This window comes from Myiozetetes cayanensis, unplaced genomic scaffold, assembly GCF_022539395.1.
Source record: "Myiozetetes cayanensis isolate MyiCay16 unplaced genomic scaffold, myiCay2020 scf7, whole genome shotgun sequence".
NCBI classification, from domain to species: Eukaryota; Metazoa; Chordata; class Aves; order Passeriformes; family Tyrannidae; genus Myiozetetes; species Myiozetetes cayanensis.
This window is the reverse complement of record NW_026087964.1, coordinates 823,335-895,423: the sequence shown is the minus strand read 5'-3', so window position 1 is coordinate 895,423 and position 72,089 is coordinate 823,335. Positions and strand designations below refer to the sequence as shown.

Genomic DNA, 72,089 nt, shown 5'->3' with positions numbered 1-72,089 from the left:
CACACAAGATAAAAGTAAAGCTATGAAACAAAACCCAGGGATGGAAATTCAGAGATTGAAAACTACCCTGAAAAAACCCTGCTCTTTTTATTTGGTAGTAAATCCCTACCAAGCAGGAGCTTTAACTTCCTGCTAGACACATCAGAATATCTAAATTCACAGCTATAAGTAGACTGTCATATCAGTATGCACAGAATATTTGGTTTTATGTGTTTCTTATGTAAATGTGTTTCCGACTTTATAAACAAAACTGTAATCTTTCCCATTTTTTTTTCCAGTAAAACCCATTTACTTTGTGCTTTAAGCTTACACAATATTTAAAGTGGAGCCAGGTGCATTTCACACTCACAGCACAGCATTTCTGCGAAAGCAAAGATTTCCAACAAGGCAGCATAGAGAGACAATCACTCCCCAGCTCACCTTCACTTCTTAAGAATAGAGGTTTTTTCTCATTAAAGAGAGACAATCTGTTTGCAAGCATGAAAAGAAAGACAGAGATGCTGCCAGGCAGGATCTGTGTCATTTTGGCAAGGGGCAAACTCAAAATGCTTGGGCGTGCCTGTAATGTCTCAGTGAAGACACTCGGAAAATGCAATAGGAATGCAAAGGACTCATCTTGGGCACAAAAAGTGCCATCAGTGTTTGAGTATTAAGCAAATTGTCACTTTTTGAAACACACAGATGGAGTTTTCACAGACACCTGAGAGCTTAGACTGTTACATTCTGAATGTTGAGTTCCAAGCGTCCTTAACCTCCTGTGAAGCTGTGCACATTTCAGAATCAATTTCCCAAATGATAACACTGGTTTATGACTCTGTTTAATAGGTTTAAATTAGAGTTAACCATGTTTTATATGTCAGTTTTCACTGATATGAATTCGGTGCTGTGAATTCCAGCATTGCCATTCTCTGTCCAAATCTCCCTGCAAGAGGAGTGTCTATTTAACATCTATCATTTCTTCCTCATCAGAAAAGATGAACACACACACACTCTTCCCTTGACACCATTAAAATATCTAAATGTGGGAGAGATCAGTCTCTGTTAGTTTTGTATTTTCTGAATAGAAGGTGAAGTCTTTTCGTGGGTTTGTTTGTCTATTTAAAGATGCACTCTGTGTTCAAAGGAATGGATTGTGAAATCCCAGGAAGATATAAGAGGCTTTGTGTCTCAGCTTTAAAAGCTGACCCCATCATCTCCACTGAATTACAGAAACTTTCCAGACTTAGCATGTGGAGACAGTGAAATTGCAAACTCTGAGTGTATAATAATCTGCTCACCTTCAAGGTTCTCTTCATGACCAACAGCACTCTTGAGCTATTGTTTGGATCCTTTGATAGATGGTTTCCTATGACAGATGACTTGATCTCACCCAGCCTCATATACCAGAATGCATTTCATCTGATTAATATTTCTGTTCCATAAGAGGTGTGGCTAGCAGTTCAGTAGATGACATTCCACAGGAACCAACATGAATTCTCTGTCCTACACAGTGTTATGTGTAGGGACACAGCCCGGTTAGGAGAAATCTGTTAATCACTGATTTCCACAGTAATGTCTTTTCCCACATCTCTCAAGCCCCTGAAGTTCAGGGCAAGGGCTGGAGGAATGAAGTTACAAATGAGAATATTTCAATGGAAGGTGACCGACCCTGACCATCTGGTGCAACTGCCTGACCAATTCAGGGCAGACCAAAAGCTAAAGCCTGGTGTTAAGGGCATTGTCCAGATGCCTCCCAAGCACTGATGGGCTTGGGGCATCGAGCACAAGCTGGTGGTGGGATTGAACTCGGTGCCCTTTGGACCAGGGTCACACAGCCTGGCCTCTCATCTGATGGGAATTTCAGTAGTTTACACTTAATTTACCCCAGGGCAAATGACACATGAATCTGCATTTCCAAAGGGTTATTGAATATTAGAGAGCCTTCAAGGCTAACATAAATCTGCATTTTCAACTCCTGGAACTTTCAATTTTAGGTGCTGCTATCACCTTAAGATTTGATTCCTGAATTCGGTCTGGGAAGGTATAATTTTGGTTAACCTCAGAATGCAAGGTTTTGTTAGGATATGTAGTTATGATTGTTATTGATCACTTAACTAATGGTCAATGTATCTTTCCACAGTTATATTTTTCCTAACATTAAATTATTGAGTGCACATGAAATAAGTTTTATGCATTACCCCTTCGTCGAAGACCTCAGTTTCTGAACATGCAGACCTCAGTTTCTGAACAATGTAGTCAAGTGATTTTAAAATGACTAATGATCTTGGGAGAAAAAAATTGAAAAGCTTCCAAGTGTCTAATTCAAAAAATACTAAACCCTCTGAAAAATTAAATTTCTTGATTAATGTCTTCTGAAGTTCTTCACTAAAAAAATTAAGTGACCAACAAACACTAGTTCCTTTGGAGAACAATGTTATGATCTGGTGCTCATTGTTATATTTTCAGATTCCTGCAGGAATCTCCCTGAAAGCAGGATTAAGGCACTTGGTGGGTCTGTGCCACAGGTTCAATACAAACAGAGTTATTTGAGTCACACAGAACTGCAAAGAGCCAGACTTCATTCCATGCCACTCAGACCTGAGTGCTGCATCAACTCTGGGAAGTACAGGGACAGGAAACACTGCATTTGACTTTAAAAAAATTATTTCTGGAAAGTGAATGCACTTGGGGAGCAATTTTTCAGGGTCCAGAGGAAAAAATTAACATCTTTTTCCCTCCTCACATCGCTGATTGTCTGATGTCCTGCCATTCAGAAAAACACGTGTGATTTTTTTCTTCCTGTAGTAAAGTTGTTAATGTTGTAAACAAATCCTATTTTAGATTTTCTTTTGCTTCCTTTGTTGTTTGCATCCCCAACAGGGAAACCCAGAGTAGTCACGTCTACAAAGACACAAAACCTGTGGGCAAACAACACACATCCCCTTTGTTTGTAACTGGCCTTTTATATATCCTATATGACTGTGGATTTTCACTCTACTCCCCCCTGAAGGAGGTAGTTTCACTTTTAAACATGGTAATTTACTCTAGAGGCAGGAAATCATAATATGAAAATTAATTTTTCTGCAGGACTGGACAATTATTGTTATTATTATACTAATTCTCAGCAGTCCAGTGGTAACTCTGAGAAATGGCATCTGGTATGAAAAGAATTCTGTTTTATTCATTATCCAAGTATCCATTATTCATGCTTGCCCCCCTTTTAAAATTACCTGGCCCATAGCCAGGAAAGTTAAGGTCACTAAAGAGTCGTGCTTTAAGATGATATGTCATCATAGCCCTTTGCTAGCTTTGTAATAAATGTTTTAATTAAAGAGCAACAGCAGGCAGGCCAACATCTGGAATCAGATTCAGCTGTAATTCCCGATTCTCACAATTTGGAATCTTCAGCTCTGAGACAATTGAAACACCCTCATCTAATCACCTCTTGCTAGTCAATATTCTGCAAATACATCATAAATAGAACTTAATTTTTTAAGATACAGTGTTATATAAAAGTCAAGAGGACTGTCCAGTTCTGATTATACAGCTAACAGTGTCCTTTAAAATAGAAAAATGCCAGACTTGTTCAAATAAAGCATGAAAAAGTAAAGGAGAATATGACCTCCTAAAGACCTGTCTTTAGTGACATCTTAGGCTTTTGTCTACTAAAATGCAGACATATATTTAACATAGACAGGACCATACTGGCTCCAGAATTTGAGGGAAATTTGTTCTGATGCTTTAACTCCAAGTATTTTGGATCCATGTTTGCCTCCTTTTATGTGTTTCCAAATTATGTGGAACAATAGAATCCTTGATTTGTCTCAATAAAATAACCATCATAATGTTACTAATAATAATTAGGGTAAGAATATCTTCTGATACCTGCTCATAACTTGATAAAACTTTATTCTTTTGCACCAACTTTTCACAAATAATATCATGAATTCTGGGGAAAACCTGGGGTAGAAAGTTCTGCCTCTGAGTAGATTTTTGGTGAGTTATTAAGTCAGATATACATAAAAAATGTAAAAATCTCAACACAAATGAACTCCACGTTCTTATGTTATTTTACATAAAGCACAGTGAACTGTATGCTTTGATATCTGACATGGAATAGCCACTTTGGGAAGATAACAGTGAGAATTTTTCAGTGAAATTTGACTTTGATATCACTGACTGTGCTTTTGTAAAGCTTTTTTTGGTTTCCATCTGGGAAAGACGTGTATTATATTATGCTGAATCACAGGGCAACTTATTTACATATCGTGCAATGAACCAAAATTCAGCTTGTTCAGGAGACCGAGTGTCTTCTCTGGGCTTTTTTTGGTGGTCTTCAGCAGTCACAATATATCAGTATAAGGGCAGATGTCTGATTACTTGCACATTAATAGTATGGAATGAAATGATTATAGTATTCTAGTATTCTAGTTTGTAATGAAAAGACAGTCCATCCCCCAGGGCAGTCCCACAAATGGCAGATATCCACTGCTCTGGCAGCAGTGTGGGGGGCAAAGTTTTACCAGTGCAGATTCCATTAATCAGAAATTGTTATTTTGCAATTTTTTTTTAGTTTAAGGAGTGGGAAGGGAGAAGAAACTGAGTAAGTAGAAAATTTAAATGTATCTAATGGCTTGCTGTAACAGTTTATTCTTACTGTGAAATGGCATGTCCTTCAGAAATGTGCAGAACCTCATTAAAAATGCTCAACTGGAAAACAGGAACCTGAAGAAAACTGTGGTGTGTATGAGACAAACCACAGAGTCCACAGATTTTAATGCAGGAGCTTTTACACAAGAAAACCATCACACCAGAACTATCTTGAACTCCTTGTTGGCAGAACTAACTGATATGTCACTGATAGTAGCTCCTAATTCTTTGGGAAGACCTTCACGGAATAAATTGTGTTTTCTCATTTTCTACCAGACTAAACCAGGACTTTATTTTTCAGCATTGTCACTCTGATAGGTTTCTCCAGGACTGAAAGAGCACTTGATGTTTTAAGGCCAAAGGCAGGGGTAGGAGGTCTGAGGGAAATTGTTTTATTTGACAGTTTTATTTTTGCATATGTTTTTCCTTCTCTTCTCTCAAAGCACTGTGGCACTCGCTGCTTGCAGAATGTCTAAAAGGAAAAGGCTTTGGCAATTTTAGTAAACCACACTAAAGCTGCTAAAAATCACAGTTACTGCTATTGGAAAAAAAACACCCAAGGCTGTGCTTTCTCTTGGTTTAGGAGCTTTAGAGCCATTAAAACTCTTTGAATATTTTTAAAAAGTGGAAGGGATGGAAGGACAAGAAAATGAAGCCTAATGTTTCAGATAAAAATTAAATCAAAAATTTTCTGATTTAGACCAACATGACATAAAAATATTTTTACTGAAAGCTATGAGAAGAGGTTTAGATCCTTAGAAGACACGTTGTGTTTACCAGCTAAATGTAAGAACGTGATGCAATGTACTACATCTAGTCTGTTCAAATCTACCTGCTTTAAAATAGCAAAAAAGAAGTTTATGTCCTACGTTCAACAGACCACCTTGAAGTCCTTGTCAATTTAACCCTTCGGAAATTTGAGCTCTCTCTGGCATTTCTAAACAAGAAGCAACAAGGCTTGTTAGTAATGTAGCTTAAAAGGATGCTCAAAGGGATGCAAGTGAGAACGAAATGCTTTATCTCTTTTAATGTGTCAGAAAAAAATCTGAAAAATCCTCTTCCCTGTCCTATCACTTCATATTTTTCTACCACGTTACCTCTGAGGGCTCAGGAAAACTGGTCAATTAGGGAGAGAAATCATACCTGAAAGGCAAAGTGTGAGCAGATTAGAAAGGCTTTCCTATTATACTGTACAGCTACAGGCTGTGGGGCTTTTTTGCTCTGTGTTTAAGTTAGAATGAGGAAAAGAATAACATGAGAAAAGACGAGAAAAGACAAACAGAAAACAGTGTGGAGAAAAGGAGGTTCAGGGAGTACCTTCTCCCTCTCTACAACTGCTTGAAGGGAGGTTTTAGCCAGGAGGGGTGGCAAATTCTTCTTACTCAGCTTTTAAATTATGTATTTGTTACTAATTTCTGATAGATGTTTACCCCAGAAGTAGCTGCATTTTCTATTATCATTAAAATCTTATTGAAAAACATCTCAGGAGACTTTGGGACAGAACAGGAGATATAAATGGAATATCCTATTAATATTCCATTAAGTTAATAATATCTGTCTAACTGAATCACAGTTACAGTTCCTGCCAGCCTTTAAATACAGATTATTTTATTTTGGTGTTTAAATTCCTATTGTGTAGAGCTGTGCTAGTCTTTATGAGCTATTTTTCTACTATTTATCTTGTGTTCCTTTAAATGTGTTATAGACAAATGACTGTGCTGGAGGCAGACGTATAAGAAACAGAAGAGTTTAAGGCAAAATAATGATTTTGACATTGTGTCTAAAGCATAACCTCCTGTCTGAGGGAATACCAGACTCTATCTGATTACACATTCATGCACTGCTGGGTGGTTGTTTATTTGCTTTGACAGTGGGGCCAGGGAAGTGTTCAATGAGCCTTAATTGTGTTAATTTATGTAGAATGGAGGGCTTTTCTGGGATTACATTTCTCATCAGGTTCCAGCCAGATCTCTTCACTCTGGCCCCATCACATTTGTATAGAGTTTGTGCTGCTTGATCAGATACTCCACCAGTTTGAAGAGGGGATAAAATTGTTTTCACCTCTAAATAGGAGAGAAATAACCACAGTTGTGGTAGAAACCTGGAGAAGGTTAAGCAATTGATTTTATCTGTTTTTCCTATGAGTTTTTCATTATTGTCAGCGTTAATATTAAATAATGATACTTTCACTCTAGGTTTTCAGTGGGAACCATTCCCTTTTTCACAAATGTACAGAAAAAAAAAAATCTAATCATCCAGAGATTTCTTGAGGATCTCTGGTCTACATGTCTTTGTTTTAGTACCCATGTAAGTCTGTAGGTATTTTTTAATGTTAAAATTGGAAGAATAGTAGCCCTGGTACATTCATTTTGGATCAGCTTTACTAATCTTCTTGCTATGATCTCACTGTTACCCAGGAATTTTCCTGATATCAGTAACTGATTGTACTAAAGTAAGATCAAAATTAAATCTGGATAGATTAATGAATCAAAGCCTAGAAAGGGAAAACAGGAATTATAACAGAAGGTCATTACATGAGGTGACACTAAAAGTAGTGCTGTAACTATTGTACAAAGCAGCACAATAAAAAAAAATAGTAAAGTGAAAAGTTCTAGGGGAAGGGGAATTGTAGGTATCAATTGCTTCAGAAAGAAAGAGATGGAGTTTCAAGAATATGGTAATTAGATGGACAAATTGGGAATGATGGCAGAACAGAACTCTTTGTGGAAACAGTGGTTGCTCCTCTTCCTCAAGTAGCTCATGAGTTCTTTGCCAGGGATGTTTTTATGGCTCAGCAGGGTATGCATAATCCACGTGTGCCAGCAACTTTTTCTTTTTACTTGAGTCAACCACCTCCAGCTGGAAACCTTCAAGTTAAAAACACAGAGTATTGTGTAGTTATGAGTCACATAAAAGCAGTAAAAGCAGTTTGAGCTTCCAAAGGAAACCCAGCACTCCCCTACAGATGGTAAGATCTGTGCAGGCAGCGGGATCTCGGCTCCTGAGCTGCACTTCCCAGAGAAAGCACTTTGCTCTGGTGTCTCTGCTAAGTTTCCAGGGAAACCAATGGCTAAACTGAGTATGTACAGACTGTTCTCTGAGGTGGAGACATTATTTTAATAGATTCACAGCTCCAGCTAAAATTTCCCAGAGGACAAGTGAGCCAGAAGAGAAGAGCTCAGATGCTGACACTGGGATTTCGGTGTTAGTGTTAGTGCAGTTACCAGCTTTGCCAGCTCACCTGTCTCACACTGGAATAATCTAAAGAATTTGGTGTTACACTCTATTGCCTGGGACGTCTAATATAAGAGATCTTTAAATACATATATATATATATTTATAAAGAGAGAGAGAAAAGTTATCCCTGAGTTTAGAAGGCACTTCAGCATTGTTGTGGACAGAGGAAAGTGTTTAAAGAAAGCATTACTTCCACTGGTTCTTCAATTTTGTTGACAGGTAACGTGGGATCCAAAGGCAAATATCTCTGCAAAAAAGGAGCAGATATCACTCTATTCTTCTTGAAATTTAAAGTATTATTTTCATAATCTATATATAAAGGAGATCATGAAGATCTCATGAAGAATAATTTGTTGGTGTTGAAAAATAGGTAGGTAATTTCTCAGTCAATAGATCCTTTCCAGTCAGAATATTAATCCTTAAGTCTCATCTTAATCACACCAACAGACTTTAAAAGTTTATTTTACAGCAATTCTGTCAATAGACATCAGATAAAATAATTTAGAGGGCACTGAAACATATTTCATCCCTTAATGATCCTTTCCAAGCCGGATACATCAACCATTAGGCTACTCTGGCATGGTAACACTGTTTGCTTGATAACTTAAAGAAACTTCAGTTATTCTGCACGAAGTTGAAGTAGTTCATTAAAGGAAATTCAAAGATATTTTCCTCCTGACACACATGAGTAGCAATTTACTGTGATTGGAAGGAACCTGAAGGCAGTAGGAGTTACAGCAATAAAGTCCCTGGGCAGTCAAAAATCATTAAATCCACACCCTGCACCGTGTTCCTGTCACTCCTGGCACTGATGACAGGCCTAACAAATCTCAGCTTGGGATTCAGAGAGGGATTAGGCGTCTGGCAGATGCAAAAGATCAGTTTTATCAAGAATAAGATGGTTTTGGAAATACTCCAAAGGAAATGTGAGACTCCTGGGGAACCTCTGCATCACGAGTCACGTTGCCTGCAGATCTTCAGTTTGGGAAACACAGGGGAGAAATGTCATAGGGAGATGTGGATACCTCAGTTTGGAGTTTATGTCTGGAATGCAAGAATCAGACTTGACACTTTAATTTCCTGTATGGATTCAACCCCAAATAACTCCCTTTCATGATTAAGCCGCTCTGCTCACAGGAATCTTGTTTTAAAGCAGCAAATTTGACATCACATGCAGGTAGTAATCTACAGATGGGACTGTCTCTCCTTGTCAGGGATGCTGAATACATTCATTTAAAAAAAAAAAAAAAGAAAAGAGAGAGAGAAAATGTTCACTTATAATGAAAAAGCTAATTTAGCTTCCTGCCAGAAAGGCCATAACATATGACATGAAATTAATGCTTGCAGTGAAGTAACTTACAGTTAGCTTGTGACTGATTTAGAATTAACACTATCCTAACTAACCAAACAGAAAAATCACTGCCTGAACAAAAATATTCCCCTGTCTGTATTTCTTCCACTCTCCAGTCCTTCATTTGGGATTTCCAGTCCTTCATTTGGGATTTTTCGATACTTTGGAGAAACCTGAATATTTCTGAGACCTGTGTTTTTTGGTTTGGTTTGGTTTGGTTTGGTTTTTTTGTTTTGTTTGGGTTTTTTTAGGTTTTTTTTTGTTTGGTTTGTTTTGGTTTGTTTGTTTTTTATTTATTGCCTGCAATTTACTCTAATGGTATTCCAGTATCACTGACCTTGAGTCTGTAGGCCAGAATGTAGATCAGATCAGCTACTCTGTGTTCAGAATAACAAAAGGATTAAGGTTAAGAACAGACCCACAGAACCCAAGGTAGAATGAGAACAGAAGTTCCCAATGGATGCACCATACCTGGCAACATGCTTAATAAAAAAATAATACATTAATCTGCTCACAGTATTAAATTATCAGCAGCAGCAATTGTCACTGCTAAAATTAATTTCTCTGGAATGGTGAATTCAAACCAAAGTGACTGTGTCTAGCTGAAAAGCATGACAGAAAGAGAGGGAAGAGGTGGATAAAATTTAATCACACTGTAAAGTCAATATCTATCTGCAAGAACATTTGCTGTTTACTGCAATTTCCACAGGCCTCTTACAGACTTTTCATTTTTAAATGGGGACTTGCACAGGTTTTCTTCTGCATAAAGTTTGAGAAATAAATGCTGCAAAGCAGCACAGAAACTCACAGGATAACTAAATATAAGGACATACATATGCACAACAAGTATAAGAATTTATGTTGCCATTCTAAGAATTATACAGGGCAGCTAAGATTGTTGAATAGACATGGGAAAACTTTACCACAAGAGAAAGCAATAAAATAGGAAAATAAGGTTTTGGACTTATTACTTTCTAAATTTATGGTCCATAAAATGCATTCAAGAGTTCAAGCCATATCTTCAGGTGATTTAAACTGGTAAAGTTCTAGGAAAAGGAAGAAATCTGTGCTGAATTCCACTGTCTTTGGATCCACCTCATGCGGGAGATGCCAAGTTTCCTTCTCCACATTGCTGCCACAGGTCACACACAGGGAGAGAAGCTGACTTTCCTGCAAAAATCAGATTATACAAGGAAGCTGATCTGAGTTGACATGATTTGATTTGGGTTAGAAGATTAATCCAGACTTCAGCTGCCAGAGGCTTTTAGATAAATAGCACTTAGCCCACTTCCACTGAATGGATTTTTTTTTTTCAAGGGAAGGAGTATTAATTAGAACAGCATGGAAGTGTAAGGAATCTGCAAAGACTTAGGATTCATGTGACAAAGGCTATGAAATACTGCTGCCTTCAGAGATTATAGCATCAATGTTGGAAATGGGATGTGTGTTTCTGTGATCTGCTTAGAGACTGCACTCCTGCTCATCTGATGAGGGAAAAAAAATGTGGTATCTAAAATCATTGAGCAAAAAATAAAATAGCCCAGCCTACTTCAAAAGAACTGTGAAGGCAAAAGTTTTACCAATGCCAGTCCTGGCCTGAGGCTGAGTAAAACCTTAATCCAAGATAGGACAAGCATTGTGGCAACTTAGCATTTCAGTGCACTGCATGGGTGACATCAGTTCCATGTTGTCAGCAGTCAGATGTGCTCCTTCTACGTGTATTTACTTCCAAAATATTTTTGGTTTGGACATGTCATTACCCAAGTCTCTTGTCAGAGCTGGTTGTTCTCTGGGTAGCAGAATCTTTGGTTAGGTTCCCTCTGAATTAAAACTAGCAGACCAAAAGAAAGGTAGTTTATTGTAATTTGGAGAAGTATGCAGTTTAATGTCCTTTTCAGAGGGGCAGAGCATGGGATTTTACTCCAAGAAAAACGAAAAAGTAAAGCTTTAATTTGGAGAATGATATCTGAGATATTGACCACAGAAATGATGAGAGGGATGGAACACCTCTCCCACGAGGAAAAACTGAGAGAGCTGGAGTTGTTCAGCCTGGAGGAAAGCTCCAGGGAGATCTTATTGTGGCGTTACTTAAAGAGGGCTTATAAGAAAGATGCAGAGAGAATTTTCTACCACGGCTTGTGGCGATTTGAGAAGGAGAAATTGTTTTAAACTAAAGAGGGTAGATTCAAACTAGATATGAGAAAGAAATGCTTTATGAGGAGGGTGGTGAAACACTGGCACAGAGGGGTGAGGGAGGCCCCATCCCTGGGAACAGTCAAGGCCAGAGCAATCTGATCTAATTGAAGATGTCCCTACCCATAGCAGGGAGGTCAGAACTTGAAGACATTGAAAGGTCTCTTCCAACCCAAATGATTTTGTGATTCTAAGAAGAACACAACCACAAAGAGTGGACTGGAATGCCCAGCTAATTGATAATACCATGTGGGAGCTTTAAGGCTGTGATGGCTGTCAAAATCCACTGTGTTAAGCTGAACAAACCCAATTCCATTCATGTTTTCTTAAAAGATGCAGCCAAGAGCAATGTAGGGATATAGATTCTGCTGATATAGAAATTAATTGCATTTTCTAGTGTCACACAAAAAATCTGTGGTATAACCAGGATTTTGGTTGGCTAGAGCTCAGTTAGCAGCCCACTCATAAAGTGTTGAATGACTAATTAATGTTCTTTGGGATTTCCAAATGAGGTTATATTAAAACACTGTTCAAATTATAAAAGGGTTGGTAATTTCAGCAAAACTGAGAACACTGACATCTAGCTTAGTTTTTCCCAAGTGTCAAGAGTTTAATCTAAGGTACTCCCTATGGAATACCACTAGAGGCAGGTGACTCAAGGACATGCACATCCTAAGTGTGTATGATAGATGAGCAGATGTGGGTGTGTGGAAAATGCCCAACAGAACTGTCAAACTTCTTTTTAGATATTTTAAAGTCCTGCCTAATACCTGAAACTGGACAGAGAAACTGAATCACTATATCAATTAGATATATATATATCTAAAGAAGTTTGACATCTATAAAAAAGTAAAATATTCTTTTTGGAATAAAATACCCTGGAATCCATATCTAAACAGGCAGATAAGAATCCTCTCCAATTCAAATTATTCTGTGAGTTGAAGAGTTAAGTCCCATGCTTTACTGTTCAGGCCTTAAATTTACATGAACAGTGTTGTCCAGCTCTTAGGACATCTGGTTCATATTTTGGGAATTTGAATAGGTCCTATCCCATTTGTTTGTGTTGCCTCATTTTCTTTGTATAATGGTCATGAACAAAAAGTTTATTTTGTAAATTTAAGTTTTGTAACTGCATATAGTCCTTTTCATCTGAGACTTGCTCAATATTTAATTACTCCTACCACTTCCTATAGGAAGGAAGGGAAGAATTCAATCCCATTTGAATTACTAAGTGGCATAACTTAGCAAAGTGTTCCTAAAATACTGGCTTATTTCATCTTTTATTTGTAGTATTAAAGTAATGATCATTCTATCAATTCATTGTTCAATTAATCTTTTTTGTATCACTTTCAAGTGAGATACTAATGTTGTAGATACAACTCTATCTATCTAAATACTCACAAAATTTTGATACATAATGTATATATATATACACACATATACATATACATGAGTGTGTGATTGTGTGTATGTATATATATATAAATACAACAATATATTTTTATTATCTATTGAGAAAAAAATCTTGGATAAGAAATATATAACAGCATTTCCTGTCACTAATATTATTTTCAGTAGATAATCCCATTCATGCTCATTCTCCTTACAGAACAAAATTCCAGCCGTGACATTCCATGGTTTCGTGCTCAACTAAACTGCAGTTAGGTACTTTTTCATTGGGATTTGCATGTGAAAGAACTATCAAAAATTTCTTCCTTTTTCCTCTTTTTTTCCTGCAGAAGACTAAGTTTGTTACAGAAAGCATATACTCTGCATTTTTCTCTCCTAAAGAACACAGATGTGAAACTAATGGCTAAATTTTAAAGCAAAAAACACCTTTAAGGCCAACAAAATTAAGTTTTTGGAAATTGCTTTTGGAATGACTGTTGAGTTATGACAAGCTCTTTCTGAAAGCTCTGGCACACAGCCTCACACATTTTCTTTTTAAGATGGTTTATGATTAGAGCTCTGTGTGTAAATCGAGGGGAAAAAGCAACAATTTTCATTGGTTAGAGACAGTAAAAATAATCAAGGTTCTCTGTGGTCTGCCAAGATAAATACATAGGGAAGAAAAGTATTAAACTGCACATTTTCACTTTTAACAGTGATTTGAAATTTTCAGGCAATAGAAGATAAAAGAAAGCAGAAATCTGTGGTGTTCTTCACCATAAGAAAAAGGCAGGTAATAATAAAAGTTTTACAGATCTCCTGTCTGATGTGTTTATAATAATATTCAGCTACTACCTGGTGTGCTTTTCATCAGTAAACTTCAAAGTACTTTTCAAAGCAGGTAATCTTTAGGGAAATTTGGGTAAATTCCAGCTAAAACATGTTTTGATCAGGTTTTGCACAAGAAGGAAAAACAAAACAATTTGATTTCCACCAGTTTTCCCAGGAATCAAGTAGAATTTTCACAAAAAGTGCAAACTAGACCTCAGTTTTATGTGGTGTGACACTTTGTGTTAGCACAGACACCACTCTTACCTGAAACATTGAGAAGGAATTTGCAATTTGTTTACCCCTTCCTTAAAACTGTTATTCATTCAACAAGATTACATGGAAATAACCTGGTTTTGAAGAAACCAAAATGTGGTTGCAATTAGGGGTTTTACAAGTATAAGCGTTCCCTGACTGCAATTTCTGTGATTAATGCAGGGAAAGGTAAGAGGAGCTGTCCCAAAACTGCTTAGAGAGGGCAAAGAATGGCCACTACCAGGTCTAATGGGTAGGAGGGAGCTAAAATTTATTTTTAAGAGGCAAAGTCATCTCAGCACTGAGTTGTGCAGAGAATCTGGGGTTGCCCCATCCCTGGGAGTGTTCAAGTCCAGGTTGGATGGGGCTTGGAGCAACCTGGTCTGGTGGAAGGTGGGGGTCGGCAATTCCCATGTCAGGGGACTTGAAATGAGATGGCTTTTAGGGTCCCTTCCAAATCATTCCATGATTCTATGAATCTCATGCAGCTCCTAACACATGGACAGTTCTTGTGGCAGGTTTATCCTGCAAGATGGGAAATACTGTTTCTTTATTTAAAACCTGAATATTTTATTGTCCCATGTCAGACAACTGAAAGGTGAAAGAAGAACAAACTAAAACCATTCCCTAGGGTGCTGGCAGAAGCTTTCTCACTGACCCATCTGATAACTGATGAGGATTATTGCCAAGCAAGGAGGAGGAACAAAAAAAGCACCTCTCCAAGAGAAAGGTTTTCAATGCACAGAAGAGATTTTTTTGAGCGTGATATGGATGCAGAATGCATGACCCCAGAGATGCCCTCTTCTCCTAAGATATATGACAGTGTCTCTTAAACTTGTCCTAGTGGAGTAAAGGACTATATTTCTGCTGAGCTCTTGCACTGCAGAGAGGAGATGTATTAATGACAGTGGCTTCAGTGCTGACCACGTGCTGAAAATAGGAACTGAACTGAAAATCTCCATATTCATTTCACAAAGGTCAGTGAACAGACATCATTACAATATATCTTTTAAGCCTGAGGGATCTGATTCTACGTTGTATCATTTTAAGTTTATGTCAGTTTAACTTCTGTGAAATCACTGGAGTTAGAAATGGCATAAAGCTGGAAGAAAGTAGCAGTGAGTCATGCTTTTTTATTTTCAAGTATAGGAGCCAAGTGTTTATGGTGGTTTCACCAGGAAGCCAGAATAAATGGGGAGATTTGGAGTGGGTTTTGATGACTTGTCTGAACCTGTAGCTCATGATTCTATGCAAACCAAACCCAAATTGCAGTGCATGCTCACATCCCAGTGGACAAAATCTGCTGACTTTCACATGGCTTTAGCTGCAAAGTCACATTCACTTAACATTTTTTCCTTTGTAAACTGTTCACAAAAAAATCTGCAAATAGTCAGAGAGTGTTTGCAGGGAAGAATGGTTGCACAGAAAGGATGCAATCAGAACAGATTTGCTGGTCTGTACAGCAGGTAAAAAGAAAACAAATCCAAACAAAACACCCTGAAAACAAAATGGTCTATTTGTGATTTCACAAATTGATCAGGCAACTGCCCACCTTCAAGCCTGAATTCCTTCTGTAGATTGCTGTCTTTCTGAATTAGTGGTAAAATCTCCAGACTCTGTGCATTGAATCCATACATTTAGTGATGTGCAGTCGAGAATGGCAATTCTTTGCAATACAGCCCACAGGTATTGTTCCCTTATCAGTCACACAGGTGGTGATTTAGGGATGAACACCAGCAAGTACCGAGCCAATATCCCCCCAATGAGTATTGTAGTGCTACCATATTGCTTGGAGAGCCATGAAATTCCAATCCATTTTTTACTCTTCTGACATACAGCTGGGTCCTGGACTCGAAGCACTGCAGTAAAAGAGTGTAAATGTTGGCATGATATACCCTGCACTCAGCCAATTTGTGGACACTAAGTGTGTTTTAAAGATTGTGCACTATTTCTAACCACAGCAGAAAACCTGGATCGATATAGATAGAACACTTCAAGGTTTTGGGGAAAAAAAAAACATTTCTGGATGGAAACTGTCTTGCATTCCTTCTCCCCTCATACATCCAGAGCACAGAGTGAATTTCAATAAAAATTATTCTTTCCCTTCTAGGTAATCTATAATTAGTGACTTAGACTTGATCTAGTCTTCGCTATCCTAAGGCTGAGAAATATTTCATAGGTGTACTTTTACCATAGGACTCTTCTACATCAATACTATTTTCACTGTTGTGTAAAGGCAGAAGCTGAGGAGCAAATCTTTCCTGAAGCCATAGAAGACTGGGGCAGAGATGGGTAGACAATTGAGAACTGTCAAACCACAGCCCCACTGTTTTTCCCTTTGAGAACATGCAATGCAAACAGTGGAGTTCAGCAATGCTGCCAAGAGAAGGATTTGAAATCTGTGATGGTTGCAGGGGTGGCTGGACATCATCTGGAACAAAGAACTTGGTCATGTGAGGAAGGATTGGGGAAGCACTGGAACAGGCTGACCCTGGAGGTGTTCAAAAAACGTGCAGATGTGGTGCTTAGGGACACGTTTTGTGGTGGACCTGGAAGTGTCAGGTTGATGGTCAGACTCAATGTTCTTAGAGGTCTTTTCCAACATTAAAGATTCTTTGATTTTATGCAAAATTTTTACCCATTCATAAATTCCCCTGGAAGAAAACAACATTAAAGGAGGAGTGTTTTGGGGAGCATGAACATGTTGAACTGGCAAATGTAGAACTGCATGTCCAATAGCTATTTTTTTAAAGTACTTGCTTTCACTGTGGTGGTTTAAATTAAGAACTAAAACCCTTTAAAAACGCACCAAAAGTATGTCAGGTGCCAGCCAATTCTCTGATATAAACACACCCAGACTGTTTATCACACCATATACTATATGTCATTAATTTAAATGTACTGCAAAGTAAAAAAGTTTAGATCCACTTTCCCTATGCCGTTAATCAAGAGAGAGAGGCTACAAAGAGAACACTGCAATGCAGAGCACCTAGGATTTGTTCATGTGGATGAGTAGAGTGACCAAGATTCAAAAAAGTGCCTTGGAAAGAGGAATCTGCTCTCACACAGGCAAAAAAAAAATGAAGATACAGCACTAAGGGAAAATGGTTGGTAAATGAACACATGCTACAGGGACTGCATCTTTCAAACTTTGAACAGGAACCAGAAATAAAAAAATGAAATGGCATCCCTCTACACTAAGAAAAGGAGAATTGACAAAACACCCAGACAGTGTGAGGGTGCCAGAAGCCTCATAGTCGTATGGATTGTGTGTTCTTTCTGCAGGAACTCTCAAGGAAAGAACTTCTCTGTTAATGTTTTCCTCCTCAGGAAGAAATGAGGCAAAGAGAGGCATTTCATGGAGATGGACTGCTAAAGTAGATGCTCCTGAACTGTGAAGGGAAGGAAAGTACTTGAGAATAAATTACATTGCTTTTTCTGGTCTTTTTCTTTTTCTTTTTTTTTTTTTAATTTAAATTCTCAGATGGCATTCCTTTTTATTCCAGATCACCAAGAAATATGGAACTATATGGTTGGAAGGGCCAAAAAAAAAGCAGTTTTTCTATCTCCTTTAAAGCAGGTTCAGTTATTCCCATCATCCCTAAGAGATGTTTGTATAGTCTGTTCCTGACAACCTCCCGTGTTAGCAACTCCAAGGCTTGCCTAGTCAATATATCCCAGCCTATCACAGCCCTGACAGTCTTTTTGTTCCTAATATTTAGCCTGATTTTTCCTTGTTATAAATTAAATAGACTCTTCCTTTACTACCTTTCAAGGAGACAGAGAAGAGATAACTTTTTTCTCTTTGCTGAATTATCCTTACAATGGGTCCTGTGATGGCCGTGATCAATAAGCAACACTGCATTATAAATTAACCCTGTAAATATCTAAAAGGTGACATCAGACCAGAGACCAGGGCAATTATATCTCTTTTTTTCTTTTTTTTTCCCCTCTGTATATTTGAGGAATATTTTTAATGACACCTTTCCATTCAGATGTTAAAACTGACATCATGAGATGTGCCTCTTAGTCAACATGGAAAAACACTGTATGTGATTCTCTTTGTCTGCTCTCTTGATTTTTATCACGTTATGACAACCTTCAATTTATTTCTCACTCTCAGTTTAATATTTTCCCTCTCATCATATGCCAATCTCTTCATCCCTGCTGCTGCTAATTCCCAAAGTGCTGTGAGATCTCAGAGGGTCTACAACACTTTCAATGTGAACACAGATTAAAATGCCAATTTATGCATTCATCTATTCGTGGTTGGATTTTTCTTTTCTTTTCTTTTTTTCTTTTCAAATTAAAATTTTCTGTAAAATTTTAAAAGCCCTGTAGAGTTGAAAATGCTGATGGAATGAATTTTCCAGTTTTGTTCCAATTCTCCTCTTTAGTTTGTTTTTTGTTTTGTTTAGTTTTGCTTTCGTTTTTGCTTTATTTACCTTTCTAACTTCTCATCTTCAGCACTGCACAGAATTTGTTATGGCACAATAAATTCCTCCATGTAACTCAAATCACATGAGTTCTGTAATGCAAGATATTACTTGCAGGGTTGAACTAGAAATAGAATTGTCTGCCTTACCCACACACTTGCTGGTATACACTAAAACCTGTCTTACTTTTTACCCTCATTACCAGGTTAATGAAATTGAATGAGAAAACTTAAAGAAATAGGCCAGAAAATGTTGCTGAGGCTGATGATCACGACCTCACAGAAACATGATGTGACTCATCGTTGGGAAAAATGAAGGTTCAGCAGGAGGAAATTGTCACACATGCAGGGTCCTGATGGAGATGCAACTTTTGTCACTCGATTTGCAGGGTTTAGGATGGCATGGTCGTGACATCTCACACTGTACATGTATCAATCATTCCTCCACAGCACAGAAGCAGCTGCAGGTTCCCCAGGGCCAGAGATGTAAAGTTGGGTATCACAGGAGAGAAATGACACTTCACCTCATCTTCAGGAACGATTTCACCAAGAAGCTTCTCTAAACAACACAAGACCAATTTGGTTGCAAACCATAATGAAATTCCCCTTCCAGATTTTTCAAAGGCTGCTGGATTTTTTCACCTTCCTTTTCCAAGAGGAAAAACCTGTACAAGTTTCTGCACAAGACAGCGAGCAGTTCAGGTGCAGCTGGACCTACTTCCCTGTACCAAAGTACCTGATATACTGCCAACAAATCTGGATGACTCTATTATAAACTAGTTGTTCTCTGTGGTGGTGAGCAGGATGAGAAGACTATACATTAGATGTGAATACTTTTAGTGTAATATTGATCGTTCTTTCTCCTTTACCTGTAGTCACAGTTGAAACAGTCACATCTTTTTAAACCACATCAGACAGCAAGACTGTGTTCACTACAGCCCTGCTAAGACAGGTACTCCTTTTTCAAGGGAGGTGTTACAATACTTGTCACAAAGGAGACAGCACTTGTCAACAAAGATTGCACAACTGAATCAGAAATATTAATTTATACATTCTTGGTTTTAAAAAGGGTGGTACTGCAGTAAATCATCTGTGCTGACAGATGTCTCCCACTCTCTGTAGCAACTGAATTAACGGCTTCACTCATATTGTAACAGGAAGATCTACCTAAAGGCAGAGCTAGGATAAGGGCTAAAAGAGAGTACAAGCTTCTGGTTTCAGTCCCAGTCGTATTATTAACTGCAAAATCAAGCTGTGTTCTCATCTAGGTATTGGTCTGAGCTCCTCTCCGCTTACATCGCCAGGAACATGCCAAACACAGCAGTTTCTTGATGAGAAGATCACAGAGAAGAGTAATGACGATTCCAGGAAAGCGAGGCCCCTCCTGTGCTGGAAGCTGCATAAGGCAAGGACCACATTAGGGACCCCTGACTCCAACAGCACCAGGAATATTGACTGTGCAAATGAATATCGACCGCACAAACAGCAGTCAGGGTGTTTAGAGTCCGTCACGATTCAGCCACCACAGAGCGAGGAAACAGAACTATCAGAGAAGACAAAGAGCACCGCTAATCAGACGATGTTACTGCTGGATAAAACACTCGTGATGATGTGAAGATCAATACATAAGTCTCCAAGAGCTTAATACACAGCTGAGTATTTGTGCAGAACACTGAAGGACGACGTTTAGCGCAGTGTCAGGCACAGGTTGTGCAAACAGCCAGACAGAAAAAAAATCTGGGAGCAGGAAAACAAGGTAACTATGGGTCAGTCCTGCCCAGTGCTCACCACACACCAATCACTCAATCTCCCAGGGCAGGAGGATGTGTTGCAGCAAAGACAGCAGCGATTCAGTGCAACACTGAGCAGCCCAACACTGCTTAGTTCCTCTTCCTCTGTTTCCCTGCCATCCAGAGATGGACCAAAGGACTAAAAGACAATACTTCTGATTTTCACTGCTCTACCAGCCACCACAGTTAGTAAGATATTTGTGAGCCCGTTAACTGTAGACACAAGATACCTCATGCTCTTAGGAGGAAAGAGAGCTTTGCTTTGTCCCAGAGGGGAAATATGTACAGACTTGGATAGGGAGAAGTGGAGCACTAAATGGACAGCCTTTCCCAGAAGTCATTTTTGTTCTTTCAACCAAGAGGACCATCTGTTTTTTCCTCCTCTTGCATTTCTGTGAAGTACTGAATAAATTCCAGTTAGTTTGGTTCATTGGTTAATCGTAAGGCTTCTGTCAAGTGAGGGGGGTGGAGTGAGAACTTTGCTGGGGGACATTTAGCACATTGTATGGTTTGTGGAAGGAACAGTAAACTACTAAGGACGATATGAAAGCCTGGATAAGTTGGGGGAGCCTAATTTGCAGAGCCATATTTCTTCACATATAATTCAGCTGTTGTGAAGAAGGCAAAAACACCAAAGTGCTTCACTCTTGCTTTGATATAATTGCTAATGCACAAACAAGTTAAGCAAAATATGAAATTAAATAAAACTGAAAAAAATATGTAAAACAATGCTTACTACATGATTGCAGAATACATTCTACTTGTTCTTACAGCTCTTTTAAGAAATGTGGGTCCAAAAAACCTCCCTAAATGCCCTGGATTGTATAGGTAAGGGATCTAATTTTTAAATTAACAAGAACAGGTATCCTGACAGTTTTCTAAGCTCTCTCTCTCTCTCTAGCTGAAACTGTAGTTTAAAAACAGATTTTATTGTTTTGTTCAGCAATGTCCTCTTTTGACTTTGAATGGTGCCAAGAAACCATAGGAAAGACAAAACAAGAGAATTAACCAGACTTTCTGAAATCTAAGACTAAAGAAAAGGACAGAAATAAAGACTGTGAAATGAATAAAGAATCTTATCTACCTCATTAATGCTGCATTTCAGTAGAAATAACCAAGAATTATTTAAGTAGATTTGCTCTAAATTGAAACATAGACTCAAAATTTCTAAAATAAACCCCAAACCCAAGGCAAACAAAACCTAAAAGTTTCTTTAGCAAAGTAAAATCAAGTCAGGGGGTTGTTATTTTCAGGAAAAGGAATAGGCACATCCTGCCAGGCACACCATGGCTCTATAACAGGCTTAGATAGAGTCCCCTGGAGTTAAAGACTTCCCTGCACCATGGGAATAACCTAGAAATCATACAACCCTGCTTTGGAATCACTTCCCTGCCTTATACTTCAGAAACAGATGACAACTTGAAATCCTAGGATACCTGGAATGACCTTTGAAAATCCATTCCTTACAAGTTAAACAGATGGGCATAGAACAAGTTGCTATTTTGGAAAACATTAGTTTAAATCATTGCTTCAATAAAACACTGCCTTTATCATGAATCCTCATTTCCCTATGAATGCACAGTAAAACGTTCCAGATCAGCTCTGGCTGTAACAGAAACTGCTCTGTTTTCTCCCATGTTTTCCAATTCCAAAATAAGTCAAAGAAAGGAGAAAAATTACCTAAAGTATGATGAAAGCTATTTAATGGTTTGCTAGGAGAACAGGCATCTGTAGTTAGAAGAGAAAATACCAGCTGAACTGGTTTAAAAATGAGGCTGATGTGCTGCTCGGCACGAGGCTCACACCATCGCTTACAAAAAGCCTGCCATGAAATTGGCACTTCTGGAGTATTTCTGTGGTACCTGCAGGCATATTCATGCATGACACTTCCTTAAGGAGAAAGCTTAGCAAAAATGCCATTTTCCCAGTTTAGAACTAAAGGTCTGTAGGAAAGCTCTGCAAAGAACCAAAATTTCCAGCCCGTCGCTCCACCCGCAAGGCCATCCTCTGCTTTCCCTCCCTTCTCAAGCGCTCTTCTAACACCTGGTGTGCAAGAGGTGAAGGGAAGCCTTATTAATCAACCACAAAGTGCATTAAAGCACCTGAATAACTTGTTTATACGAATGATCTGCCCTGGTGTAAGTGACGAGGTCAGGAGCCCCGTCACTCCGGTTTACGGATGCAGCAGGAGGCATCGGCAACCGCGATTTCGTCACGCTCTGCTTTCCACCCATCTGAAGGATCATCACTCTTGGGCTGTCAGACGCACCGAATATCCCAGTGCGTGCTGCGTGTCTGATAGAGCGCTGCCTCGGCCATTAATCATGCAGGGAGTTAAATTTCCTCTGTCAATATGGTAATTCTGCAAGGGCGAGGATGTGTTATCAATTCATATTGAGGAAATGACAGCGAAAAAGTGGGTCAGCGTGAGGTTGCCTCAAAGGAGTTTCTGAAAATTATCTGACCAGCTGAATTTCATAATATAACTCTCAGCTATTTTCCGTATCCTGTTACATACCAAGTCTTAAGGATTGACCTTTATTCCTGAAGTGCATCCCTTTCCCAGAGTTTAATATCACTTCAGGCAGAAAAAGGGGGATTTTAAACATTATCCCATGACCAGATCATTTGCTATGGCAATAAAAAGAAAGTTTCCAGGGTCTTGCAGGTTTTGGAAAAGCATTTTAGAAAAACAACTGTACTGACAAGGACCCTTAGAAATCCTCCAAACTATCAACAGTCATTTAGGTTGTCAAACAGGTGCAGAGACTAAAATAAAGCAATATGAGATATGTCAGGCATTTCAACTTAACATTCCTGCATTCATTAAGTGTAAGAACAAAAAAAAAAAAAATTACGAAAACTCAAATCAGCTTCAATAACATCAAAATCCAACTTAAAGAATTATGGATGATCAGTATTAACACAGAAAGATTTCTGAGGGAAGAGACCTCTTTGATCTAACAAAGAAAAAGGTGTAATGAGACACTATGGCTGGAAGCTGAAGGTAGAATATTCAGAACAGAAAGAAGGGAAACATTTTTAAGGATGAATGTAATTAAGCATTGGAACATTATACTTAGAAGGACAGTGGGTATTTCATCCCTTGACATTTTGGAATCAGTCATTTTCTAAAAGAAGCACATCAGTAGACTTACCAGGTGTTATGAGCTTGATGCAGGGATCATTCTGATGAGGAAGGAAAAAAATAGACATGGAATAACTCTTAAAGGTCTGTTCATAGATACAGTGCCCTGTTATGAAACAAATATTTTAATTTTTTTTTCTTGTATATTTTGCTTATGAGGTTGTTTAACCTGGAGAAGAGAAGGCTCAGGGGGGACCTTATTGCTCTCTACAACTCCCTGAAAGGAGTTTGTAGCCAGGTGGAGTTCTGGCACTTCTACCTGGCATCCAGCAGTGGGACAATAGGACACAGTCTTAAGCTGTGCCAGGGAAGGTTTTGGTAGGACATTAGAAGGAATTTCTTCCTTCACAGAAGGAGTGATTAGACACTGGAATGGACTGCCCAGGGAGGTGGTGGAGTCACCATACTCAGAGATGTTATGGAAAGACTGGATGTGGAACTTGCTCAACTCACATCCAGGGCCGATGTTCAGTCATAGGATGGACTCGATGATGTCAGAGGTATTTTCCAACCTAATTGATTCTGTGATTATTTGGTTTTAGTAATGAGAACAACTGTTCATTTTTCCCCCTTAGCCCCCTATAATTAATACAGCAACAGCAGAGGGGTAAATTTTATTGAAGGTATTTTAATCATCAGTAGTTAAATTAAGGACCTGTGGTAAGGACTACAACTTTCTGTAGGGTTACTGTTCCATGACACCAAAAATAGCAACTGACATTTAGTGGTGGGGATGCTGATACACAAACCTTAGAGGATGTAATTTTTGATTCCAAGAGGGTAACAACCTTGTAGGGTAGGTTTGGGAGGCAGAGACATTCATAAAGATGGTGAACATCATCTGCAGTAATTAAAATTAAGAAATGTGAACATAATTCCAGTAGAATCAGTTTTAAAAAATTGTTTGTTTGTTTTTCTCAAAGACTGGTTAGCTGGTGAAATTCTCTTCCTCTGAAGACCTTCTGCTACTCTTCCATTTGAACATTGGAATAATCTCAGCATGCAGCATTTTCATTTGCAGCCTGTGAAGTTATGCATGGAAGAAAATTCACATGAAACAAGTAAAATATTTATTTTGGTGTTTATTCTTTCTTACATTTTCTCTACTTTTGCACTGAGTTACTAGTCAATACTAAAGAAATCCCACAGTTTCAATCAAAAATTGGGCAACTTAACCCTACCAGTGGTAGGTTTCTCCATGTACAAGGCTGTATACATTTACACCAAGGGTAAAACACTTTCAAAGCTGCTGCATTCAGCTTGAGTGCCACAAAAGACAAACAATACATTATGCTTAATTTACTTATATATCTGGTAAGAAATTTATGTTTCACTGAGAAAAAGAAGTTTTTAATATTCCCCATACGCAGATGAGAGCCAAATGTGGAACTGCTGATTTTGGGGAAGATTTTTTGTTTTACTTTGTTTCTTTGTTGTCCTTGTAAACTATTCTTGAACCAGAAGCAGCAGCTCATGAGAGGGTCACAGGCTTGAACTGTTTTCTCTTTACATATTTCAGTCAATGTTTCTTTGAGTGGTAAAAACCAGAATCTGCTGATGCCAAGGTTGAGCAGGTTTAGATTGATGCCTCTATTCTTTGTGTTAGCAAGTGACCTTAATTCAAATATTCTATCTCTTTTAATAAATGGCATTATTTACTGCTCTGACACAGAAGAGTATTTTTAAAGTATTTATGAAAGCAGCCTTTACATACATACCACTGATGTTTATCCTTGGGCTGCTGCCAGGGAATGAGCAATGTATGGCTTGAACAATGAGTTTGGATTATCCAGTATTTATTGCTTTTCTTTTTTTATCTCTTTCATAGGATAGGCAGAAGCTTTCATCTGTTATAAAGCACAATACTGCTTTCTCCATGTGATAGTATTACTGCCTTACTAGATCTTTTCTCCTAAACCACCCTGTCATTTCTGGGTTTTAATCTTCCTTTATGCATCTACACATCTTTTTTTTTTTTCATTATTTTTTTATTTCGTTATTTTCTTGGTGTCCAATGTTCTACTAATATTTTAAGAATGTCATGCTCCATATAAGTGTCAGGATGAAGACATCCAGTATAATCTCTCTTTTCCTGTAAGTGCTTCTGACTTCTTTTTGTCTGTATAATTCTGTCTTGCAAGGAGCCTTTTGCAAACTAATGTCCTTAAGGACACTGTAGATGAAAACAGCTCACCCAAGGCACTATGGAGAAACGAAACTGGCAGTGGGGAAGGGAGATATTAGAATAAAAAAAGAAGTAATCTCACCAGAGTGCGGCAGTGTAAAAGCTCATTGCTGAAATGAAGGATAAGGAATTAAAAATGAGTTTTATGTATTTCTTCTAAGCGAGTTAAATTCTGGTTGGAGCTTCCAGACTGACAGTTCTGAAGAGGTTGGCTGTGAGAAAGATGCTGAGACCTGAAGAGTGCAAGTTTCTCTCCATCACTGGACATTCAATCTGTTCAAGGGAGGATGAGTTTTCTGCCTGCATTCAGTCTGTTTCTTGATGATTTGGATCTATCAGACATTGATCAGAAATGACCAATTAATTTCATATAAAGTCACCCTCAAGTTGTAATTGGTGATGGTTATTACATCCTGCTTCACAGGTTGGTGGCTCTTGGGTAATGCTAAACCTTTGTCAAGGTACAAAGAAGTAGGAACAAAGTGAATAACAACAACAATAACAATAATAATATATGATTTTATTTAGGAGGAACTTTGGGAAACATCTTCACAGTGTGAGAAGATGAATGTGGATTATGTTAGAAAACTACAACTTTACTTGTTAATTTTATTTGTCAGACTGGTGTTGGACATTTTAGCAGAACCTATTGACAATAACACCTCAAGTTTAAACATTTTACTATAAAAATAATAATAAAAAATATATATATGACACACTAAAGAAACTTTCTATGTGTGAAAATCAGGAGCATAGTGAAGTAGTGGTAATAATCACATGAGGGTACCCATATTTTTACAATCTTCAAATGTGGATAATTATTTCACTACATTTGCAAAACTGTGAGTGTTTCTATCAAAGCTGACTTAGTGGTTGGAGTGGCTGCAATTGCATTGCCAAAAGCATAAAAGAGACAAGCTGAAGAAATATGTACAAAAGTTAAAATCTTGCCCCTACCTCCAGGGAATGAGATTGTCCCCAACAATATATTTGCTCTTGCTTTTCTAGAACACTGACCCTGATATTCAACCCATATAGTAGATGTTCTCCTACTCCTATCTTCATTTTTCTGACTCTGGGAGCAGGTGAAGAGATATCCAGTATGAACTGAGATCAAATTATTTTTTCCTTAAATTTTTCCTATCTCTTCTGTCAGAAAGCATAAATGATTGCTTAGATATTCTCTAATTTTTTCAAATATATAAATAACAAAATCTAAGTAGTTAGCAAAGTCTTTGCTACATGAAAGGAAAGGGATTACATAAAGATGCAATAAGCATATGTAATAAATATTGTAGCAAAAAAACAGAACCGAAATTCATGGCTTAGGCATTAGTAAGATACTTCTTTTACACAGCTTAAAGCAAGTGCCTTCTTCTCTTTTATTTGAATTAGAAAAAGAACAATAATCTTCCTGTGAGAAATTGCATAATCCTGCAGTTTGTAAATATCCATTAGTGGAATTATAAGCTATTAATTTTTATTTGTTCTGCTTTACTCTTTCCTTCTATTTTGGTAGGAAAGGAATAAATGTAACAATGCAAATTTATTCTGCATTTACACAAAATCATTCACCAACATGATTTTCAATCCTAGAATTAAATATATCTTGCAGTTAGGTATTACAGGAATAGTATTTCTGTCTGTAAATAGGTACTGGATAAATTATTAACTACTTTGGTACATGGCAAGGTGGGATCTGGCCAGACAAGTGGGAGCTGAGAAACTGTTCTTGGCCTTCATTGCCCAATAAGAGGAGCAATTGGGAATCAAGGCATACATTTTAAGATTATGGGCAATAAAGGAAAATAAGAGTCTGAACACAATATGTCTTCTCAGTGATATTTCTAAAGTAAAAAAAAATCTAGTCCACTGTGCAGGGTTAGGTTAGCTCAGTGTGGAAACAAGGATGAAGTACTTTAAAAATGTTTATGATTAATTACTTTGTGTTTATTCAGTTGGCAGCTAAATTGAGATTAGTCTTAGAGTTTGTGGATTTCATAGAGAGAAACTTTTCTATTTAGAAAAAATTCACGGTTTAAATGATCTAAAAGCAATATAAGGGTTACAGGCAAGGGCTGTGCTGACTTGGACATGCTTTAGCTTGGGGGATCCACAAACTTAAAGTTTTCTTCTGATCTGAAATCTTTGCTGCTTTGATTAATTTTTTGATTTGTTTGTTTGTTTGTTTGTTTTTGTCTGCTTGTTGAGTTCCTCTAATTAAGGCAATGCAGTGAAACCATAAGCAAAAATCCTTGTTATTTCTCTTACTATACTCCAGTTGAACTTCTTTACTAATAGAAACATGTGCAACATAAACAAGGTCAAAATTATGTTTATACTCATATTCCTGTGAATGTCTAAAGCACATAAAACATAGGGTTCCACTAACTTTGGGCAGTTTACCTAAGAACTAGGAATGTGTTTGCCAAAAAAATAATTAAGAAAGTTGAGAAGTTAAGGCCTCAGCTTTTTGCACCCAAAACCTTGCAAAGATTTATTGACTAGAGGCACGACACTAATAGGTTTTGAGCTTTCTGGTGGTAATATGGGATGAATCTGCAAAAGAAGAATATAACCAGGGTTAATTAGAAATGTAGGTAGCATTTGGAATATGGTACCATACTTAGAGCAATGTCTGCTTCAGACTACTTTACTCTCAAATAAATGGACAAGAGAAAAGAATGTCTAAAGCTTGAAAGTTGAGTTCTTTTCTCTTTTCCTCTTTATGGTTGATAAGAAATGCCATCAACTGTATACAGGAAAGCTTACAAAGCAAGGAATTTTTAAAGCAAAATTTAAGCATCATCAAAAATCATCATTACCTTGGGTAACACAGTGAACAGTATTACTACAGAAGCAACTATGTAGAAAACCAAAGAAGTTTCCCTGAAGACAAGACCCAAGCCTTACAATTTCCCTGTCATATGCAAGATTATCATCTACTCATAAATATCCTTCAGGGAAGCCAAGTGATCTCAGTCTGATCACGTTTTATGGATATGCACCATATGGATGAAGGGGAAATGTCTATATTGACAATAGAAATCACTGAACAAACAAATGTTATCTCTGGGGTCCAAAGGCAGACAAATTTACATGAGGAAGGAGTTGTGCATTTTAAGAAGAAGGTTAATTAACCATTTCATAGGTTTATCCAAAAACATGATCAGTTCCATGGGCTAAAGTTTCCGAGATTAGAAGGCTTTTGAAGTGATATTACAAGATTAAGCAGAAGATTTTAGGGTATTAATAAAGCCATCACTGAATAAAATGCCATTCTGGTTTTAGATTCTGTAAATGTAACAGAAAAGGTTTAATGATAGAGGAAGATTTGACAAATGAGAGTCCCACTGTTATGGAAAATGACCCCAAAGCTAATTGCAAGCATAAAATATTATGAAGCTCTAGCCAAATATTTGCCTAAGTGGTGTGTTTGCTTTGGAAAGACTTGGAAAGACTGCATTAACATCTCCTCACTGTGCTATGTTTTACAATTCATAAATAAGTACTCATAAACTATAAAAATACGGGTAAATTAACCAAAATTTAATCTGAATGCATATCTGAATACACTCACAGAATGAGTGGGCTGTAGCTTTTCATGTTTGCTTATCACTAACTATGATTAATGATACCAGTGAATCTGAGAAGGTTTGAAGGTCTAGTGATGAAAGCATGCAAAAACATTTGTGCCTGGTTGAACCTGCCCATAACGATCTGATCCATAAACTGGGCTGGAAACATGGTAAACAAACCATCCCATGAGAGCTTCAGCTTTCAGTTTCCTGATATATTTTGCAATGCCCTATTTAATATAATTTTCATGCTTAATATTCAAAATGGTTTTCATTCATTTTCTTTTTGAACTTAGTCCTCCAAGGGAGTATTTTATTCTCATATGCACTAACAGATTAGTGTGTTTGGACACGCAAGGTGTATTCTTCCCCCTGATATTATTATAGATGCATGACATAAAGCTAAACAAATGTTATCTAAGTCTCAAAGGACCAGCTACTCTGGATTCTTGAGCTTGTCTTTGCTCCTGAAAGAAAGTCAAATTAAGATTGATAGAAGTGATATGTACAAAGAAAGCAAAGGAACTGGCAGGGTCACAACACGTGTGTGAGCATTCATCAGTGTTTTCCAATACTCATAGAGCAGCAATTTGGCTTTAGGATCAAGTTCAAAGCTGCTTTGGTATTCTTTGGGATCTGAGTGCTTGTTTCAGCTGGCCTCAGACTTTGATTATAGTACCAATTTTCTCTGAGGTTCATCCTGACATCATCCATATTTTTCAGCAAACGATGGTTCCTTGTTTGAAATTCCTGATTCCTCTACTTTGTAGTATCCACAGAAAGCCTACACAAATTATTTTCATAGCTCTAAAAGTTTCTAGAGATGACCCAGTGAGATTCCAATATGCCACAGACCACTTAATGTCATCAAATTATCTTCTGACTGACAGCAGTCACTTTTTATTCCATACACTTGAACGATTTTGAGGATTTCAGGAGACTGAGAAGTTGGCACAGTTTTTGTAGTTTGCTGCAATTATTCTCCATGTTAAGGATTTGTGCTTTGTTTTGAATTTTGATTAATCTATTTCTAAATTTCAACAATTATACATGATTAAAGGTCCTTTAGCACTTGGCATTTTCTTCAGTGAGAGTATTTATGTGCTCTAATGAAGTCACCTCTCAATCTCCTTGTGAAAAAACAAATATTTTTCAGTCTATGGCATTTCTCATGTCTTCAAACCCCTTTATTTTTGTCTCCTGTCTGCTCATGTTTCATCATTTTAATATTCTACTAAAATCACTGGGCACTCACAGAGTATACATTATTCCAATACTGTGCTCACAGATGCCACAGGAAACCTACTGTTAACCTTCATTTTTAAAGAATTAATCCCTACTTTGTACATCAGGAATCACAGTCACACTGTTGCACTAAAAGCTTGATTTTCTTGACTACTGTAACTCTTAAATCCTTGTACCTCCCAGCACACATTCTGCATGACTGGCATTCATTCCTACACAATCTCTAATGTTTTATTTAACTGTACTGATACATACTGTGTCTGAGAGATCCAAAATTATCAAGTAAAACTAAATTCTTCGTGTGATTGGTGCACCCCTTTTTTTATTTAATAGAACACAAATTCTTGGGTCATCTCCAAATTCCACCAGGAGTGAATTCAGCTCTGTCTCCAGATGAATGATCAACATATTCCATACATTTGAATTATTACATTTAGAGTATTCCTTGAATAGGAATGTTTGCTCTGAACATCTCCACCTCAGTGTTTCATTTCACCTCAGTCATTTTGACTGTGGATTTAACCCAGAAGACCTTCCCCTTCAGCCTGACAGGAGAACAGCAGAAGGGATGAAACATTTGTCCAGGTCTCTAGATAACACCACAATGATGGATAACTTCACATTTGCATTTTAGCAAAGGCTGAGAAGAATTTGGTCCTTTCCACATGGCACTCATCTGACAAACCAAACATATCAAGAACTCTAGTAGAAGTAGAGATCAGTAAATACACATAAGCACATTTGCTTCACCATTTCAGCTTTTAAAAGTATGAAAGAGAAAACTGCATCATCAGAAGCCAACAACAGGTTGGAATCAGGGCACAGTTATGTTTCTTCTGAATTAAACTTAGTCACATTAAAAGTTGATCAAATGCTGCATCGTTGCAGTCACGAGGCAAAACTTGGGCCTCGTAAAGATTTTTTTTCTTTGTTCCATAATTTTATCATTTACACCTCAGCCATCAGGGTGCACAAACGACCTTACAAATATGCAAGTCACAGAGAGCATCTGGCAGCTTCGTGCTCAACCACCCTTCACAGAAGGCATCACTCACAAAATAACATAAGCACACCTTGGGGTACTGCTGTTTGCACCAGCAGCTGCCTCAATGTCTCTGTAAGGAACACAGATTTTCATGGATTTTATCTGGCTATAAAACTCACTTTCATACTGGTGCTGACTGACTGTCATCAAGTTTTTTAATTTTTTTTTTTTTTTAAAAGAAAATAAAATTGACATATTCTGAACAACAAGAGCACCAGCTGTATGGAAGTGTTGAAATCAGGCAAGTTCTTGAATTCAGTACAAAGCCTGAGTTATAGGATATATTTTTTTTTTCTCTAGGCCCAGTGATAGAATCATAGAATCACAGCATGATTTGGGCTGGAAGAGACCTTAAAGACCATCTGAAGTTTATAATGAAGTTCCAGTAATAAGTTCATCATGAAGTTCCAATCCACTGACACAGGCAGGAACACCTTCCACTAGACCAGGTTGCTCCAAGCCTTGTCCATCCTGGCCTTGAACACTTCCCAGGATGATGTGTCCACAGCCTCTCTGGGACATTTCATGCTTTGTTATAAACTGTTTTACAGTCACAGAGTAATTCTACATTTGCTACAGCAAGGTAGCTCTCTTGACTGCCATGGTGCTGATTTGTTAAGTAAAAGTAGGATCCAGGACTCACACTGAACCTGAAAAGATCTTTAGGAACTATTTGGTGGAGGTGTCTACTCACCATTTCTTTATCCTGTAAGTTTTTTCACTTCTTTAAGGCTACCATGTGAATTCAGTTCATTTGCCAAAACCAATCTGGTGTTATTTGGGGCAATCTAGGACACCCAAAATGACCTGCAACTACAAGTCCAGAGGATGTGTGTTTTTCACTGGTCATATGTCACACCCTCCAAACTTGAGGAGATGCCACAGATCTCCTGCTCTGTTTGGCACAGCTCCATCTGACTGGTTTGCAGCAACTCCAGACTCTCACGTGCAGACATCTACATTTAGATGTATCAGAATCTGAAAGCTGAGTCCCTCCACAAAATTTGTATGTTTTGCCTAAATCAGGAGAAGTACTAACGTCATGAAATGAGAGTTTTAAGGTCACTCAAAAAATCCCCAGCAAAGGTATCAGTGAAAGGAGATTGAATACAAAGGCAACAACACAGCAGTTTCTTGCAAGGTTCACTCTACTACTTCCTAGGCAGTTGAAACATATTGAGGAAAAAAACCACACAAAAATCTAAATTCAATATCAGTCTGAACCAAAATAAACACAAGACCATCTACGTGAAGGCTGGTGGGGTAGGTGAGAAGAAAGGACAGAAGGATAAGGACCAAAAGGGATACAACACTTAGACTTAACTTATGACTCAACAGCATTTAACTTGCAACTTAACACTTAACAATTTAACTTAACTTATTAACTTAGCAATTTGACTTGGATCCATGTATGGTGATCCATATATATGATATATGATATATAATATACTATAACAGTAACCTACTTATAAACTACTTAAGGAAGCAGTGTCCCCAGCACGTTTGATACAGCATATGCACACAGACAGAAAGAGTCTGTACAAGTTACCTGGGAAAAATTTCCCTTGATTTCTGTGAAATACTCAAGGCCAAGGCATAGAGAACATTTCTGAGATCACAGTGTGGCCTGTGGTGTGTGTGTGGAGGATGAACCATCACAACTAAACAGTGCAATGATATAAATAACAGGAAGTTTTAACCTAATTCTGCTCTCAGTCTGACTTTCAAGTCAGAAAGTGTTTTAATGTTCATTTTCCTGCACTGAATATTTGGAACTGGGGATATTCCAAATACAGGCTACTATTTATCTCTTAATCCTAATTAAGAAGCTCCACTTCCCTGTGGTTGTAGGTATGTACATTTTGTTCTGGTTGAAGTAATTAAAAAAAATAGTCACAAACAGATAGAAAACACATCCTTGTATGAACCATCTTCCTGGAACGTTTCTGAATAACCAAGTAGTCACAGTCTGTTATTGTTACTAGTAAAGAAGCTGAAGAGAACTTTCATTTCAAAATACCAGAGATGTGATTAGCATTTTTGTGCACGAGGCTTTTTTTTCTGGGCTGCTGCATGGCTGGGATCTCTCCCAGAAAGTCCTGATACAAACGACCTGCAAAGTCACATGTGAATAAAGAGATAAGAGACGGTTATTTTGGACAGCCCGAAGCAGTGTATTGCTCTTCCCGATATAAAATCACAGCTGAGCAACCAGGCTATTTGGGTCTGCAAGAAAAGTCTTTCTTTCTTTTCTCCCTATTCTCTTCTCGCTTGCCTCTCTATAAAAATCCTCCAAAACTTCCCTGAAGTTAATGAAATGTCACCAAAGTAAAAGGAATCAATTTCAGGCCATTTATGTTGTCTCACATTTGATCTTCTTCTTGATGTTTTACTTGTCTTTGTCTTCCTTTCTTATTTCCCAAGAGAACAAAATAAGCAGGGCCAGAGCCCAGCTCACTGCTGGATTTTTACACCAGCATAAAGCCATTTCTTTCAGTGCTTTCTGCAGGTATGAAATTTGATTTACAATGTTTGGATGTGCACATCCACAAAGTGATCAGTTACAAATGGAGCATGGAAAAAAGTTAATGAGATGAGGTTCATGATGTAATTTTTCAACCTAAAGTTTGTTGAGGATTTCTGTTTTATTAAATGTCTGAGAGGCAATGTATCAAATTTAAGATTTCAGGTTTGAAATATGGAAAGGTCTTTAATTGTCACAACAACAGCAGATAAAGTATCAATAATTTCTGTTTTGGATACAATCTGAAATTGAATTTCTTTTATTCTATGGCAAAGTTGATAACAAAGCAAAATGAAACATTCCAATAATGTACATTCTATACTTCTGAGAATAAATATGATTTATTTGTTGAGCATCCTGGAAATCGACACATTTCATGTACAGAGACATTAAAGTACTAAAGTGAGCAATGATTTGCAATCAGACTAGAACTTCAAATTAAAATTACGATATTAATACAGTCCATTGCCTCTACCCATTCCTGATGTTATTACCTGCAAAGATCCATTTTCCTTTGGTTTTGTTTATGCAGGTTTTGTTCATGTTTAGATAATTTAAAACATAAGTTCAGCAATGTACGCCATACACAGCCTAGCTCTGATATTCCTCAGATGCAGAACTCCTCTGAAATGGTATTTAATAATCTGTCTCTCTACAGTTTGTACAAACAACATCACTTTCTCCTGATGTTGGCTGTGCCAGTAGTGACACTCAGCAGTACTAGAATTGTACTCAGAGGAAAGTTATATTTAACTTAAGAAAGACAGCAAAACTCAGTCTGCAGGTGTAACACATATCTCTGATTAACTTCTGGAGACCAGACTTGGTTAATATTTTAATAAAAATGTTTCAAAGACAAAACACAGGACAGGGCAAAAAATTTTGGAGGACGTATTCTGAATAATTTTTACCTTTGTAATCCATCATGGAGCGTGGAGTTATGAAATATTAAGTTTTAAGTGTATTTGGTTTGGGTAGACTTCTGTTGAAGTGTTTTATTCTCTATTTCTAAGGAAAAATATGAAATACAAGTTTTGTAATTCTTATCACAAAAGCATCCTTGAGAAATACAGAACAATCATCTCAAAAAAGAAAAAATCCCCCAAAAGTCTCAGAGGATTTGGAGAAATTATCTGATGACATCTAATATACTTCCATCTCCAAAAGAGGAATCATTTAGCATTCTGCCAATGCAAACTCTGTAGAAAACTTTATTTGAGTGTGTCTGTTAAACTGGTGGATATGTTTTGTTAAACATTTTAAATGTATCAAGCAAATTTAGCCCTTCTTTTTTCCCCCCCTGCAGGACAAGTTACTGTTTCCTTAATTTAATGAATTCTGGCCCCAAAGGAACTTGGCATTTAGACATGTGCATAACTTTAAATTGAAGTTTAGTCTCCTTAAAGACAATAAGACTTCTCACATGCTTGAGTACCTCACTAGACTGCGATCTCTAGGCCTAGTCCAAATTCAAACTGTCTTTTCATTTCTTTTAATGAGCATTAGATTGGATGCTGTATGAATTTATTTCACCATTGTCATCTTCCAGTATTTCTCCCTGGGGACTGAGTGCAGATACTTGAGATTCAACATGTGTTGCTTATCACTTTCAATTAGAAAATATGCCATGTTTCCTATCTTCCTGCTCTTTGAATGGATGAACACAGAAGGGCTTCCCACAGGATGCCTTTCAGATTTAAATCTCACCTTCTGGAGGTGCTCATATGAGGATTTGATTTTCATTTACTGTGAATATTTGTAAAACTTTATTGTCTGGAGGTGTGCAGAGAGTGAGCAGAAAAGGCTTGTGAGCATTTGAAATCCTTTGCTGTTCAGTGTTTTTTTTCACCTTTAACTATGGCTGATGAGCAGATGAGAGCTGGCTAAAGAAACCAGGCAGAGAATTTAATTTTTTTCAGTCACAGTTTTCAATGGATTTGTTGAAATTTCTCTGAATCCTACAGTGCTGAGAATTGTATGAAGGCCAACACAGAAGAAAACCTTTCAAGGAGATATTAGGACTCAGTTCAGAGTGACAACAGAAATGGCAGCCAGGGCCACATACAAAGGAATGTAGGGAATCAAATGACAACTGACAGAAGATGTTTGAATATGCATTAAATCTGGGAAAGTAGTAAGGCCATTTTCTGTTTAAAGTCTCACATAGCACAGATGAGAATTGTTAAATAGCTGCCACATTCAACATCAGTGGATCAATTTCAGTGGTGAGAAAAGTGTTTGTGAAGTGTTATAAGCAGGCATGAGTTGTGTGCTGAATGATTATGTTTGATGATAAAACTTGTGAGTAAATACATAAAAATGTTTTCAGAGGAAAATTCTCTCTCCAAGCTGGGATTAAATGATGTAGAGTTTATATTTATCCCTACACACAAACTTAATATCCTACAAAATTCTGTAGAAATATTTACAAGCCTAAATGATATGTTCACTTAACAGACAACCTCATAAATCACGTGGTGAGGATTTTGGGAAATGAAGGAAATTCCCTTCACACTTGAATAATTAGAAGCTGGAATGCAAAGGCACAGATGAGGAGAAAAGATGATGGTCTTCTTCCTGTGGAAAAAACTGGGTTATCAATCCAACAGGACAGATTCCCTAATACAGTAGCTACCTTTTAAATTAGCTCCTGTAAATTAACCAGCTCAACTAAACATTGGCAGGATCTTATCACTGTAATGCACAATAAAGTCTGCACTATTAAAATTCTACTGAAGAAAACTTAGTGTGAGATAAGACAGACATGAATGATCATTTGACATTAATCCTGATGACAACCATTTCCACTTTGCTATTGAAATTCCCTCCTGCCTACGTTTTCATTTCCAAATACAAAGCGAACAACACACTCTAATCAATCACTTGTACATCCACCATAATTTTTATATAAGGCCCTCTATCTTAGATATATAAGCCAATGAAGATAATTTATCTTCCCTCTTGCTTTGCAGTCTCTCTAAATGAAAGGAAAGGTAGGGAAAAGTAAGGTGGTACAGAGAAGTAGCAGGTAGGATATAGAGTTTTAGGGTCTGCAGGTGGTTTCAACACCTACATTTGCATGCAGAATGTGTTCGGTTATGAATCACAAATATTGACACAAAGACTGTCCCATGCAAAAGAGAGATGTATCTGTCTGGCACAGCGTCACCTAAATGTGATTATGTTGTTGCACACTCCCCCTGAGTCAGAAGGAGCCACCTTGATCTTCTCTGCAGAGTGATGCCAAGTCCCGGCTTGTCTCATGTCATGTCAGCTGGTCATAGAATCGTGGACTGGTTTGGGTTGGAAGAGACCCTAGAGATCATCTCGTTCCAACCCTCCTGCCACGGGCAGGGACATCTTCCTCTAGACCATGAACTTGATGCTCATGGTCCTGAATTCCCTTTACCACTAAGTGTAAGGAATTGGTTAGGAATTAGTGTGGGTGTTCTGTAGCTGGGGGATGCTGGAGAAGTGGTGCCTGCAAGGCACAGTTCAGATCACTTAGGATGTGTCTGGTCTGCTGACTGTGTTTGGGTTTGGTGTCTGTAGAGACAGACTCGGACAGAGCCATTTCTAGTTTATAGCACATTCAGGTGGGGTAGAAGGTATAAAGAGCTGATCATAAATCCCCTGTGTTTGCCCTGAATAGGCATCAAAATCTGCAATTATATTTGCATTAAGCACTTGCACACCTGGCCCATTTTCTGAGGGCAGTGAACAGTAAGGGTAATCATCCCTTAACTTCTCCAAGAGTAAAAATACATCAGGTCACAATGGAAAGTTGCGGAGAGATCTTTTAGTTTTGTTATCTGAGCTTGGAATGGTGAATTTACTGCCCACCAAAACAAAAAAACCAAACAAACAAAAAATCCCACAAACAAACTTCATTCTTCTACCATTAGCATGGGGGTAAAAGGACCAAAATGTCTTCTCCCACGTCATCCTTAAACCTTCTAGTTACCCTTTTTCAACAAGTCAGCACAGTAAATTCTCCAATTTATACAGAAAAAATAAAGACAGGAAATACTTCATTAAAATATAAGTTATTCCTAAGATGTATCTATTTTAAAAATTTCACTGACCTCTAAGTGAGTTGGCATAACAGAGATCAGAAAATGGACCTTTTATTAATAATGAGGACCCTTTATTCTGAAACCTCTCACACAGTATAATCAGATCAGTATAATGGAACCAGTGAAAATTTTGTTTAGAACATGTCTTGATAAAAATGTAAGTTTCTTTACCTTTTCTTTTCTTTTTTTTTTTTTTTCCTGAAAAATACAATTTGATATAGTTACTGCATGGAATAATTTTCTAAATGAAGACAGCATTTCATTCAGTCTCTAACAGAAGATGCAACTGGAGATTTCAGAATGTGAGCAAAGTATTAAAGGAGAAGGAAAGAAAATAAAGCCAACATTTTTCTAACAATTCACAGTGACAATAGAAAAAGATGTTATGGAAAGTATATGTAAAATTATTGGAAAATTAAGCCCATATAACAATGGCTCTGAAAGAAACATGGACTAAAAATTACAATGCAAAAAAAAGGGAGGATAAAATGCAACCCTTATGCATGGAAACAAGAACAAGGGTTCAATCAGCTCATGCAAATGCAAATCAAGGCATTTAACATTTTGAAGAAGAGCAATATAATGCAGCAGGAAGAATTTGTAGACAAGAACACGTTCCAGGGACCTGATGGATTCCACCTGAAAAGCAATTCACTTATGCTAACCTCAAAAGAAATATTTAGAGTGAGTCATGGCTCCATCTGGCTTCTCTGCATACAGAGCAGGTATTGGTAGCCATGAACTTTTAATCTCAAGCTATCAAGAGAACAAACCCCTGTCAGAGTTATTCTGGGTATGCCTACAAGAAGGAAACCCTGTTGCTAACAGAGCAAGTACTTTTACTGGTTGCAATCATGCCCCAGGAATTTGGATCTCAGAAATTTAAAGTCTTAATGTGTAAGTTTTGTACTGCCAGAATAAAAACAGAATCAAAAGTGTCTTATTGCTAAGAAGAAGAAATTGGACAGGACTGTCATATTGTATTGTAGCCAAACATAAGAATAAGACTAGGGGACAAAGTGGCTGATTAAAAGAAATTCCCAGGATCTTCCAAATATTTACCTTGTTAGTTATTGATAAACCAACACACGGCTAGGAAAGTTTCACATGTCAGAGTCCACACTGAGTTGCCTTGTGAAAAAAGATGAGATGATCACGTCTCACTAGATAAATTGCCATTAATACCCAAAGAGGATATGATGCATTTTATGTATTTGAGTAAACAACTCTTAACTTCTCCCCATGCCTTCCAAAATGAGCAGTGCTGTAAATCTTGTCTGCTTCTGGGCTGACTCATGCACAAGGCAGACTTGGGGACAAGAAAATGGGACAAAGAACAGATAAATTAAGAAAGACAGTTTTCAACAGCACATGGGATGGCCAAAAAAAAACAACCAACAAAACAAAACAAAAAAACCCTATCTGCCTTATCTGACCAGAAATGTCCAAATCTTCAGTGAACAGCTGAGACCTATGTTCAACTTGGCTGATTTTGAGGTATTCAAACTTTGATCAGTACATTATCATCACAGACTATATAGATGCCCTAAATTACAAAAAATATGAGTGGGACACTTGAATATATTCCTGTCTGTCTATCATGTGTGTTTTCAGTGGCTGGTGTGTCACACCCCTGGCATTTTGGTCCTGATTAGCCTCACACTAAGCTGTCATCTTAAGGCACTATAAATATTGTAAGGCTTTTAACATAAATATTATGATGTTTTTCTTCCAGGAAAGGCATGTGCTTTTCAGTTCCATGTCATCAGATCACTGTGAATGCAATATATCTGGTTTCCAACTAGATTTTTTTTCTTTATTACTCATCAACAGGTTTATGGAGACAAGGCAAATTTCTGCCTTATTTCTCATGTATTTATGCTTCCTACTTATATATTCTTATGTATTCTTTTCATTTCTATGGAGTCAGGTCATGTCTTTCAGATAGTTTTGGTAAAAAAGCTAATTTACAAGTCTTTCCAATTCTTTTAAGAAGAGAATGTTCCACAAGAAAATGGCAGTTTCCATGGAACTTTATTTGAGAAAAGTTTTTCAGGCTGAGATTTTTTTTTGTTGCTGTTATGAAAATTTTAATTGCTTAGATAAATATTTTCTTGCATAAAAACATATATTTTATTCATGCCAGTGCATTTATTTCATGCCTATATGCATGGATATAAATATGGCAATATGTATTAACATAAGTATATAAAGGGAAAAGGAGAAAAAGAAACCCAACTAATAATTAATTTGGTATTCTTTATACTAACATTGTGGGCTATGAAAATGGCATTTCAAAACTTATTCTACATCGGACCTATCTATTTCAGGACAAATATCCATGATAAAGTTCATCTTGGTTGGTACATTTGTTTTTAATCATTATTTCTGCATGTTAAATCATTACAACTTTTGTTTTCATCTCAATGCAGAAATGATTTTTTTCTTAATCACTAATTTTCATGGAAAACAAAAATATTTTCCTTTTTCTACTATTGAATAACGTTAGTGGACAGCATGGCAAACTTTTACCCCTTCCCCTTACATTAATACCCTTTATTCTCCCCTTGCTGTTTTGTATTATTAATTTCCATTTTCAGTCAACAGTGGGGAGTGTTACTTAAGGTACATATCATTTTGACAGTAAATTTACTTCAATGTCTGGTTGTATGAAATAAAAGGGAAATATGTAATGAAAAACAAACCCAGGATAATGAGGATCATTTAAATGGAAATAAACCAAATAAGCTCCTTAATAAAATAATAAAAAAGGGTAACCTAATTTCTTGGTAAGCTAAAATTTGGCGAAACATATTTGCTGAAACCATGCAAAAATAACGTGGGATTATTTTTTTTTCTGTGTGAGAAATTCCTACCCTGTGAGGCAGTGAATCCATCGTGTTGCTACTTACGAGGATGCTCAGTCTTACAGGATGCTCAGCAGCGTGCAAAGATGTCAGGCACTTGATGTCAGTGGGAGTAAACTAAACTAATTACTGCAAGCTTCATGTTCCCGTGCTTTGATTTTTGATTAGGATGCATTAAACACCAGTTAAGCCACACACTCAGAGAGAGCTCTAAGTGAGTGAACCAAGCTCCTTGTCAGAAACATTTGGAACATGGCAGGCAAAGCCAGCCTGGGGAGACCTTACCCCAGCCAGGCTCCTCAGCAGCATCACAACACATTATCACAATACATATGATATTTAAAACTAAGCCATCATCCTGGGCAATGCAAACTGAGCAGGGAGAAGACATGAAGAAAGTAAAAACTCCATGAATGCTACAGAATTATTGTAGCAGTTTACAAATGAATGCACATGATTTGAGGAAGATTTAGAAGTCCAAAGGTATTTGATTTAAGGGCCCCTTAATACTGGAGAATAGTGAAGCTTAAAGCACAGACAGTCTGAAGTCTTCATTTAGAAAGCATTAAATACATGCAACTAAGTGCTAAATTTAAGTATTATAGAAATATTTTAACTCCCAGAATCTCTTGGGGCTAGTAAAATTCCTATCTGCGAAATCACTGAGAACATTCAGTCAATTAAAGACAGATATGCAATCTCCAGTGATAACAGCTCCCTCTACTTATTTTCCAATTTTAGAGATTAAAGTTTCCCCCATGGAAAAAAAAAATAAATTTCTCCTCATCAACCTCTTGATGAATGGGCACCTTCTCTATCCATTTTATGCTTTTCATTTCTCCCATCAAGCAGATCCTGTCGAAACATGTTTTCATGTTGTTCTGAAATCAGCATGCAGGCGTGGAATCAAAAAACCCCACACGCTGTTATTCTCACTGCTCTTTGATCACCTCTCCGTGGGCATTTTTCTAGGGTCACACAGAAGGTCTGACTTGGTGAGGATAACAAAGAAACCATAAAAAGGATGCTATTGTGGCAGAGAGCACAGGAAGCACCTGAGAGAACAGGCTTCAGTTCCCCCTTTATCACAAGCTGGCCACGTTCCTGTAGGCAAATCCTTTAAATGAGACATTCTAAAAGGGTTTTATTACCAACAACTGGGGACTGACACTCAAAAGTGCTTCACAAATGGGAGGCCATAAACACACACACACAAAAATCCAGCCTAGAGGTCTTCTGTAACTTTGACTCTTCAGGTTCAATTTTGCAGTCTTCCCTCTTCAAATCAGTAGAGGATAACTGGACTTAATGCAAAATCACCCTGTCCCTTTGTTTTCAATATTTATAAAATAAAGATAAGAAAATATATCCCCTTCAGCACTGTGCAAGGATGATATCATTAATTCTAGGAAAACTGTTTCAGATTTGTGCACCAAAAGCACCTACAGCTACTCTTAATTCAGGTCCATATCCAAAACCAGCTGATTGCCTGCGACTTCCAGCTCTCTAAATGTCTCAGGCTGCCTATATGAAATCTGAGTGTCTTTCAAGGCCTTTGACATGGTTGCACACAACATCCTTGCAGCCAAATTGGAAAGATATGGGTTTGATTGACGGACTATTTGATGGATAGGGAACTGGTTAGATGGCCACATCCAAAGAGTTGCAGTCAATGGCTGAAGAAGAGCAGTGGCAAGTGGTGTCCCTCAGGGGTGAGGGACTGAGACCACTGGTGTTCAACATCATTATAAATGCCATGGGCAGTGGGACTGAGTGCATCCTCGGCCAGTCTGTGGATGACACCAAGTTGAGCAGTGTAGCTGATTCCCTAGAGGGAGCTGATGCCATCCAGAGGGACCTTGACAGGCTGGAGAAGCGAAGTGTGAACGCTGTGAAACTCAACAAGGCCAAGTGCCAGGTCCTGCACCTGGGCTGAGGCAATTACAAGTTTCAGTGTGGACTGGGTGATGAACTGATTGAGGACAGCCCCATGGAGAAGGAATTGGGGATATTGGAAGATGAAAACTGGACATGAGCTGGCACCCTGCACTTGCAGCTCAGAAATCCAGTTGTGGCATGGGCAGTGTAAAAAGAAGCACGGCCAGCAGGTCAGCAGAGGTGTTTTCTTGAAGAAGACCTTGTCTCCTCATCTAGAAAATTAATTCTGGATGTTTTGGTTTTGAAGGTTCACTTTTATTCAATTTTTAGAGGAAGGAGGGATTTTCTACATACTGCTTGTTTCAAATGTCAGCTATCTCATATGTAGGGAATTTGAACAGTACTAGAAAAAATAACATTGTGGCTCTGTTCTATAGTCATATAATTTGCACTATTTTTTACATACCATAATTATGAAGAAAAGAAAAAATTATCCTTTAAAAAATGAAACCCTATATTTCAGTGTTTAGACCTGCTGATTTCTGTGATAAAGGACTCCAAAAGAGGGAACCCATAACTTATTTTTTACTCTTCTCTCCACCTTTATGCCCACATTTCTTGCACTATGACTGAAGCATGAACAAAACCACAGCAAATTCATGATTGTGAATATAGATCTTAAAGCCCAGCTGAGATCTGAGGTGCTTCACTAGGCCTTTCCTAACTGCTGAGTAATCCTTTGGTTAAAGAGAGATCATTAAATTCCAGCATTACATCCACACTGTACAACCAGATGCTTCTGATGCTCTCTATTACAACAACCAAAACAATTCCAAAGTGAACACTTTGCATTTTGCAATACATTTCTGCAAATCCTACAGGTCATTTTAGGTCACTGAACACACATAACAGATTTCTTATGAGAAAATTGTGAATTTATAGATCCAACAGACTGCTAAGCAAAGTTTAGAAGTTTTAATATCTTTTTGACTATGCTAAACCAGTCAGGTTTTAAAAAAAATATTATTTAATTGTGGAACAGTTGATTCCTTGCTGTGAAAAATACTCTTAAAGTAGTCATTTGTTGTAGAACTGAATTCCTCCAAATCGGCAGTGCAAATGGAAATATTCTGTTATTCACTGAACCCGAACGTAGAGCAAGGGAAGGAAAACACTCTGTTGAGCAAACTTTTTGATGCATACTCAAACAGGAAATTTGTCCTTTGTGACTGCTAATCTTTAAACACAAGGAATTAGGACTTCTGTGTTGTCTGCTGCTGGGTCTGACACTCAGAAAAGGTGGATTTTTTTTGTTCCCACATCTGCAATACATCAGTTAAATCATTAAAAAACCCCATTATATTCTCCAAGCCAGTACAGCACCCTAATACTAGGTTTCATTTCTGGAAATCTAATAATGGAATATTAAATATAGTTTGGTTATTAAATAGTTTGGTTGAGGGCTAGGAGGAGGCATTTACTTTACCTGTCTTAATTTAAAGACAACCAGATGAACAAAAACAAACAAGAAACCCCAGCTATAGTGACCTGAATAGGCTTATACTATGAAAGATCAAAATTAGTAAACAATATATACTATTAATATAATGATGATGATGATAATGGTGATGATGATGACAATAATAATAACAAAACAAAATATAATTTTATACTATTAGATAATAAATAATTTACTGACTATATGATATAAATTATTATTATTATTATTATTTCTATTGATTAATCCATGCAACCAGTGCCAACAAATGATACAAGTTTTTCCACCACCTGCAAACCACAAAGGTTGATTTGTTAATTAAATGCACCAAAGGGCTTTTTATAGCTTTCTAATTTTAATACTTTAATCGAGACAGTGCAGCTCTGCCCTGATCATAAAGCATTTTGTGTAGCAGCATGTCTCAATATTTCTATTTCTTCAGAGAGAATTCACTAAGATGCAGTGGATTTTTGTTGCTGGACCTTGTTTCACAGAAACACAGCAAACAGCAATAAACTGCATACTGGAAACCTGAGAGCAGATTACAATGCACCCAACTATGGCCATTCAATCAAATCCTAACAAGATTTGTATGGTCCTTCAGAGAGTTTTAGAAGGAGCAATTCCAATATGAAAAGACTTGAGTTTGTTTGTTTCTCTGATTTAAAAACAAAAAAAAAGGTGAAAGGCTTAGATGTGTTGCAGTGATAAAACAAAAATATCAACTTTGCTGTGGGTGCTTTCTGGTATTCCCTCTCTGTTTTCCTATTCTGCACCAATTTTGTTGATAAAAATAGATGTTATTGTTTTTCAACAATTGTATCTAGTTCAACATACTTGTTTTCCCCTACCCTAGGGAAGACACATCTCAATATACCATTCATCTAGAAACAGCACTAGTTGGCCTTATACAGCACTGTACATGAAATTTTCAGTTCCTGTCATCCAGCTGTGAAGAATTATCCATTCAGACCCATGAAATTAAAGGGAAATGCACTTGGAAAAAAAAATAATGGTGGAGTAGGCCCCCAGAAATAGACTTGGGAAATGATTTATGCAACTAGTTTTAAGTAAGTGTCCTTCATTTAGAACTAGACACTAATCTGGCTGTCAAGGTGGGATGCAGCCTTCTCTGTGCTACCACACTTTAGTAACCACTATGATGATAATTAAAACAGACTGAAGCAGTAAACTGTATAAATAAAAGGAAAACAACATCTAAGTTAATAATATTTCCTTATTTTATTGTGATTTTGACACAAATGAAGACAAGATATATTTTATTCATTTTCTATTTTCACTTCAGGCTTTGCTTTATGGCCCTTAGGGACACAGGAGTGTGCATGTAAAGAAGTCTATAAATTAAAACAAACTGTGTTTATGGTAATACTACCCCATCTTTACAATGTGTTAACTTAATGTGAGCAAACTACAGTTTTCATGGCAGTTCATTTGCATTTCCTTCCCTGCAGTTTCCCAGGTATTTTGCTTCCCAAAACTGCTGTAGTGAAGGGAAAATTAAAAAAAAAAGGAACAACAACATACTTTAAGTGCTCTCAGCTCAGTGATTTCCCTCTAGTAATGTTCATAGAATCATGAAATCATAGAGGGGTTTGGGTTGAAAGAGACCTTAAAGATCACATTGTTCCAACTCCCTTGCTGTGAGGGACACCTTCCACTATTTTGTACCATTAAGATACAGTTCTTCCCTGGTGGAGATGGAGAGTCTGAATCTATCTGAAACCTGCTGCTCATTGATTATCAAGACAGTTGGATTATGAGGAAAAGCCCTGGGTTTGGGTGCTCATCATTAAAATTATAATATTTTGAACTTCAGATGTTAAAAGTTATAATTTCACATCCTTAACAAGCATGGAGTGCTCAATCTTCAAAGACCAAAGTCATCTGGTAAGAAAAAATATATTTTCCCCTTCTCTAGAACTATTCTTAGACTCTGTATCAAGGATGAGGACAGAAAGATTTTATTTGGGGGTTTTGGTTTGTTTGTTTTAATGAGTGACTGGGAATTGCATTTCACACTTCAATAGGTACTGACCTATCAGTCCAGGTCTTTATTCTGCACCTGCCTTTGCTCTCCTCAGTAATTCTTTCCTGAAACAGGTAACTGCAGGGGACAAAAGTGTCACCAGAAGTTGTTCAGTAAAAGATGCTAGAGATAGTCCTTCACCCTCCAAAATGTATAGTTTCATCCAAATGTCTCTGAACATCATAAAATTAGTGGTTAAGTTATCACTGATGGCAGAGGGAGAAGAGCATCATCCTGTACCTGCTGCTGCTACAAGTCATGCTCACCTATCTCGTGGAGTATCCAAAAATGCAATATATAGAATCATAGAATACCTGACTTGGAAGGGACCCACAAAGATCATCCAGTACAACTCCTGACCCTGTACAGGACCATCCTGAAGAATCCCACCCTGTGCCTGAGAGCACTGTCCAAATGCTTCTTGACCTTTGTCAGGCTTGGGGCCATCATCACTTCCCTGGGCAGCGTGTTCCAGCACCCAGACACCTTCTGGGGTAAGATCTGTCCTTAATATCCAACCTAAACCTCCCCTGACACAACTTCAGGCCATTCCCTCAGGTCCTGTCACTGGTCACACAGAGGAGTTCAGTGCCTGCCCCTCTGCTGACCCTCACGAGAAACCTGCAGACCCCATTAAAATTTCCTTTCTCCCTTTCCTGAAAAGGACTAAAAGTGTGTCTGTCTGAACATGCACATGTACACTGTTCACACACACACACATATGTACACATGTGCATATGTAGTGTGTCCTACACAGGAAAAACTGGAAAGAAAATTAACAACAATACTAACACTCAACTGTTTCTTTAATAGGTGCATTTCTCTTTCTTGAAATACCCTCAAATTTTCATAGACATATTTCCATGTCAGAAATATTGCTATTATACCTCATTCCTCCTATAGAGATGAGGGGAAGGAAAGCAAATGTTTCATCTCCATATTATGCACAAATTAATTGAGTGTAAGAAAGTTGTATTGAATTTAGCTAAAAATACCCTGCTTTCGGTTGTCATCCTCAAGTCATATGCTTTTTAGGTTCTCATGCAAGTGCATGAGATTAGTATACACCCCATTTAATCTGATCATGATTGCCTGCTATTTTAATTAACCTTTATTGGCATATCTATATTGCCAAGAAAATATACTTTGAGAAGCCCCATTAATAACAGTATTATTTGTTCAGGGTCTCTTTTCAGCTTCACCCATCAAATTCTTTAGACAGATAATAAATCTCTGCAGCCTAGGGTTATTGGTAGGCTGTTTGTTTTGTTATAGTTTTTTTTTAACAACACACTTAAAAGTTAATATTCTGAGAAAAGGATACTAAAGAAAATAATTTCTTCCGTACCTTACAGAGAAAAAAAATGAGGCAAAAGTTATGTGGCTTGTCCTTCTCTAATCAGTGCTGGGCTCAGTCTGGGTAATATGACAGATAACCCAGATAATTCAAACATTTAATACCAAAAAACAATGATCATACCCTCCCCACTTTACATCCTTCCTTGATTAGGGGTCATGCAGTCTGGGGGCAAGGAGATGGTTCAAATCTCTTCTGTGTTTGCCCAGGAGCATGACACAGTTTGGGGCAGTCATTGAAGCACTGTGTGGCAATAGTGAATTTATTTCCTTGAGTCACACCTCTACAGCTGATCACCACTGACCTGAAGACTTGTCACCAGGAAAAAGATAAGAACTGAACCTTGGCTGATCAGTTAATCCTTCCTTCTATCCTAAGGCAGGCTTCCATCCTGAGCCTGCCCTCATTTTCTAACCCACAAAATGAGTTCCTGAAGGCTGTGTTTTGGTATATTTTCCCAGATCTTCCAGAAATCAGATGTTTTCCTTTTTTTCTGCTATTTTTGTTCTCTGGCATTAGACTCTAACTCCATATGTTGCCTCCTTCTACTATAAACTTATTAAAGAAATCTCAGCAGAACGTCCCCTCACTCTTAATTGGATCTCTTCCACTTTGGTTGGGAAGACAGAGCCCTTTAGATGATATGTGGCTGATTAGCTGTTCTCAAAGGGGTTTGAATGAGCCATCTTTACTATCACTTTGCCCTGCATAAGCACAGACATCTCAGCAAGACCAACATTTGCTGCTCTGCATCCACCGTGGATTGCACATGTTAAAGGATTACCCTGATTTCCCTTCTTTTTTTTTTTTTTTTTTTTTTTTTAATTTTTGATAGACCTAGCAAAATGCATGTGTTGAATTAAAATTTTCCATTTGCTGCCATTTGAATCATAAACACAACCCTCCATGCAAGCGAAAATCACAGCTCTGGCCTTATGGGCTGCTCCTGAAACAGCCTTGTGAATGAGAAATCACAGCACAACATAAATCCTCTCCAATACTGAAACTCATGCAGAGATAACAAGGCAAGAATGAGTCCTGTTTGTTCTCAGTTATGCTATCACATTTGTGGCTGTTTACCCCTTGAAAAACAGGCAAAATATTTTGTATTTCAACCACATCTGCAAGCAGGCATAATTTAAGAGACAGAAATACCACAGTTACCCCCTTAGTATTTCATGGGGTTTTGAGTAATGTTACTTAAGAACCCCTGTAATTTTCTTTATCATGAAGTAGTTGGTAGTAAAATTTCAAATGAGGGTGAAAGCAAAGTTTTCCCTAATTGGAAATGTAGGGACAATTGGAGATGACATGGTTGGAACTGAAGAGGAGAAGGAAGCAGGAAGAGTTAATTTTGGACATTTAGTGCTCTAAATTTGGACATTTAGAGTCCTTTGGACATTTAGTGTTCTAAATGTCTTTTGTCAGAGTTATTTCTGTTTCATTGTTGGTTCTATTGGGAAATCCAATAAATACTGATGGGAAAGTATCACTTGGCTCAAAAGAAACTTGAATACCCAATCAGGAGAAGTCCACTGACAAAGCATGGAAAAACACTTAATTTTTTTCCTGTACAAATTAGGTGTTGTGTGCCATATGATAAGAGGAAAAGCAATGTTATCCTAATGATAAACAATAAGTTTATTAGAATAAATGAAACAATATTCCTGCCTAAAGTAGTTCTTCTTTTCCCTGACTTCACTGTCATGCTTATGGCTAAAACCATCCTCAGTTATCCTCTGTATGTTTTATTTCACAAGCTTCTCTTTGCCACAGTTAAATACAGAGAGAAAAGAAACTACCCATGTTAACTCGTTATCCCTCAGAGGGAATTAATTCAGAGGAGTATTGTTACTGATCTTCTCTTCCTTAACTCTGAATTTTTCCAAATACAGTCTGCCCCCACCAAAGAGGGATGTCAGGGAAATGCAATGGAACCCATGTGGTTCACTCAGTGTGCTGTGATAAGAAAGTAACCATCTGACATGAAAGACTCCTGCCTTCTCCCCTAGAAACTGTGCCTATGTGGTCATAAATTACTGCTAGAAAGGGTGCTAGGAGATGACTCAAGTGAATTTGGGTATTTCATGAATTCTGCAGCACCAAATAAAAGTAATTTGTGCTCTTCCAGAGCAGCTTTTGCGGAGCTTATAGCACCATATTTCCCATTTTACAGACAGACAAATGGGTTACAGGCAGTGAATGATTTACGAAAGATCAAACAATGTATAAAAAGTTAAACCAGGAACAGAATCCAGAATGTTTCACTGCCATATCTGGGCAATACAGAATATGTGTTTGGTATATGTGTATTTGAGTGGGAAGATTATCAAGACCACAGAAGAAGCCAAAAGCTCACAAACTGGGTCATACATCTAATTCTCTTCTTTGAAAGTGTGACTCTGCAGTCTTCCAGTGTTAGAGGAGCCCCAGATTGTGTGTGACACTGGATCTGAAGCTCTTTAACAGGGCACTGCATGAAACTCAGATAATTACCCACACTGCAGTGCTGAGTAAATAGCTTGTTGTTGAACTTCTTTCTACATCCTTAATTCCAGCAGAGAAAGCATTTGTCATTCGACAAGGCCAGAAGGACCATTTCTTAGCTGCAAGGACAGTTGAAGAGTTTCCTGGATGGACCATTACTCAATTAAAGGATAGATGTTCACTTGCTCCATTCTCTCTGCTTTCTCCTGCCATTTATTGTTTAATTTTTTTACCAAAGACTGATAAACTTTTATGTGTCTGAGGAGTGATAGATGGCGATGTCAAGATAAGAACAGTTTCAGAAAAGCTTGCTCACAAGGCACAGTGTCCTACTTCATGGATAATTATCGGCTCCATACCAGTAGGCTCACATATAGCAGCCTGATTTTCCCTTTTTTCTATTCTAGCAGTGACCTTAACAAAGATTTTCTGAAGGATTGTTTTATTTCTCTGCATGCATATCTCTAATTTATTGTTCAAGTAGACAAATAGAGAATAGGGCTGAACAACACATTTTTTTGGCAATTATAAGTGGAAGAAAAGGGTATCTCGGTCTACAGGGAATCATTCTCTTGTACTAAACAAACACACAAAATACTCATATTTAATAAAAATTCAGTAATGTTATACAAACTAGAAATCAGATTGATTTTCTTCAATACTTTGTATATATATTATTCTATGTTATATAATATATATTTTTATTAGACACAATAGGATAGCAACTGATACAAAGGAAAATCCCTAACAAGGGTCTTTTCTCAGAGAAAGAAAGATATCTCTATATATGCATATACAATTAAGCACACACAGGCATATATATATATATACATATATATATATATATATATACATATATATATATATATATATGTAAAACAGAACATAAAACAGCCAGGAGCAATTCAAGCAGAGTTTAGCTGAGATCTCAGCAGCTAAGCAGGACCAGCTCCCACAAATAATTGGACTGGGCACAAAACTAAAGTTTCACAGCCTTGGGCAAGGCATGATTGAAGCTTTCATTGAACTGACCACTGGAAACCTGTTGTTATGCTGATTTTCACAGCAGATGCTTGGCAGAAGCATTAAGATGGGACAAAGCCATTCCATAGTTCTATTGCTGTGTGTTACATGAAAGAGGATACCGACACACTGAAGCTGCAATTTCATTCCCATCACTTGTCCTGTGTGGTTCAGGGATGGGGCTTTTGCCTGGCAGTAGGAGCCAAGCAGGAATCCTTCCTTTCTGAGAGCCCCCACGGGTGTGGTGCTGAGAAGAGACTTGCCCACTGCCGTGTCCTGAGTCACTGCCCAGGCTGGGTTGGGAGCCTGGAGCTGATTTCACTCTAAAAGTCTGCACGAGACCTTTTGCTAATTCCACAGGGCAGCACTCCGTTCGGTTTAGGATTATTCAAAGAACTGATTTTAGTTCAAATGCCACAGAGAAGGGCAGGAGTGGCACAGAAAGAAATTACTGTTTTTCATATTTTCCATGCATGCTCATAAATTATTTTAATTAAATCCAGATAAACTCCCTAACACAAGTGTTGTGCTTCAAAACCTTTTATTTCAGAAGTGGTGACATGAATCCCTTTGATTTCCTCATCTCTTCCCCTTCCTCTGCTACCAAGCTGAAACAATTAGATTAATTCACCATGAATTTGTGATTAGTTTTGCTAATTCTGAAACTACATTGCTTTTTTTTTTTTTTTTTTTGGCAAAAAGGCTTTTGAGCTTTTCAGCTCTTCACCACATTCTGCTGCAGAGCTGTGGGATGGCAAACCACACCACAGAGGTGCACAATTTATTATGAAATGTTGGATCAGCAAGACAAGAAAAAACATAATAGACCAGCATATTGGCCTGGGTATGTGTGAATTGCCAAAGCAGTACCTGCTCATTGAAATACTGCAAATATTTAAATATTCTCCTGCAGCCTCAGCTTGGCCATGGCTGATCTGCAAGTCTTGGGGCATCATGTTAAACTTATCACAATTGTCTTCAAGGCAACAAGTTCCCATAGGTATCATAATGTCTACATGTAATAACAACGTGAAATGTTTCTCTGTGAGGAACTTATTGATCTTCTTCACAAAACATAGAATATTGTATCTTTTCATTTGGCCTCAAGTTGATGCCAAACTCTAAACAAATCTTCAGTTATACCAAAGTTATCATGGTTATCACACCAAGACATACAGCCCACAGAAAAATCATCCCTTCCTTAGGCCACCACACCCAGTGGCCTAATAAAATGTTTTCTGTGATCTCCACTCTTCTGACCTCAAAAAAAAAAATGGTGAAAAAAAAAATCATGAGCTTTTAATGAAAAGCTCCCTTTTGTCTAGAGTCCACCACTATTTCATATGTGGAAGAAATCTCTGGGACTCTTCTGTCTCCTGCAGGACCTGTGGAGCTGCTGTGGACACTGCAAGAGCAAGTTGGACTGGATGACCTTCAAATGTCCCTTCCAACCCAAATTATTCTGGGATTCTGTGGTGAGTCATCCTTATACTGGGAAGGAGCAGGGCAAGACGACAACCTGTATTTTGGGATCAAAGAGACATAATTTATGATGATAAAGAAGGAAAGGGACTGATCCACCCCTTGGAGCCCACTGGTACAGATTTCTCTTCTTAGTTATCCTGATCTGTAGCAGATTGGGGAGCAACTGGGAAAGTGGAGAGCTGGGAAGTGAGTGTTAATACTTCAGTGTGGGCAATCACAGTCTGAGTGTTCAAATTCCCCTTTTATTTAGCAATACAGAATGACCTTCAGTGGCTGAGAATTACAGTAATAGAAGAAAAACTCCTTCTGATCATGGCAAGCAGAGCAGAGCAAGTCAGTGAGTTTGGATAAGTGTATGGAATTCTGGACTAGTACTGCAAAAGACAAAGACTGCTGTTACTGGAAAGCAGACCAAAATCATGTATTCTTTTATGGTAAACTCTTTCCCAGCAGGAAATTATTTCCCACTCACTTCCCTAGGAAGAGATTTGTTTCCTATGTATGAACTTGACCCTCCTGGACCCTGCAACTCAGACAGCAAGGGGCCCTTGCCCTCTGCCTGCAGAAGTGGAGACAAAGTGTTAAAATTAGGTTAATATAGAATCAGGTTTTCTCAAGTGCCAGCCACTTCTCTCAACTCCCAAAAAGAATGCAAGCCCAGAAAAGATTGTAGGAATGCAAAAATTTCCAATTACTCTTTTCTCCAAAGAGCCTAGAGGATTTATCTGGGGCCACAATGAATTGCACAAGTGGAGCTTTTCAGCCCTGCTAATGTTGACCCTTTATTGTGTTTGAAGCTGAAGAGGTTGGCTCCATTTCACCTGGCTATGAAATAATTTAGCACTCAATCCTAGTTGCTTTCTAGTAGTGCTGATTCTGAATCTGGCAGAGCACCAAGGTTTAAGGAAGGAATAAGGAAACAAATGGTAAGCTGAAGGGACTCTAGACATGAAAAGCTATTTTCTGTACAATATCATATTGTTATGACTGTCAATATTTGTGGCCATCACAGTGCCTGGAAATCCTAGTCCTGGACTATGATCACAGTACACTAAATACCAGTTTCTACAATAAAAAAAGTAAAAGATTACTAACTTCTCTATTTTATTCCTTAGGGAGCATCTTCTTTCTGTTCATAAAGTCAACTAATAATGACAAACCACCAGCATCTTTATTTAGGATGGATGGACTGCTGAACTTTGTTTCCACTGTCAGGAACTCTGGGAAATCTATTTTCATGGCAATGCAATGACACCCCAAGTCATAGTTAGTTTCTCTGTGCTCATGCTACCTTGGAGATTTCAGCTTTACAGATCCAGAAACCGAAATATAGAAAGGAATTACTTGTCCAAGGTTACAGGGCAGGTTGTGGCAGAAACAAGAATAGAAACTGTGGCTGGCAAGGCACACCACCTTTTCTAATTAACAGACCAAAGTATCTTTTCATTCTCCAGCTTCCTCTAATGTGTCCTGGCCATTACAGAGCAAATTCAAGGTTCTTTGTTTTCTTTTCCTGAATTCAAAGGAAAAGACAGCTTTGCCTAGATGTCATTGTTAGTTAAAGGAAATACTTTGAATTTAAGGAGGAATCAAAACAGTTCCATTTAATTACTGATGTAATTTTGCTTGCCTGGTGCAGAAAAGCAGTTTTATCAAGTTGACACAGAAGAGCTTTATACACCTAATTGTTGTCCTTGGAATAAAAAACTATATCACTTAGAAATTAAACAGAAAGAAATGTTCTGAATCTTAAAATTGTGCAGAAGCTTGATATATAATGGAAAATGATGAATTGTTTCTAGATTACAATAATTGTGCTCCTGCTTTTCCATGCTAATGAATACTGAAAGAAGAGTATATCATCAAAGCGTAATCAAATCCAGCTTGTTTTGTAAATGATTAACAGACACAGAAGAAGAACTTGGGCTTTCTCAATCTCACACTAATACTTCAGTGAGACACTGAAGTGCTCTGCATTAACAAAGCTCAGAAATTATATAAATGCAAATATAAAAAACATCCCTCACTTCATTACATTAATAGAAGATCCATACATGGGCACGAAAGTAAAAGAGTGCGTCACCTGAAGTGGACTGTGGCAAATTAACACAGTAGGACGGGAAATACAAATTGCATAATGTGTTTATGCCACCTGAGTGATGTTTAACACGCCGTGGGTAGGGGATGATCGACTGAACAGCGACGTACGAAAGGCACTGCCTGATCAGAGCCCTCATTAGCTGCAAACTGAAGTGCCCTGGTGATGGAAATCAATACCACCTCAGCATCAGCATAAAGGCAGAGAAACTTCATTCTGCAAACCCTCATTTGTGGCAATTGAGGTTTCTCGTGCAGTTTGTCCCTGTTCAAGTAAAAGGGACTGACATCACAGCAAAGATTTATAGGGTGAGATCCACAACGGAGTTTTCACTCTGGTTTTACCCATAATGAAGAGTATTGAGTCTCAAGGACTGATTAAAGCAAACTGAGCAGGTTATACCACGAGGACAGCTCATTTTCCCTTATTAAATGGAAAGAACGCAATGTAAAAAGGACCATGAGATTTAAGGAACAAAACTGGTCAATCAGTTGATACAGTTCTGCCTGGGCAGGTCTAAACGAGAAGCATTAACAGGAAAAGATGAGCACATCTGCATGGAGGCATCTTACTCTACTGATGCATACAAATGGGATTTCTGAAGACTGGCAACTGTAAATTGTCAAGGACAGAAACACCCAAGTATTTCACAAAAGTGCTTCACAGCTGCCAGGAAACTCCAATGTACAACTGATCTTTATGAGCTTGAACTCTTATCAGTGAAAATCTGTAATGAAATAAATTATTTATTCTAGATCTTGGGGTAGGTGTGGAGGGGAACTGCAGTCCTCCTGTTTCACTTTAAGGACTACACCTGTTGTAGTGGTATTTACCAAGATTTCATCACAATATTTTGGAAATAATAAAATAAAAGCAAGTTCCTTTTGAGAATGAGAGTAAAAATTCCTTTTTTTTTTTTTTAAATTTTTATTTTTTAAAGTCTAGGAAAAAACAAACAAAAAACAACAAGGGGATATTCCTCCTGCCTAGTTCTCAAAGCTGGTATTTTATAAATGACTCTGCCTCTTTTGTTCCATTTAGGAGCAAAGCAAAAGCAGCATCTTTATGTTTTCCACAAGTTGAAACTCCTTTATTAGTCACCTCAGAAACATGTTCCTGGAAAACAAACTGATCTGGGTTTATAGGATGATTTTAATTTTGATCTTTCAGAATAATAAAATATTCCAAAAAAGGATAACCTTATGTCACTTTGGTTTTTTCCTTCATCTGCTGCTGAAGTTTAGAAGGAATGGGAGGGAACACTGCAAAGCAATAAAGTGAATTTTGTGCTGCCACCTCCTTCACTTTCCATCTTCAAGAACCTGCTATAGACTAGAAAAGAAGATTCATGATAGAAATTAATGTCATCCCTCACACCCTGATTGTGCTGCTTTGAAACATAAGGAGTTTATCACTATATTTTATATTAAATTCTGAACCTCTGTATTGAAAGCTACAGAACAGCCAAAATTTATTTTGACTTATCACTGACCCACAGTGAGTAAGAATTAGAATTACAGAATTAGAGGTAAAATGACTTAGCATCTGTTTGAAATGCCTTGTACTTCAGAGACCAGTGCTTGCCCTGTATCATGTTTTTACTCTGGATTAGAGGATTTATTGGTTGCATTAGTCACTATTTCTTCTTGGTCACACTGTGTTTTTTAAGTAGCAGGCCACTGAGCAGTCAGTCCTCACTGGAAAACTAGGTCATAGTATTAAAAAGCCTAATTCTTCCCTCATGATACATAATTAAAAGATGACCTACCGAGAGTAACCTCCATTTTATTTTAAATAATTTTTTTGTTAACTATCTTTGATTTCGAAGTTGGCTTGATTATAATCATTATGTTGGCTTAATATTAATGAAGTTATTTCTCCTAGTTTATTTTATTTCTCATAGGCCATTTCTGAAGGAAAAGGCAGATATGACCTTAGAAGTTCTAATATATCTGACACCTCAGTTCAAAATGACTCACTTTTCAGCTCTGTATTTTTTATTTCACTTAGAATACTCACAAGGTTGTATTTCCAGTATTTAGGGTTGATGCTATCTTTCTCCTACCTTATACTAAGAAGTTCTCGTTTGGGGGGCATCTTAAGTGTAGCAAAAGACACGAGGTATTACAAGCAGTAAGAAATCAAGAGAGTCCATGATATAGGAGACCAAAGATACCAATCTATTATTATGCTGTTTGAAAATGGAGTGGAACACTGGAATGCTTAGGGAGTGAGAATAAGAATTTGGGTACCCATGGTATGAATATTCAGTATTATGATACCTAAATTGTAGCCCATGTAGAGGAATCAATGACAGCCATCTCTCTTTTACAAAGCAAGGAAAAGAAGAACCACCAGAAAGCCTTTCTAAGATAGCAAAAAGGCAAGACAAAGCTGATGAGAAGCATGACCTGGCACAAAGAGATATTTCATAGAATTAGAGAATCACAGAATGGCCTGGGTTGGAAGGGACCTCATTCCAACTCCCCTGTCATGGGCAGGGACCCCTTTCACTAGACCAGGTTGTTCAGGGCTCCATCCAACCTGGCCTTGAACACTTCCAGGGGTGGGGCAGCCACAGTTTCTCTGGGAAACCTGTGCCAGGACCTCACCACCCTTACAGCAATGACTTTTTCCCTAATATCAGATCTAAACCTAGTCCTTCTCAGTGTGAAGCCATTTCCCATTGTTCTGTCACTGCATGTTTTATTTGAGGCAGAACCTGATCTGCCATTTCCACTCACTGAGGATTCAAAACCCAGTCACCTTTTCTGAGTGATGCCTACAATGCTTTTGTCAAAATCCAAGCAGAGACATGGAAGTCTCTCTCATTTCCAAGGAGTCACAGAATGGATGAGGTTAGAAGGGACATCTGGAAGTCATCTTGTCTCAGTGTCAGAGAAGACCTTCAGTGTCCAGAGGTGGCTCTGGGGTCATGAAGACAACATGAGAGAGCAGCATCCCATTTTTTTCCACTGCCTGTTGGAGACTCAGAACTGCAGCTCCCACCTCTGGGAGAGAATTTCAGTCACCAGCTCAGAGGTGATTTGCACTGGAGGTGGAATAATCTTGTTTTAACAGCACAGGTACAATCCCTAGGCCAAAAAGGAGAAAATAGAGAAGGATGAAGGAGAAAATCCAACTGTATGCAAATGTGATCCAGATTCTTAAACTCCACAGTTGTAAAGCTGCCTTCGGACAGGGGATTTCCACGTTGCAGTTCACAGTCCCTAAGTCCATCAGCTGTCTGTGCATTTTAGACATCCATTACCCATTCTAACTATGTACAAAACCTTTTAAACCCCTGTATCCTCATCCTACATTAGCCACTGAGCTGTGGAGACACATTACAGAATACTCTTTTTTCTCCTCTCCTTGCCAAGCCTATAGAAAAGAGAAAATACTCAACAGAGTGCAAATGTTAAAGCTATTGCCCCTTTTACTCTGAGTGGGAATAAAGCACTTAACTTGTGATATCTGAAGACATAGTGAAGTTCCTATTTATATGTTGCTTAAATATATATATTTATGCCTTAAGATGCCTGACTTCCTTTGAGGATATAATTTTCCTGCTTTTTTGCAAGATAGAAGTCTGTAAGAATGTCAAAAGATCAGGTGAAAAATCACATGCCTTACTAAAGTAAGTATTATACTACATTATATTACACTATTCTAGTTCATCATGAACCGCCAAAAAAGTGACAGTTTCAGATTGTAGAAACAATATCTTTGTTCTCTGATTTTTAAAACTGAAGAACAGCTTGATACATAACTGGAAGATGGAAGAAAAAGATTTAATGCAAATTCTGTGTTAGTTTTGCATGAGCTGGAAATGCTCTAGCCAAAAAAAAAAAAAAAGGTCTGATATTGTAACATGATAAGAAGTTTCTCATTTTGAATACTTCTGGCAACACTTCTAATCTCTGACAAGAAAATATTTGTTAGAAATCCTGGCATCCCATCAGAATATTTGTCAGTTTGAAGTTAAGAGTGTGAGTATATTTAATTAGGTGATTTTTGTGTTATACAGAACTGTGAAAATGAAAAGATACAGTCCTGCTCCTTAGACATAAATGATTTGAGGGTTCCTCCTTTCACAGACGCTTTGCAAGAGGAGCAATAGAATTTTTGCTTTTATGCTGAGGGGAATCACTCAAGAAAATTTACGCAACAGCCTCAGGAAATGCACAATTTAATGTTCATTTTTTTGATGGGAGGGGATGGATTCTTGCCCAGACAACACTGTTGCATTTGCAAAAAATGATTTGTTTTCCTTCAACTACCAAGATGCTTTAAAATAAAATAAAAAAATTAAGAGAAATGGCTGATAAAATTGGTTTCTGGTCCAGGTTATAATGAGAATATTGGATTCATTTAAATCTTATGAATTACTGATGAACTGCTTAATTAAAACCATCTTTTCACTGCCTTTGAGAAGTTGCATTCTGAGTTTTAACCCAACAGTGCCATTTCCCTATGTTCACATATTTTTGTCTCACTTTTTATTTGAATACAAAGTATTAGACTTCTGTTAAAATAAATTTTTTCAAATGATCTAAGAAAATGTTTATTTAAAGCTTAATATTCTACTTAAGTAGCTTAATCTAAAACTAAAAAACCTTACAAACATTATTAGTCAGTTAAATTAACGTTATAAAAATTTGTTACCAACACAGTTCCAACTGCTTTTCAGCAAAAAGTAGATTTTTAACTATCAGTTTCACATTAAACTTTTTTTCAGAAAAGAAGAAAAATCTGAAAGATCAAGATTTTAGTTGCTTAATTTAGACATGTCACAATATATAAAGATTAAATGATTTGACAGCAACTGTGCAAGGAAAGTGATTGTGACTTTAAGTAAAAAAAAAAAAAATTTGTCTTAGATTTTCCTTTAATAGATATAATTTAAAATGTCAAATTCAAAGGAGTATGTATGCATAATGCAAGTTCATTAAAACAAGAACATGCTCAAGTTTGGTCCAAATGTTGGTAAAATTTGTTCTCAAATTTTAGATTAGATTATATTTAGTCAAGGATTTCTGTAAATTCCTTTATTAATCTCATAATGGAATGGGTTGACTTCACAATTCAGAATATAAGCACAAAATGCAGGGAAGGTCATTTTTTTCTTTAGTGACTTGCTTGTATCTGTGGTGTTTTCATCTATTTCTGCACTGAGATTTCCCAGGAGATGTTCTGGACTCAGCTGAGATCTGCAGGTCACGACCACACTCTCCAATGTGTTCTCAAACCCAGAAAGCTTTTTTTTTGGTGCAATCCTGACTACAGGAAGACTTATCCACGTTCAACTCCTGGGCTAGACCTCCTTCCATCCAGCATGGATTAGGTGGATGTACACTGGGCAGAGTCTAGGAGGGGGTCAGGGTGCTGGGCTTTGTGTGAGAGAGGAGATCCATCCCTTCCATGACCATACAAATCTTCATTTATGACCCACCTGGAGCATCAAACCAATAACACGACGACAAAGATTTATGAAGACAAAGGTAAGAGATATGTGGGGAGGGGGCAGAAAAAAAGTAAAATAACTAAGAATGAGTAATCTAATTATCCTCAGATCAAATCCAAAAGATCTCTCTTTCCCTCTTTGGGTCTGTCTGATGTGCTGTTGACATTTGCTTTACTCCCCTGGTCAGTGGCATGTTCCCTTGCCCATTCCCTGTGCTCAGGTTGCTGTATCAGGAAACAGGCTTTTCTTGGCAAAGTGTTCTGGTTTTTATGTTCAAGCCTTTTCTTAAATCTCCCCCGGGTTCCATTTAGATTAAAATCCTCCTTTCTCCCACCAAACACTATTGATCCTTAATTTATTTAGGAGGCAGTTTCAGCACTCCTTCTTCCAGGTATTGACTGCCCTCACTGCCTTGGAAATGATAATGACCCTTCAGAAAAATAGGTGCTATCTCTTGCACTTGAGTAGGCATTAGAAAAATACTAACAGCTCCCCCCCACTTGGGCAGACAATGAGTAAACCTCTTTGGGAAGTTTTTTCTACACACTGAACCTTGTATTTCATATTAATGTGCAAACTCCTAAAGATACATCAACAGAATTGATGCTTGTAGCTCATTAGCGGGTGTTGGTTGAGACAGAAGTGAAAGCAAAATGATGAAAGGAGGTCTTAACAAAGTTGACTAAACAGTTTTCTTAAGGAAAATAAAAGAAGACAGGTCTCTCAGCTCTTTACATCAGAATCTGTACAAAATATGTTACAATTACAATGTCAAGATTAGCTGAGGTATCTTCAGACTACCTCACAATGCATAAGTCTATTACGCTAAAAAAAGAGTTCATAAGATAACTGTAACATCTGCAGGTTTGCATGTTCTGTCAGAGGTCTTAATTACATCCTTCCACGGTTATGAAAGACTCTCATGTGTCATCTCATAGAACCTAGTCACCCATTTAACAGCACTTCTAAACCCACAACTACGCCTCAAACAAGAACAATCAGAAAACTAAAGTTGCATCACAATTGACAGCAATTGACTGTCCAGCTGTATTAACATAGAAACATCTAAAGGAGAGGAAATTCTTTAACTGTTTATGGATAGAGGAAAAATGGCACTTGAAAAATAACAGCTCTGCAAAGTGGTCTGCCCACATTCTTATATTCTTGTCTGTGATCTCATTAATGAGCGTTAACGAACTAAACCTCACACGATCTCAGTGAGACAGGAAGGTGTCCACGTTCCCTGGCTTTATGGATGAAGAAATGATGGAGACAAAGAGAAGCCAGAAACATCCCCACCCCATGGCACAGGGCAAGGATTTGGGTGTCTGAGCAGTAACACAGTGTACTGGCCATCTTTTCTGACTTCTCTGTATTTACTCACACGGCTGGGAGAACAGGCACCCTGACCTTTAAAAAATCCATCATGAAAATTTCCTTAGTGTTTTCACTTTGCCTCAAATGAAGGGCAACTACTCTCCGTGAAAAACTCTGCCAGATAATTACATTTGCTACAAAAAAATGTTTGTTCTCAGCTATTGTTCTATGTGTTTATTAAAATAAATCAGGGCTAATGCAGTCACCTCTCAAAGTGAATTCACCTCCTGGCAAAATGTTTAGTTTCCAGTTTAGGCTATAACTAAACAGAATTGTGGACTTCATTGCACAAAAGCAATATGGATAGAGTCTCTGACATCAAAACTCATTATCAAGGTAATAGGTATCATGCTCCATTAGTTTTAATGTATTTATTAGTTACAATTATTGCAGCCTTTGCATAATAATTTCAGAAAGTAATAAATGTGCTAATGTTTGGCTTGCAAAAGTAAAGTGTTCATTTTTAATTTTTACTGTTTCCTGATGAAGTACTTGACAAAAACTGTCTTCCTTTAACCCATACATCCTCTGACTGCCCCAGACCGCTCTCTAGAAGGAAGATGAATTATTTGTTATATATAGTGCCTCCTTCTTCTCTACTCACATCTGAAAAAATGTCTTAGCCTCCAGCAGAAAGAAAACTGCACTTAAACAAGAAGACTTGGTCCTTTTTATTCCTCCATGTCTTTGTGAGTATTCACTACAGATACAGGCCAATACCTGGAAGATCTCTTGCTTCTCATTTCAGACCACCCATGTTTGATTCAGTTGTCCCATTAAAACAGTTATGAGTGCTGACTCACCCATCTCAGTGACTGAGAAACTGAGGGCTTGTAGTTATATTCCAAATTTGCTAAGCGAAATATGAAAGCAGGAGACAGAAATTCTGCACATCTGCACAAGAATTAAAAAAAAACTACCTGTCCTGCAGCTCCTGGTCCACCTGGCCCATCTTGGACTTGATGATTTGGAAGGTCTTTTCCAGCCTTCATGGTTCTGTTTTCCTAATTAACAACCAATCTCACATACAGAGAAGAAAAAAAAAAAAAAAAACAAACAACAAAGGAACAAATTTCAAATAGTCAGGTATTTTGCCAGCATGTAATGAAAGGTACCTGATCCAAGGAGCTTATGGTCCTGTTTAGCACCATTTTGAAGTAAAGTAGGAACAGGACCCAAACCCATGCAAAATAGGTGAGAAAGGGTCCTGACAGGGGGGTTTAGCCCTGGCAGTAGAACCTTTCAAATGAGATTGAGGTTTTCACCACCGGGATGTAACAGCTGTTGGTTGTGCCTTATTTGAGGGAATAAAGGTGCTGAGCTCATGCTGAGCTCATGAGTGCTCCCCACTCCAAAGCCCAGCACTCAAACTGTCTGAGCTGTGACTCACCTGCCTCCCTGGATCATAAAATATTCTTGGACTTCCACTAAATCAAAGATGCTCTGGGAGCCAAGAGGATAGAGAAATAGCACTCTGCAAAACCCAAATGTGATTTATTGCTTTAGACAGGAAAGATTCATCACCTTGAAAGAAAGGAGTGAGTGCCAGAAGAAGGAGCAACCTGAGAGCTTCTCCCATGCTCAGACAGGAGCAGTCACCTGTGAACATCCCAGCCATGGCATCAGAAATATGACAGAACAGCACCCAGGGCCTGCAGAATAACATAGATATCTCACTGTGAAATTATTAGTCACAGTTTGACCCTCAGGACACGTAAGTTTAAGATAAAATGAGCAACAAGAGAGGGAAGCACCAAGCTGTTCAGGCTCTAGAGGTGATTGCACATGGGAGGAAAATGAGAAGGGGAGATGCTGCAGGGCCTTGGGCAAAATGGTAGTACTGCAAAATAGCCTTTCCATGACCTCTGTTCCCAGATTCCTCAATCCTAACACGCAAAATTACTTCAGCAATAACAGGGTGAGGACCCAAAATCTGTGGGAAAATGTAGGAGTTTAATGATATAAATGATTTTAAGGTAAATTATATAGAAATTATTTGTTCTGTAGGTGTGCAGCTTTAAGACAAGGCAGAAAACTCAAAATAGGACTTGTTAGGACTTGTTAGCTATAGCCTTGACCTTATGGCTACAGACTGCTGTTTTGACCCTGAACATATAATTTAATCCCAGATATTAAAACTTTAATTGAAACGGGCTTTTCCACTGGAATTAAGTGCTTAGGTAATTTGAAGGCCTTTAAAAACAAAAACAAAAACAAACAAAAACAACACAGGATAAATGTGAATTCTGAGGACAAAGATTACAAATAAAATCACGTAGTACAACAATGGATTCCAAGAATCCTGAAAAAAATGTCTTTTTCGAACTCTCCATTTCATTTCCAGCAGAAGCAGACATTATTCTTCAGACTCCAGCTAAGATGCTGAATTCCAAAAATGAAGAGACAATCTGCAGTCCCACACTGAGAAAAGAGCCCGGACTGCAGAGTGCAGGAGGGACTTAAGAACACACAGTACAGTCGATGATAAAATGTTTGTTGTTACCTCCCTGGAAGTTGCAGAAAATCAATATACTCATCAGTGCCAGGTCCACTGGCTCTAACAGGCTGAGGATTTCTTGTGTTCTGTCTGCAGCCTGAGCGGGGAGGGAAGTGTTTTGTGTGTGTGTGTGTGCGTGTGAGCGACGGGGATGTGCAGTGAGCTGGAAACCAATTAAACTGTGGTGTTAGATAGGTGTGGAAAAGGGCTCTGTGAAAGCAGGATAGTGCCAGAAGCTGGAGTTTATAAAGCACCCGGTATCCAGTGAATAATAATAACATTAAACATGTTCTGAACTAATTTATTTGTAGAGAGAATAGGAGTAAGAAAAGAAAAGCTTAAACAAAATGTCAAGTTCAGGCAACAAACGTGGAGGAAAAGATGAAAGACAGTCAGGTCTGATGCTTAAAAATAGGCCCAATAGTACAAAAGAGCAGCTATTCATTAAAGGCTTGAGGACTACCAATACTGACTGCCAGACCTCATCTCAAGTAACCCAAAAATGTTAAGGACTCTCAAATGATAAGGACTCTCACTGAGGGGAAGGGAAGGAGGTGGGAGGAAAGTATGAGTCACTACAACCAATTTGCCAGATCTCTTGCGTTTATCATCTCTATATCCTCAAAGGATACTGATCCTCAAAAGATACTGATTCTCAAAAGCAAGTGTGGCCTTTGGGCAGCTGCAGATGGAAATGTGCTACAGTTGGCACAGATATCCAACTGACCCCACTATGTTCTTTTGGCTGCTGCATCTTTGTTTCACATTCCCTCATTCAGGCAGAGAACTGCCATTCCTGATGCCTCCTAGCTCGTGATGTGGAAGGCAATAGAGACACGAGGAGAGAGTTCAGATGGAAATGGTCATGGCCCACCTGCCTGAGGCAACAACTTAAACTGTCCAACCTGGGAGCCCAAACACCAATCTAGATGTCAATGGAGACACCACTGGAGAGCCACCTCCAGAGGTCAAATGAGGTTACAGGAAAACTAATTCATCTTGCTTTTCATATTCTGTCTCTCTCCTTTGTGCAGCTTCTTCTCTCTTAATCAGCTCTAATCTTCATCTCCCCTTCCCCAGCTGCAGCCCAGTCCAACTTTGACACCAGAACAGCTGCAGTGACAGTCTCAGAGAGCAACTTTTCCTCTCAAATTACTCAACCCATCAGCTCTATAGCTGATTCAGGCATGTCTTAATTTTCTTATTAACTCTCAGGATGTCCAGGGAAAATATTTTAAAAAAGCTTCCAGCCCTGACTTGCCTCTGACAAGAAACTGAATAAACTGAACAAGCACAGTCTCCCTAAACAAGTTTCAGGTCTTAAAAACAAACAAACAAACAAACAAACAAACCCACATCCCCTAAAACACATGTGCACATTTCCATGTGTGGGCAGAACATACAGAGCTGTGTACCCAAGGGAACCTCTGGGAACTACTGGAGTAAAGATTTTTGCCATTAGAACAATCATTTGGAAGCAAAGCCACACTTATCCACATGCACACACTAAAATCGAGGCAAGAAAGAGCTCTTTGTATAGGAAGTAAATGGAGCTGTAAACAAACCAGTTGGAGACCGTTGTTTTTATATAGCCAGACTAATTAGTACTGGTTTCAATGTTTGAATAAAGAAATAGTTAGAAAAAGATAAGTCAGCATCCTTGATTAGCATTCTGCATGGTGTAGCAGAGACAGTTGCAGTAGGTTGACACTTTGTTGGTCATTTTGAAACACAGGGAGAAAATAAAAACTGCTTGCTCTGAACATCCAATTTTACCTGCTGCAATCTCATTATTTTCTACAGGATTGTACTGTCAAAGAAATGGAGTTAAACACTGAAATAAGCTCAAAGATATTGGCAAAATCAGGTGAAATTATACACAGTATTGAAGCATTACCCTCTCCAGTTTCTTTCATAAATACTAAGAAACTTTTGAAGTTTTTTAGCATCCTTTCTTTCTTTTTCTTTCTTTCTTTCTTTCTTTCTTTCTTTCTTTCTCTCCTTTCTTTCTTTCTCTCCTTTCTTTCTTTCTTTCTTTTTTTTTTCTTTATTTCTCTTTCTCTCTTTCTTTTCTTTCTTTCTTTCTCTTTCTTTCTTTCTTTCTTTCTTTTCTTTCTTCTTTCTCTCTTTCTTTCTTTCTTTCTTTTTATCTCTCTTTCTTTCTTTCTTTCTTTCTTTCTTTTCTTTCTTTCTTTTCTTTCTTTTTCTTTCTTTCTTTCTTTCTTTCTTTCTTTTTTTCTTTTTCTTTTCTTTCTTTTTCTTTCTTTCTTTCTTTCTTTTTCTTTCTTTCTTTTTCTTTTCTTCTTTCTTTCTTTCTTTCTTTCTTTCTTTCTTTCTTTTTCTTTCTTTCTTTCTTTCTTTCTTCTTTCTTTCTCTTTCTTTCTTTCTTTCTTTCTTTCTTTCTTTCTTTCTTTCTTTCTTTCTTTCCTTTCTTCCTTCTTTCTTTCTCTTTCTTTCTTTCTTTTTATCTCTCTTTCTTTCTTTCTTTCTTTCTTTCTTCCTTTTCTTTTCTTTCTCTCCTCCTTTCTTTCTTTTCTTTCTCCTTTCTTTCTTCTCTCTCTCTCCTTTCTTCTTTCTTTCTTTTTTTTTTCTTTATTTCTCTTTCTCTCTTTCTTTCTTTCTTTTGAGTGTATTACATCTTCTGTGTTCATAGACCTGACAATATCAGTTCCTGATGCTGGTTTGAAATCAAGGCTCCACTGATTTTCACTGGTTCTATTCTAGCACTGATATCTGTTACCTGCCACGTGAGGTAAATCACTCCCACTGAAATCAAGCAGATAAAAACCCTAAATCCCTCAAACACAAAGAAATTAAAGAGAGAAATGGCCTGCACTATTCTGGTATCAGTGAAAGGAGAATCAGGTGTCCAAGTTTAAATTTGCAGCACTTGCAATCAATAAAGGAGCTTCAGATTTGTGCCCTCAGGAGAGCAGCATTTCTTTATTGGATGCTCTGAGCATAGGCTTAAAGAATTGCCATATTCATAGGTTTGGACGTGGTTTCACTGGATGAGCTTCCACATGACACTGAGCAGGAGCAATTAAAAGTGGCAGTGGCAGTTTACAGCTGCAAAACACCTTTGGAAGGTCTTGTCTTTTCAGGATATCTCAGTAATAATGTTCCCATTGGGGTATCCATTGAGATATCCTTTATGGATTAAGGGCATAAACGATCCCATTTCACTCCCACAGGTTTGCTAGCTGAATAGCTGATTCTCATATTCCTTTGAATATGGGAAGAGAGAAAAAATATTTCCTTCCAGCTGTAACAGAGATCCAGTTGGTAGCTCACCATTCAGCAGTAACTACCCCATTCTGCATCTCTCAGCAAGAAAGATGGGACACAATAAGATTTCACCAAATTTATTATAATAGTGGAATTACTGGAATAAGTCTACCAGAACACCTGAAGAGATTGATGGAGTATAAATACCATTTCCATTAAGAAGCAGGTATGAGTCAAGCTCACCTGCCAGCCAAAAAGCTCCCACATCTGCCTAGCATTTAACTATGGTTGGTACCTCCTGTTTTATTTTTCTTACAGTCAGCATCATTTCTCCTTGCTTGACACACAGGCTTTCTTTTTTCTTTTTCCTTTCTTTTCTTTTCTTTTTTTTTTCTTTTCATAGTACATAGGTTATTTTTTTAAGTATGGTAAGGAATGATGCAGTCACCTCTGTGGAAAGAAAAGCACAATTCATGCAATTTGACTGATCATTACTTCAATATGGTTCCTATAGACTGCTGTAAGAGGCTGCCAAATTGCTGTTCCTTCATCAGCCCTATTTTGCATAAGGAGTAGCACAGGAAAATAATTCAGTGGGGCTTCTATTTAAAACTGTTCTCAAGCCAGTCTTCCTTTCCTCACTCTGGCACACAGAAATAACTAATTTAATAAAATACCACAAAGCACAACAGAGTAGAATGGGGGAGAACTAATTCTGAAAAGTTCCTTTTGAGAATTCCTCAATGCTAAGACAATCTAAAGGTCCAATGCACAAAAGCTGTTTAAAATGCTGTCTGGGTAGTTAACCCCAAGGTCTCAAGAACTCATTGATGACTGAAAATTTCTCCTGAGTACCAAAACAAAACAAAATAAAATCAAAAACAAAACAGGAAAGGAGCTCTGTTGCAGTCTGTTGTCAAAAAATCATTGAATGAAAATTGAGAAGACTGCTTGAGACAACTCCTAAATCTTCTCTACTTCCCTCTTTTATAGGAGACTCCCCAGTTCTGCAGGAAAAACTGAGTTCTTTATTCCCAAATATATCACTGCATCCAAAATATATCAGAATTACATTCTTCTGAATTGTGGCCATTTCCAAGGCATCTCAGATCGTACCAACATTCTTTATATCCCAGTAGTCTGTCTGCTGTACTCATCATTTGACAAGACCTGAGTCATTGGATATAGGTCTGGAACCCACCAGAAACCATTTTTTAAATGATATCTCCCAATTAAGAACTTAATTTGAAATCTGTCTGTTATAAAGTTATTAATCCACCCGATGCTCTTTGTTCATTCTATGTATGGAAAGTTTCTTTTATTCAAATGTCAGACAGTCATATGTCAACTGCTTTGAGAACACCAAAGTTTCTCTATCACAAACAGATCTTTTTGGCTAGACCTGAAATTCTGTCAAATAAAATATGCTCTTGTTTTTCATAAACTTCTTTGAAGCTATGTTGACATTAATCTCATGGTGGTTTTTTTTCTTCTTCTAGTCCTTTGCTGATGGTGTCTTCTTCCATATTTTACCAGTTATGTTACTTTGTCTAGAATAAGTTAACAAGTTGATGTAATGTATTTCCCTATTTAATTAATTTTATCCATTTTCAATATTGAAATTAGTAATCTCCCAAACTCTGGAATCCAGACTTGTTGCTGAGAAACAATCATGATTCAGAAGGTGCCTTCAATGCTTATGGTATAAGCTAACCTTGGTTTGTTAATTTAGTAGGATTTGCAAGTTTTGTTTTCATCTTCAAGGTAAGGAAAGCTCCATCACCTTCTGCATCATCAGCTGTCTCCTCTTTTCTTTCTTCACAAGCACAAACAGTTCTCCCCTTCCTATGATCCCCAGACTTGGGGGAAGGCAAATCCAGTCTTAGGTTGTCCTGTATCACAGTTTTTTAATGCTATTGTCCATTGTATTTCCCCACTCCCTTTGGTTTCATGTTGACTGTTTCCACATTTTATTATTGGTCACAAAATTCTTTGCACAAAACAAACCTGACCAGGCAATAAGCATGGGTTAGCAATAAGCTGCAGGGTTGTTGTATTTTAAATTAGTGATTAAATGTTTACTGAGAATATAAAATTTCCCCTTGCTACAACTTCATTGTATTTCTGGTGTTTTGAGAATTAAGTGGGTTTTGTTGTTATGTCAAATTAATATTCCTCAGCTAAAATTGCTCAGTGTAACACAGTTTTTGTAATAGTTTAGGTCAGTCTTTACAGAGATTAAGTGGTCTATAATAAATTCCTGCCCAGCAATTTCGTTGCATATAACTTTAATAAATTAGTATTTAGAGTCCTGTAACTCTCAGTGGTCTGCAATTATGAGCATCTAATATTGATCCTAGCAATTCTCCTGGCATTCTGATCTTTCAGAATCACCAGCTCCCTCAGATTTCCTTTCTGAGTACGGTGTTGGCAGCAATGCTTGCAGGCTTGCTCTTAACTGGCAATTTGGGGGGGTTGACTTTTTCACACACAAGGATTTCCAGCTTAGATTTCATGCCTGAGTATTCAGACAGGACTGGTGTATTTTAGCCTTCTCTGTCTTGTTTGTTTAAATGTCTCTTGATTGTGACAAGATTAAAATGAAGGCCACCCCATTCATACAACCTTCTCTGCCCATACTTGACCTAATATTCCTTGGCCAAAACTATCAGTCTGGTGTCATTTAAACACTCCATTTTTGCTATCTCCTGGCTCCTTTCCTCCCTGCACTGCAAGAGAGTGGGTTTTCTGGGAAATTCATGGATAGCCTGGGTATTTTTAACTTTCATCTTTCCACCCAGAGCATTCAAGCTTTCCAGACTGTGAGGAACAGTGCCAGATGCTGTGTCACTGAGCCCAACACAGATGGAGCCAAAGGTAGCCTCAGTTTTCAGTCCTACAATCTTGCCAATCCATGAGCGGTGGTGTTTGCCTTCACTCCCCAGAGGGGAATGGACTTCATATCCTCCAAAATTTACACCAAGTCCTGTCCACTTCTCCAAGCATCCTCTCTTTGGGGCCAGTTTTGAGGGCTCTGTTAGTCATATCTGCACTTTATTCTGTGTTGAGTTGGGCTGTTTTGCCCACGCCAACCACTAAAGGCCCCTGTGCCAAGAGTGCTCCCTGCATTCCTTCAGCAACACAACTGTGCCTTCAGAGGGGGAAACAGGCTGTGACTCACTCCAGCATCTGCTGACACCATAAGGAGACGGGAATGGATGGGTGGGTGGGTGGATGGATGGACAGAGCCAAACAGACAGCAGAGTCTTTCAGCTGCACTGACAATTTCTGAACACGCCGCCTCCCAGCTGAGCTGAGGACCTGACCCATCAGTATGTTACATTCACACTGAAGTTTCAGAGCAGGAGAAGGCGACTGTGGGGCTTCTGGTAGTCATGATTCTTCTGCTTCTAACATCTTCCTGGCACTGCTCAGTGGGAAGTTATATGAAATTACATTCCTCGTTCTCAGACTTCCCCTTCCCTACCTCTCAAGTTAGTGTGAACCAGCATGCAGGACACAAGGACAGTGGGACCTGGTGCAAAGAGAATAATTTTTTCCTATCATTAAAAGGCACTATTATTTAATTATTAAAAGGGTTTATGAAGAAGATGGTGGATAACAGTCACCTGAGGGATAACGTATGGGATTCCTACAAGCACGAGAGGAGCCCACCTGAGCTCTAATCAACACAGAGCATCAGTTTCAGAGCATTACTGAAAGCCAAACAAAGCCACTTCCAGTTTAAGAGCCTGAAATAAAGACTGGACAGTGGCAAGGCTGGACATCTGTAAGACTAAAAATTATGCAGGGCTGTAGCAGTTAATCTTGGTAAGTTCTGAGAGGTTATTAAGCACTATTACTTTAGTTTTAATCTAACTTGGAACATTAGAGATTGGCAGAAGACACAATGTAAAGGACAGATTATTACACTTCTGCCTAATGTGAAATTCTTGTACCTTTCTCTGGGATATCCAGTGCTGTGTTCTGTAGGACTCTGGATACTATACTGGACACCTCAGGTTTGAGCATTTATATTTCCTTACTAACTTGATAGCAGATCTTCCCAGCTGTGTAAGAAACATCACTGACAGGCTTTAAAAGGGAGTTTCTCTATAGCAGGAAAGGGAATTTCTTTAAAGGGGAATTTTTTATAGTCTCAGAAGATGCTGCCCTTAGGTAGGGGTTAAATCACTTGGTTTTTTGTTTCCTTTTTCTTTCTTTTTTTCCCCCCCCAGAAAACCACAGGATAACTGAAAAAGCTGACAGATGTAGCAATGGGAGGCAATAGAAAAGGATACACAATGGGAAAATTTCTCAAAGATTAATAAATTTAACTTGTATAGACACCCTTCTTGAAGCCATTTACAAATATTGTTTAGGCAGCTGAGGTGGTTGTATCACACTTACCCCTGGGACTTTACCAGCAGGGGTTGTACAGGGTTCAGATAAGAACCTTTGCACTGAAAACTTCAGTTCACTTGAGTCAGTCATCCCTGCAAGTGGAATAACTACTAATTCACTAATAATCAGAGAGAGAAGTCAGGAGAGTTATTTTACCCTAAATTGCATATGAAATTTATTCCACCCTGCTTCTTGTAGGCCTTCATGTAGCCATGCCACCATGTTTCTTGCTTCTTCACCCAAATCCTATGAGCATTTAAGAGTCACTCATATTCCTTGAGTCACAGAAGCACAGCATGGTTTGGGTTGGAAAAGAACCACCCAGTTCCACCCCTTGCCATGGGCCTTGAACACCTCGAACAGCTCGAGTTCCACCTCCCTTCCAACAGTACAATCCGATAAGAAACTCTCTAATAAAAACCAGTAGCCTAAATTACAAGCAATGATCATGTTTTCCATGCCCTGATT

At 37.9% G+C, this 72,089-nt stretch overlaps 1 long non-coding RNA gene across 1 annotated transcript; it reads left to right on the top strand.

Annotated features, from left to right (window-relative positions):
* Positions 1 to 20,126: 20,126 nt before the first annotated feature.
* LOC126652143 (uncharacterized) lies at positions 20,127 to 55,812 on the top strand. The gene is made up of 4 exons (XR_007631889.1): positions 20,127 to 20,296; positions 20,881 to 20,935; positions 52,448 to 52,540; positions 53,666 to 55,812. It is a non-coding gene; the product is annotated as an uncharacterized LOC126652143 (long non-coding RNA).
* The last annotated feature ends 16,277 nt before the right edge of the window (positions 55,813 to 72,089 follow it).